The 72,089-nt window shown below is 42.5% G+C and overlaps 1 protein-coding gene across 2 annotated transcripts; it reads left to right on the plus strand.

Annotated features, from left to right (window-relative positions):
• The first annotated feature begins 6,981 nt into the window (after window positions 1-6,981).
• Window positions 6,982-42,378, plus strand: CXADR (CXADR cell adhesion molecule). 2 transcript variants are annotated; one of them, XM_076352269.1, is made up of 8 exons: window positions 6,982-7,094; window positions 24,578-24,747; window positions 25,418-25,622; window positions 25,992-26,147; window positions 27,581-27,703; window positions 28,046-28,184; window positions 28,545-28,731; window positions 41,805-42,378. In XM_076352269.1, the coding sequence occupies exons 1-8, from the start codon at window positions 7,034-7,036 to the stop codon at window positions 41,844-41,846; spliced, it is 1,083 nt and encodes a 360-aa protein (XP_076208384.1). In that variant the 5' UTR covers window positions 6,982-7,033; the 3' UTR covers window positions 41,847-42,378. The 2 variants fall into 2 exon arrangements, with proteins under 2 accessions (XP_076208384.1, XP_076208375.1); XM_076352260.1 differs by lacking the exon at window positions 41,805-42,378 and having other exon boundaries at window positions 28,545-32,012.
• The last annotated feature ends 29,711 nt before the right edge of the window (window positions 42,379-72,089 follow it).

A 72,089-nucleotide genomic window follows, 5' to 3' on the forward strand; every position in this document is an offset into this window, starting at 1 on the left:
ACACTTTGCTTTCCCATCTCTTATTTTTGCCCTGTTGTTTTATTCCTCCCGCTGTCTTTTGTGCTGACACTCTGTTCTTCCATCCACCATTGGCTTGTACCCAGACCTTCAGGCACGTGAGCTGGCAGGCCACAGACGTTAGGAGTGATCTGGGCATGCCTGTGGGATCTGGTCTCATTGGCAGAATAAGCAAGTGAATGTCAGATGAAGTGAATGTTACTTGCAGTTGGCTCCTGTCTTAATGCACCTTCTTGCTTCTTCCACTGGCTAATGGTTGTATCACAACACAGTTGTTAAGGCAGTCACTAGAAATACTGCATAGCAGGCTTGTGCACTCCAGGTCACCCTCATACCACTTAACACGTATGCCTCAAGCTTGGTGTGAAAGCGTAATTTCCCCTGATTATGGAGGATCTTGCCTCAGGGGTTTGGGGATTTCATCTCAGGAGAGGGCTTTGAGCAGCTTGCTAGTGACTGGGCAATGTCAGCAGTGACAACCAGGAGAAACTGGGCTGCTTAGTAGGACAGTGGCAGCAGCAAATGTCACTGGTGCCTTAGGTGGTAGATACAGACACTAAAGAGGCTAGTAAGTGCTAAAGCACCATTTATAAAAGCCTTGCACAAACATAATCTGAAAGTTCATGATGCAGTCCAAGCCACCATCAGCTACAAGTTCTGCACTATTAAAACTGACCTGAGTTAATTTTGGGATTAGGTATGAAATGCCATTGCCTCTGGCATATCTGTGATTATCTTCCTGTTCAACTGTATGCCCTGAAGGATTGGAGAAACCCCTTCCCACTACTCTTTGCTGATGAATGCTCTTGGTTTTCAGATATTGTTTCTCTTCTCTCTCCTTTGCAAGTGTAGATCCTGTCCCTAGTCTTGCCTGTTTGATTCTCCCAAGACGATCCCTTTTTTCTGGGCACTGGAAAAACATACTACAGACACCCTCCTTCTATCCACAGACGCCAGCTTCTTCAGTGTACCTTTCAGCCTGTTTATGGGTGGTTTCCGTATTTCCCTTGGCCTTTTAGCTCTGTAATGATCACTTCCAGCCTGGCCATGCAAGAATCTCCCCCCAGTGCTGAGCAGCTCCAGTTGGAGAATACAACCCAAACCAAGCATAACCCATGCTAACCCTGCGAGGAAGTACCTAACTGCTCCCTTTCTCTGGCTGTAATTTTAAAAATCCACGTTAGGGGTACAACCCCTGGATGGATGCTGGCTGCCCATGCCGAGTTCCCTCCGCAAGGAGCCACCTGTAGGAGCGGGAATGCAGCACTTCTTCGCAAGTGTAGTTGTGCTTCAATACACCTGCGCCGTGATACAGCTCATTTCACTCTAAAGGCCAAATTTCATGAGGCAGCTGAGAAGATCTAGTTATCGCTACAACCAGTAAGCATGGGCCTGTTCTTCCAATCCTTTCTCACAACTTCACCTCCTCCTAGCTTGTGCTTGTGCTGCTTTTGTGGCACCAGCAATGGTCCATAATCTACTCCGCAGGTAAACCAAGCTGATAAAAAAGTGGAGGGGAGTAATTATTTGCTACTCTGGTGAGCTAAATTAGCTCACTAAGTTGTCAGATGACTATCAAAGCTGGCACAAGGGAAAGTCTGGTGACTGCAAAGCTGAAACTGGGGAGAGGGGACTGGGGTTGCGTGTCTGTGAAATGCTGTTGCTGGGTCATACAGGCATTGGCAAATGTCACAATGCATGAAATTCAATGCAAAGAGAGAGACAGAGAGAAAAGAGGAGAGAGGAGTGTGAATGTCACCTCTTTTGGAGACAGCAAATCTTCAGATCAGCTGCTAAAGAAACACTTCCTCATCACTTCAGGAAATCGCATCTATTTTTCCTCTTAAGGGAAGTTTTCTTCAATCAAGGTGTCACTGTGGTGAATATTAGCTCAGAAAGATACTTTGCTACAGGACAGATCTGTATTGTCAATTTTATTAATGTTCCAGACAACAGACATTGCACTTTTACTGCCATGTAATACATGCATATACAATGAAAGTTTGAATACAAATAAACCTCCAATATATGACTAATAAAAGATGTGTAGCACTAATATTTTTGTAAAGACAAATCACACAATGCACTCCTCTTCTGGACTTTAAACAAACCGAATCTATCTTATATTACACGGATTTCGCTTCCCTTTTACAACGTAAATATGTAGCTTTAAGTTTGGGTCAACTCTCACTGCCATCGGTAGGGAACTAGTGTTCTTTCTTCTTTCTGCTGTTTTTGTGTCTAAATGATGCAAACATTCAAGTAACGTCTGAGAGAAAATTATTTGAGGCAAATTGTATTTCTAAACTTTAATATCACAGGGACACAAAGGTGTAAGTTGCTGCCCTCTTAAAACGTCTTTGCTAAAAATTGTCTCTCCAAAAGAGGAGCACAGCAAGGTGTGAATTTAACCTGATAGCAACTGTCACTTGATTGAAGTGCTAAATGTGAAAGCTGTTATTTTAACTCTGAACAAGACAGTCTGTGAAAAACATTAACCCAAATTAAGAATAATTAAACCCCAGCTATTGTTGGCTAATTTTTCCTTTATTTCTTCTTATATTCCTCAGTAATGGATTGCATTTAGTTATCATTATAAAGAGGTAGCAAGCACATGAAAGCTTAATTGGAAACAGCCCAAGGTTGCTAAAGAAAAAGGCAGAACCCAGTCACCCGGTCACCCCACGTGTGCAGATCAGTGACTCCGCCGAGGCATCGCCGGGGTGCTCTCCCTGTGGAAGCTGAGGTGAGGAAGGGGGTGGTGATACCTCGCTGGACCCGTCCCAGCGGGGAAGCTGGAAGGCTGCACACCCCGGCCTCAGGAATATGACACTGCTCCGGGCTCTGCCAGTTGGGACGTAACGTGAGAGCCTGCGCTCAAAGCTTTATTAAGAAATACTCAGCGCTCTGTAACTTTGCCTTCTAAAATCCTTTGCTGTAATCTTCCCATGTTGGTGAGACCTTAATGTAGACTATCTCTTGACTCTGGCAGCTATTTTCAGCATATCAGCCTGATCTGCCCTGGGCTGGTTTAAGTAATGCCGATAAGGACAGCTAGCGCCAAAAAGCTTAGCAGTACGGAAGTGCCCATTCCTCGCATCGGGGCACGGACACCAGTATAAGCAATGCCAAAAATTATTTTGGAAAAAATGGTTGCGCAAGCTAGACCTTCCCCTTCTCACAGCTCTAGATGTGGTGCCACAGCAGCCTAAACCGATCTCAGCTGCTTCGCGATCCTGCCCTTTCCCTGCCTGCCACCCAGACCCCCTTTTTTTACGCCAGCTGGCACTCGGGCAAATAAGCAGGAAAACAGTTCAGGGAGCTCAGCTGGCTGAAAACAAAAGGTATTCATCTTGGGCCAGCCTGGCTTCCCAAACTAATTTATCAGCTAGTGCCATGAGCTCCTGTGCCAGCACAAGAGCACAGGTGGGAATACTGGGGCTGGGGGGAGAGCCGGACTGTGGCACCTCCAATTTAAATGACCAACCTCCCGATAGATTCACACCTAACAGCAGCAGCCTGCAACTGCTGAACAGAAATGGTCCCGTCCTCCTACCCCATCTCCCCTCTCCTGGCCAAATACCCCTGCGTCCTCCCTCATGCTGGCTCTGGCCTGAATTATAGAGTAAGCCGATGGGAGTCTGCTGATCCAGAAGAAAATGTGTCCCAGAAAAAAATGCAACGGCTCCCTCCTACAAGTAGAAATCCAGACCCAAAGTCCCAAGGGCACTGTTTGCTCCTTCTCTTTCTCTTTCTTCCCCATTTCTTTCTCTTACCCTTTTTGAGACATGTTGTTATCCGTGTTAGGAAATGTACAGCCCTATGGGGAATTCTCCCTCAAGAATGGCGGTGGCTGGCGACAGCAGCTCCTCCAGCGCAGGATGGAAACTGCATGGATGACTTCCATTTCATTGCTTCTGTGGGTCAAGCCTATGGGTAACTTCAGGTGATATTCTTCCACCCTTCCCCTCAAAAACCCAAACCAATAGTAATTTCACTTTGTGGGAGGTCAGGCAGATAAGGAAGCATTTCCAAAGCACGGAACACAAATTATTCACAATGTGAAGTTGAAACTGGTGGATAATTTCCTTTCAAAAAGTAAAGGGAAGCTGCAGAAATAGGCAAACCATTTCATTCAAGTTCTGAAAGTTTAGTTTTGAATATACTGAACAGTGCCACCACACCATTTTGTAAACTCATTTTAAAATTACTTCTGAATTTGTGCTTTTCGTGTAAAAACCTATTTAAAAAAAAATACTATTTTTTTGTTTCAAGAGAGCTATAAATTTAGGCTGACAGTGATGTAGGGGTTCTCATACTGAAGTTCTTCTTAACTTAAAACACATGAAATTAATTTTTTGTATTTAACGTAATTCTTAAGATCCCTGAGCATGAGACAGCATTCTCCGTAAAGGAAATACTAAACAGTAATCCATTTTCAAAATGTGGGTCTAGACTGTAGGCCTCTGCTCCAGTGGACATCCCTTCCTTGTTGACTGCCTTCACCCTGGAGCCTTTTTTGGGCTTGATCCAAAATGCTGGCATTAGTAGAAATCTGTTCAAAAAGTTTTGAAGCTGACCTTTTCCTTTGTGAGTGGAATAGCTTTGGTCATTTTCAGAGTCATCTTTTTCCCTCATTGTGTTTAGTGTTCCAGGAAGTACAGGCCACTCAATATCTACAGAATGTCACATCCTCTAATAAATCTGGTAGCTCTGTGCCTTACTAGCCCGACCAACATTTGCAGTGGGGAAGCGGGGATTTTTTGCTTTTTAAAGAGAATTATTATTTAAACATTGTGTTCTGATGTACTCTTAATTTGCAGGAATGTGAAAAATTTTCAGGAGCGCGAACAATTTTCAGGAGCTTGAACGTGACTGCAGCAGCGTTGCTTTTGATTTAAATGAGACCAGGAATGGGTCTGTCTAGGCTAGACAAAGTGTGGACCCCATGTATCCTAAACGCAGTACAGTACTTATTTTAATTACTAGCTAGGACTTATTTCACAGAACGGTGAGTATCTCCATTCTAACGACGAATCATTTTCTCTTTCTGTAATGACGGCGATTGCCTCATTATACTTTCCGTGGTGTATAATTTCTGTGTTGCCACAAGTGGATGTAGAGCAAAAAACCTCGCTCATCCAGTCAGCCGAGGATACTCGAGGCAGATTACCCTTTAAAGCACATATAAACCAACAGGAGAAACCAAAAGCTGAATATCCCCACTTTGAGGTTCTGGTTCCTTTAGCTTAGCATGACATGAATGATATTTTCTTTCCTTCATAGAAGGGAAAGACAATTCTGTTCTGCCATTAAATAAAATGCTTGAAATCTCCCAGTTTAAAATTCTATGCTTTACATATAGTATCCAGCATCTTACTGGGTAGATCTGTCATTAAAAGGAGGTCTAACAGACACTGTGAATTGTCACGTCCGTACCAGATGTAAGCAGTACTTATCTGTGCCTTCATGGAAAAGGACAATGTGTTTACCCTACTTACCAAAAAACTCATTCTGAGCTGGCAGGTAAAAGCTGCTGCTTTACTTACGAGTAACCAACCATTTTGAAAGACGTCAGTGCGCGTTCATATATTCGTTATTCCAGCAGAACTGGAGACACCGCCGATTTCATCGCTAGGAAGCCTTTATTGAATGAAAGGCGTAACACCTCCTTTTTAGCTAAGTATTTGGGAAAATACCCTTATGAGTAGTTACCCAGCTGACGTAGTTTTCAACAAGGACAGAAAGAGCTTTGCTTTTTAAACTCCCGTCTCATACATATGGAACATAATCATATAAAAATGTATTTGAACTTTATTTATTACGGACATCAAAGAAAAATAACGAACAGTATACGACCCCTTTCGAAATCTCTTTGGACCGCAAAATCTGGCCTACATAGCTTTTGCATTTGTGTAAATGCTTGGTTATGGGGACGCTTTCGTAATGTCGACAGAGCTGCGGACGTGACAAAGGAGATGGTACCAATACAACTGACCCCTTTACTCGAATAAACCCATAGCGACAGAAACACCTTTATGTCAGGTCACAGCTTTGCTGTGGCAGTATACAGTAATATATGCATAGCAACAAATTCACAGAACGCACTCAGTTACGGAGAATAAACCTCGTCAAGTCTGCTGTATCTTCCGACAAACGTAACCGGCGGCTTCGCTGTAGGTGGAGCGCAAACCGCGTTCTTCTGGAATCGGCCGGGGCTGCCATTTTGGGCGTCGCGCAGCCGCGTGGCGTTACAGCAGGAAGTCCGGCCGTCCCCTTTCCCGGGGGCTCTGACCGCCTTTTGCCTCCTCTGCGGGTGTTCCTCAGGTGCAGATCTTCCAGTCAGAATACGTGTGCGCGCTGGACGAGGAAGGCACGAGCCATTACAATGGCGTTGCTATGGGGACTGATGGGGACAAGTCTTTTTTGGTCCGCAGGCTAGTCGCCAGGGCCGGAGCTACCGACGGGAGCGGTGCCTTGCGTTCACGGCGGCGACCGCGACCGCAGCCCGCCCGCAGGGCGCTCTTCGCGCCCCGGCCGCCACTTCAGCTACCGCGGACACCCTTCACCCGCTCACACGGGGTTCCGAGCGCCGGGGCCAACGCGCCGCCCCGTTTCTACTGCCGGGGGGCCGGCGCGGCGGGCCCCGGCGCCGGTTAGCCCCGCCTGCAGGCGGCGGCGCCGCCGCCGGGGGAGGCGCGGGGACTGCCCCTCGCCGAGGTGTGCGGGCACGTGTTGCCGCGCCGGGGGCTGCCGGCGGCCGCGAGGGCCTCCGCACCGGCCCCGGGCGGGCGGGGGGCGGCGGCAGGTGCCGCTGCCGGGGGCGAGCGCCGCCGAGCGGCCGTTGCCGGGGGGGGGGGCGGGGGCACGCGCGCGGCGGCCCCGGAGGGGCTGGGGCGGGTGCCGGCCGGAAGTGACGGGGCTGGACTGATTCACCTGCTGGGCGGTGCGCGGGGCGGGGGAGGTGCCCGTTGGGAGCCGCGGGGACGCAGCTGCCCGTCGTCCGCGCCACGCCATGGAGCCGCCGCCGCTGCCGGTGGTGGTGGTGGTGTCCCTCGTGCTGCTCTGCTCCGCAGGTGGGCGCCGGGCGCAGGTGGAGGGGAAGGGGACCGAAAGGGAGGGAGGGGAGCGGCGGCGGCGGCGGCGGCTCTGTCGGGTCGGGAGAAAGGGCGGCGGGGAGCTGCTGCCTGCCCGGCTTCTCCCCCGCTGTCCTGGGGGGCGCCTGCCCCACCGCGTCCCGGAGTACCTCCGCCCGTGTGGCCGCCCCTGCGTGTGTGCGGGGGGGGGGGGGGGGGGGTGAGGGGCTCCGTCTCCGCCGGTCCTTCTGCCGGGCGGGCGACGCCGCCCGGCCCCTGCTCGCCTGCGGATGCGGCCGGGTGGCGGCGCCCGAGGCGCGGTGCCCGGGCGGGCGCTGGCGGCTGGGGCGCGCTGCGGGGCCGACCCGGGCTTTGTTAGCCGCCCGCCAGCGGGGCGGCCGGCGCCGCTGCCGCGGTTTGTCTCTTCCCCCTTCCTCCCGTCCCCGCCCGCCTCTGCCCGTCCCCCCTCCCGGGCAGCCCTCGGCGTGGCTGGGGGCGACCCGCCCCGCTGTGGGCTCCGTCCGTCTGCCGCCGCGTGCCTTTTTTCTCAGGCGGCGGCGGCGGCGGGGGGGGGGCGGTCTGTGCGTGACGGGCTCTCCGCGCGGCCCCCGGCGGCGGTGCGGTGCCGTGCCGTGGTGCCCGCCCGGTGTCGCTCCCGGCGCCCCGCCTCTGGTTGCGCCCCGGGCCGGCGGGGCGAGCGGCCCGCGGCGTGCGCGGCTGGGGAGGGACGGCGGCCGGAGCGGCTCCCGCTGCGGGCGTGCGGCCGTGTAAGCGCCACGCGTGAAAACCGAAGTGAAAAGAACAAAAAAATTAAATTTAAAAAAAAAAAACCCAAAACCACCAAGACCAACCCTGCACGTGTATACCTCCTTAGTATCTGGATCTAACTTCGAGGTTGGTCCTGTTTTGAGAGGGTGGAAGGGGCCGGGTGGCTTCCAGAGAGCCCTCGCGACCCGGTTGTCCCAGACTCGACGGCTGTGATTGAACTCTGTGGAGAAAACACGAGAGAATTTGAGGGTGGGGGGAAAGGAGTTGAATTGGATGGATCTGAACTCGTTTGTTTCTCTTGCTGAGACAAAACAAAGGAGTAGATACTCTCAAGCCAAAAACAAACCAAAGGTGCCTGGGCTACTAAAAAGTAGGCAAACGTTTTTCATCTCAAACACGAGGTGTTACTAGGTTCCTGTAACGAACTCAGTCGAAGCGCCATGTTAACGTTTCCTAAAAATATCTTTAAAAAAATTAGTTTCCGCTACAGTTGACCCAAACTTACATGAAACTACAAAAGATGACAAAACACCTACGGAGGTTCAGGTTCACAAAAATGTGTATCAGCAGTGTCAGGACGCCAGTTTTTGTTCCTGTTGAAATGTTAATGTCTTTGTTGATGTCACTGCTTTTCTGGGAAATTACTCATGGGATCAAAATTCTGCCTCTATAATGGAATGAACAACTCTGATCTCCTGCGTGAAAGGTTGTCACTAGTTCTGCATTAACTGTTTCTCTAAGCAGAGTTAGAAACAAGAGAGATGCTGTGTAAGAACTATGAGTTACTAGTATTTAGTTGACCTGGTTAGCGATTAAGATTTATATTGAAACGCTTCATGTAACTAAAGCTGCGAAAAAAGCTTGTTGTGAGTAGAGTTATTATATGTACTGTGAATGAGCTGGACCACTGCTAGGATATCAAAGGCCATGATACTATAAAGCTAGGAATAATTAATATATGACGCAATGTAAAACCAGAACAGAATTTTACGCTTTAGCTTTACTGAAGTATACAAGTGTCTTCAGACTTCACTGTGAAATTGGATGACTTCGTAAAGGAAGTAATGTATTTGTGTTTTGATTAAGAATATCTTTTGCGTGGTTATTTGGATGACTGTACCCTGAAAGACACACACATTTCACAGTCCTCTAAAGGAAATAATTTAATAATCTATATATCGTGGGAGTTGATACATCATCTGAGCTTGCTTGTGTTTTTTTTTCTCCGTCAGGTTGGGTTAATAATATTTCTGGGTCTGTGTTCCAGGTAGACATTAGTTCCTTCACTGAGGGAGTGGATGTCAGTAAGTTGCTGCTGTTCTCTGTATGGACCAAACTTAGAAGGAGGGAAGCTAATTTGTGTGCAATTGAGTGAAAGCTGTTGGCAGTGGAGGATTGTCGAGGTGCTGAAGTCTTTACTTGGGTTTGTGGTACTGGAATAATTTGTCATGGTATTTTGGGGCTTGCACTATGTGCTATTTTCACAGCTCTTTTTTTCCCCTGTAAGCCTCGCTTTCCTTGTTTCACTATCACTGAAAGTAGAGGATTGAAAATAAGCATTCTTATTTATACAATGTCAGTTATCTTGACTGTACAAAATACACCTTCAGCAGGCAACGGGCCTGTACCGTTACGTGTTGAAATAGGAAAGTGTTTGGATTTAAACTGTCCCTGAACCCTGCTCAGGGGTTTAATCCCTCCGTTAAGATCAATTTCACAGCCATAAATAACTGAATTGGGAACTTCTTTCCCTTGCAGGAAGGGAAGAGTTCATCCTTGAGCATTTCAGGGTGCTAGGGGAGAACAGTCCTTTTCTGCTCTATCTTTGTAATTAGTAATTAATTAATTCTAGTGACTGCCTCAGTATTACATGGCTGTGGAATTTGTGGCAGTTTCTCTTTGCATTGGTGCTTCTGGAAGATGACCACAAAACAGGCTGGTGTAGTGAAATTTAGTCTTCTGCTGTCTTGCAGACTTCTGGTATGAATTTACATTTGGATGGCTATTTCTGCACTCATAACAGCTTTTCTAATTGTACTAATTCTTCTCTATCTAAAAAATGCACTCCAGGTCTGTGGTGAGTGAGAACTTGATGGCCATTTGGTGTGTATTGTAGTTGGGAATTCCCAAAAGGTGCAAATTCTGTTTAACTTACGTGAACATTGTATAACTGTCATCAACAAATCCTGGAATAGGGCAATAGAAATGATGTACCTCTTCAGATCTTGAAATATTTTACTGAGAATAATTGATATTAAACTGTTCCAAAGGGCAATACACAATTCTGATTTGAAGAGGAAAGCTCAGTCATGATGTTAAGTGCTGCCGGATCATTTTGTTAGGTCTTATGGATGTGTAAACTGGTGTATGGGGTTTGGTGTTTTTTTTTTTTAATTAATTCTAAGCTTTCCAGAATGCATGGTCATCTCGAGAGCTAATGTAAAGAAAGTCTATTGTTTCTCATTGCCAGTGGCACTGAGCACATGTTTGCCTATGCTGTGACTTCAGGGGGACGGTGTACATACTAGTAACCTTTTCCTGCCTATACAGTGTTGGGGAAATCATCTCATTCCATTTGGAGCAAATTCAAGTTTGTGTAGGGTTTTAGAAGGCTGAGAATAAATATCGGTGCCTAACTTGTGATCCTGATCTAACAAATTAGATACTGACCTATGGCTGTTAAACTTTTAATGTGTAATGGCAGAACGCAAATTTTCAATAACTATGAAATGTTAACATAGCCAGATTAGTATCTATCTTTGTATAGCTATAAAAAAAGTGATTACATCTGTGGTGATCCATTTAGCCTTCAGAAGACATGTTACACAAAATAGTAATGCTGTGCACATAAATGCTCAAATTGGGAATAAGAGTTTGAGTAGAGTTTTAAGGTAAATAACTAGGCAGGAATTTCTTTAGTCTGTAGTGATATCTTATCGCTGCTCTTTTGGGTTTTTTTGTTTTTTTTTTTTAACAATAGTAATTTTGTACTATATTGAAATTCTGCAATGTGTGATGCTTTGTTAATAGAATATTAAGCTTTTAAATAAAAATAAAGTTCAGGTAAGCTTTGAGAAAAGTCTGTGGTTATTGCCCTATCATTGTGGTATTCATAAAACTTGGAAAAGTATTTCCAATAACATGCATGCAGGAGCAGAACCTAATGCAGACATGGTAAGTCAGCATTTGGTGGCTAGTAAACTTTGTCAGATATGTAAAATAAGGAACTTAAGCCTGTTCATGTTTTTATGCATGCAACAGGATCACACAGAAGCTTAAATTAGGAGAAATTTGACTACCGCAGGAGTTAAGTGACCATTCCTATCCCAGTCTCTTAATTGCTAAACCTGGTACGCTTCACCCGTTGCAGAGTAATTGTAACAATTTGCAGGGTTCAAGTTCTTCTTAAGACATTAAAAGTTATCTGAAGTTCAGGACTCCTTTCCTAGGTTCCCTGGATCTTAGTGTTTCAAGAAGTATGAGAAACTTTAACTAGAGATGACTTCATCAGCTAGTTACTGCTGTGACATCGACCATGAGATTTGAATTACAGGCATTTTGCCTTAACTAATCTTGTGTTTATCAGAAGGTATTTTATGCAATCAGAATGCTGCTGCAAAGATTATTATAGCTCATCACTTTGCTCTCCTCTGACTGCCCACCCCCCCCACCCCCACCCCCAGCGCTGGCTTCCCCTGTGTTGCATCAAACTTCAGCTGCCTGTCTGTCTTCACTTCCAGTGCTTGTCACAACCTCTTCCAAAGCTGAGTCTGCTTAATATAGAGATGAAACTACCGCTCCTAAATGCCTGGTTTAGCTTCTGTTGCTGCTTTACAAAGAATATATTTACATATGAGTACTAGTATGCTTTGCTACTGGTTCCATTCATGCTTCAAGAAATTCCTTGTAAATATCTTTGAATCTGCCTCAGTATCGGAGCGTTTTAAAACTCATTTGCCACAGTGCCCACAGAGATTTGTACAGACTAGAGAACTTGTTTTTGGGGCCAGTATTGTTTCATCATACTTCCTAACTAATGTAATCATTTGTTGCTTGCATGCATTTATAAGCTTTTAATGGCAGGGATTCTTTTTTTGCTCTTGTTGCAACCTCTGTTTCATTTCATGGAGCTTTTAGATGCTATGTGAAACATTATAAATAAGGAGAAGTTTCAACAATTGTGTGGCTACCAGCTTGTAAGAATGCCTCCCCCTCCCCCTTACATCAATTTAGTTACTGCTAGCTAAATACGCAGTTAGCTTATGCTGGCTCTTCCCTTTTTTTTCTTTTTTCTTTCTTTCTTTTTAGGGAATTCCTCTTTTTACTAGTTTGCATCTTTCAGGGGATAGTTATAAGAAGAGCCACTTCAGCCTGTTGCCATGGGACTAAGTAGCAGTGAAGCTATAGTTCTGTGGAAACCTGTTTCGGTAGCAGCTTGAACATAAGCAGCCCCTGCATCCTTGCTGGTCATTTCCTTTACCGCACAGCTGCCTTGATTGTGTGAGTGTGTGGTGAAGGGGTCTGAGTTGAGGCTGCTTGAAACTTTGATTCATTTTTTTAACTGGTTAGATTGCAGGATATGAAACAAGAAAAAGTTTTGCCAACAACTTGTCTTGGTACAGGGCAGGAATGAGTGACAGGAAGGATGGCAGAAGAGCATTAGGAGGAAAACCCATTCTGCTTGATCAATATTCTCCCATAGGAGAGAAATGTCTGTATAACCTTTGCCTGGGGGGAGCTTAGCTGGGGAGTCTGACTGTATCGCTAAAGAAATCATAGAATCATTGAGGTTGGAAAAGACCTCTAAGATCATCGAGTCCAACCGTCGACCCAACACCACCATGCCCACTAAAACATGTCCCTAAGTGCCTCATCTACTCGTCTTTTAAATACCTCCAGGGATGGGGACTCAACCACTTCCCTGGGCAGCCTGTTCCAATGTTTCACCACTCTTTCAGTAAAGACATTTTTCCTCACGTCCAATCTAAACCTCCCCTGGCGCAACTTGAGGCCATTTCCTCTCGTCCTATCGCTAGTTACTTGGGAGAAGAGACCGACACCCACCTCGCTACAACCTCCTTTCAGGTAGTTGTAGAGAGCGATGAGGTCTCCCCTCAGCCTCCTTTTCTCCAGGCTAAACAACCCCCGTTCCCTCAGCCGCTCCTCATAAGACTTGTTCTCCAGACCCCTCACCAGCCTCATTGCCCTTCTCTGGACACGCTCCAGCACCTCAACATCCTTCTTGTAGTGAGGGGCTCAAAACTGAACACAGTATTCGAGGTGCGGCCTCAATCAGGCAGTCAGTTGAATGGCTAGGTGTTACCTCAAAGATTATTTTGGCATCCCATTTCATGTTGTACCTGGCATTCATCTGGCTTCATGGCAAGCCAGTTCAGGGAGTTTCAAAGTCAGAAAAATAGTAAATTTTTGTAAGGTCAGTTTTCTACCTGTTCCTTTTCCTGATCTCAATGAGATGGAGTCTGAGTTGTAACAAAAGAGAGTCAGCTGGAACCTCAAAACCACATTGGTGGAGTATATTACTATTGATTTTTTTTATGTCACCTACTTATTGGATCATATAGTCAAAACTTGTGATGTGATAGAGAGGCAAGATTTGGAGCTTTTTTAGCAGTAGGCTGGAGCCATTCACCGGTGCTGTGATGTCCTTTAGCTACTGTTAAGTATCTGAGGTACTTGATGGTCACAAGTTTTGCAGTTCTACTTGCTGCTACATTTTTTGAATAGATTTTTTTTTTCATGCCCTATAGCTGAAACCTACGCTTAGTATGTTGAAAGATGATTAATCAACAAGAAATACTTGGTGTGCATGGAAGGAAGGATAAGAATTTCATAAATTCACAACTGTTTTAACTTGTGCAGAGTAAGTTTGTATAGGGAATTGAAATTTCATATATTCACTGATCCTGCATTTTTAGTTCTTCCTTTTAGATGTATTAACAGCATAAGCTACAAGGAATGTTTCATCTCAGTTGTTTTAAGGCATGTAAAAATAAGGGGTGTGTGTGTATATATTTTAAAGCCTCCATAAATGTTTTAAATGACTAGTTAACTTTGTGGCTATTTAGGGTGGATATGCTAATTCTTTGAACTTATTCCTTTCTGGCTGTTTCTTACATGGCAGGGAGGCGGGCAGGGAGGGAAGCAAAAACAGGCAGACAGCCACTTCTTTCTGTCATTGTGATGCTTCACCTTTTTATTTAAAAAATCAGCAACAACAAAACAACCCAAAACCAAAAAATCCAACCCTGTACTACTGGATGAAATAATTTTCAGTCTTAATGCAAAACTTGCATGTGCTAGGAAAAAGCATTGCTTGTTCAGTAGCTCAGAAGAGCCAAAACCCCTTTACTCAAGTGAAAATAATATGGCTGCTCAGTTAAGTGTTTGATTGTACTTAACTCCGTGATGCATTGACTGACAGATGTGCCTAACACATTCACACTGCAAAAGGGCTGCTTCATTCAGTTTCCTTTTACATGCCATCAAATTGGCAGGGAAAAAAATGGAATCATGTGACTTGATTGCTTAGTGACTGTATAAGCCTTCAGTATCAGTTTATAATTGGAAAATAAGTGACTTGCAGGGCTAAAAGCAAAACCAACTCATGCAGTTGATGTAGACTTGGTAGAGGAGAGACAGGCTTTTGTGTGAATAAGTCGTGTCAGGATTTGGGTTCTGATTCCCCCCCCCCCCCCTTGGCTGAAAAAAGTCTTTGTAATGGTTGGCCCTCATTTCATTTTGCACTTCTTAATACTCTTCTGGATGGTTCCTTAATGGCTCATAAGTGCAGTCTGAAGGTACAGTTTCACATTACACCTAGCCACATTACAGGTGTGATGTGGTTGCATCTGGTATAACTTCATATGTCCGTTGAGGTTGTTGCTACTTCCAGAGACGGTGTTGGGTTCCTTCTTCCCTCCCTTGGGTCAGAGCAGCGTCGCGCAGCTGCTCCGTGAGTCCGTCCAGCTGATACAAAAGAAAACTTTTTTTTTGGTGTATGTTGTTTTCCTGTTGGGTGAGTTCACAGATTCAGACCACTTGGTGGCTGCGCGGCGCGGGGCTGCACAGCGCCGCTGGCTCTGAGCTGGCAGCGGCGTAGCTGGTGTAGGTGTAATGTGAAATTGCTCTCTGCGGGTGGGGCTCCCTGGCAGTGTAGGCAAACCCTGACCAAGGCCCGGGCAGCCTCGCAGCTTTTCTGCCTCTGGCTTTGTGCTCCCGCCACGTACCCTGTGCTTGGGGGACTCTCGTTCAGAGAACCCCACCAGGAGAGAAAAAGCAAAACTTCCTGTGCAGTGTCAGTTTTTAGCGGAGTCAACTCTTTATTCTGGCTTTCTGCTGCTTTGCATAAAGTGTTACTGGCGTAAAGGGAGGTGACGGGATCAAACCCGAGGATGAGAGGGCAGGACCTCAGCAGATCCAAAGTATTCCAGTTGTCATTCCCTTAACACTGCAGGTTGAATTAGGTCATGCTGGATCATTTAAACGTGACCAAGCATTATAACTCGGAACTCATAGTGATCTTCTGTAGATGTTGAGCTAAACAGTACTCCTGTGCTTAAAATTACGACTAATCCCAATTTTTGTTACAATATCCCCTCCCCCTTTATGTTGCCCTCCCCCGAAAGCGTATCCTTTCTTTCAGTAATGAGATACAAATGCTCCCTCTCTCAACTTGATAAGCATGTCCCTCTCGAGTAAGGTCATCAACTGCTGCAGTTGCTAGGATACTTGGCCTGGTGACTTTGGGTTTAGCAACAAAAAAGCTTCAAGAATGTGCTGAACAAGTAAGGAGCACAAGGACAGTTGTAAAAGGAGAGGGATGTTGGATAGAATCTGAAGGCAAAGGAGATGTCAGGGAGGAAGCGAAAGTTGGGGGGGGAGTAAAAGATCAGTAAAGCTTTAGGGTTTTTTAGGGGTTTAGGTTTTCTTAGTTGCATAACTATTCCAGCTGATCTCAAGTGAATTGTGGTTGGGAATGAAATTAAGTTCATGCTATGTGTTCGTAAGGTTGCGGTTATTTGTAGTTCTGTTTATATGAGTCTTAAAGTTAAGAATTTTTTGTTAGATTGGGAGGATGAGTAACTTCTAACTTAATTGTGCAGTACATTTTAAACTGGGGTATGGGTATGCGACACTACATGAATTAGAGCTAGTTATTCAGTTAATGCTGTCTGAGGACATCCAGACTGAAAGAGCGCTTTTTTTTTTTCTGTTTTTGAAGAAGTATGCTTAGCCTGTTTCCTGTTGTTTTAGTTTTTTTTTTTTTTTCCTTGCATGATTTGACAGAGGATTTGAGGATTCAGGTGAACTCTGGTAGATACTCAGTAACTGAACAGTTATTGTTGAATTGTTGTATTTTGTCAGATTTTTCAGGCTAGACCAATGCAGGATTGCTTCAGCTTTGGCTTCCATTCAAAGCAGATCACCTTAAGGTGGTGTTTGTGGTATTCTGAAGGAGAATAGGTCTCTTTGAGCTGTTCTGCAGAAATTGTGAGCTTAGAGTGGCAAAACTTCAATTTTTGGAACTGGTCAGATTTCAGTGGTTACTGAAAACCATGTTTGTTCTGTGAGTCTGGGGATCAGACAGTAGAAAGGAATATAAGACATAGTAGTGGAGTCCTCTTTAATTGCGGAAGCAGGTGAAAGGGGAAAAGTAGAAATAGGCAGGGAGAAAGTAAATCCATGATTTGAAGAAGTAATGTCACACTGGTTACTTTAAGGGTAAGTACAACTGGGAGACTTTGCCCAGTAAATGTGCCTCAGAAAAGTGGTGCTTCCCACCCACCCCGCCCCCGGTTGCTCAGAGGAAGTGAAGTTTGGAAATACAAACCCACTGTTTTGAGACCCAGCAGCAGCAGAGTTGACTATCCAGGTGGTAGAACTTTGCCAGGCTTATTCTGACATGCAGGTTTTTTCCTGTATTTTGCTTTAAGTGCTCCTGCTGTTTCATCAGCCTTCTCTTTGTAGCTTATGGCAGAACCTTCCTCCATGTACACAAGCCTTTCAGCTGCATCACCTGTGGAAAAAGTGTCCTGAAGACTTAACCAGACCAGAGCTCTGGGAGTTCGGTCACTCAGCTTCATTCTGCTATCAGTAAGGCAGCTGAGATGAAATGTGAAAGAGAGGGATTTAAAATCTTGCCTCTACTTACACTAAGTGTCCATATAAAACTCAAGCTCTTTTCTCCAGAAATTGCTTTGTGGATTTAGTTTCCTAAACTATTTTTATATTTAGTCTGGGACTAAATGGACTAGGAAGGAGGAGACAGTGTTTGGAGCAAGGCCTGGGAGCCAAATCTCTTCTTTTCTAGGTGAGTGCTTTTATTCCTGCATTGTCTTTACTTTCTCTGGCTTCATAAAATGTATCTTTTCTGCATAGTAGAAAGGCTTCACTAAGATGTGTGACTCTGCTTAGCTTAGAGAGCACTGTCCTAGGAGGTATGAAATGCAGGTGTGAACATCTTTTGTCTGAATGTTAAATCTGTGTCTTCGGGGATTAATCAGTGTTCTGCCTAGTGGGCTTAGGCTAGTAGAGAGAGGCAAATTTTTATCTTCTCTCTAACCTTTTTGGATTGGGCCTTTTTGAGGTTTAGGTAGAGAGATATGTAGCATGTTAATGTCAATAGCTTTGGAAATGTTAGATTTAGAACTGCTTGATGCTTTTGCTAAGGTGGTGTGGGTTTTTGTTTTACTACTTACTGTGAACTGTGCTTTTTTATGAAATTTGTATTGTAGCATTGTATGATAACCACAGTTAGTGTCAAGCATGGGAAAAATGTGGTCTGTGGAGCATATTAAACATTAACTGTTTAATACTTTTGATACTAGCAGGACAGTACTTTGTTAGAAAAAGCTTTGTGATTTGCCTTTATCAGCGATGGATTATCCTAAAAAATTGAATTCTCTGCAGAGTTCTGCAATTATTACATACTAAAACCAAACCTGCTCTTTGGATACATATCCACTATAGTTTCAGGTGCAATAATGCTGTGCCATTTTTCTTTTCTTGTTTTATTCACTGCTACATGATTATCTCGCTTTTGGTAGTTCATTGCCTGTTGCTTGCTTGTTCCTTTCCCTCATCTCTTGCTTATTCTTACCTCAGATGAGGTTGCTGTGAAGGTTAAGTGTTCTTCAGTACCTATGTTCCCGACTAAATTAATAGGACGTGTATTGAGCTAATACGTATTTCATACTCTGTTCTGAAACATTTGATGAGAATATCTGTGTACTTTGGCTGTAAAAGAGAATTTTAGAGTTTCGTTCTGACATCAGAAGTCCCCAAATCTGTTGAATTTGCTTTCTAAAGGGAAGACAACTAATTTTTTTGTCATCCTATTAAACTTTGGTTTTTATTCTTTCTTGCCATTGTTCCTTTAACGTTTACTAAGTTAAAGAAGACTCGCTAGCGACCTTTCTTTGTGTTGTTCCATGTCATGTGCCCCATGGAGAAACAGTGAAGTTGAGAAAATAAGTATGACCAGAGCTGGCTGAAAAACTGGAATTGACTCTTTTCCCTTCAATCCCTGTTCCCCCAAGTTGCTTAGCCTGATATAACTTCTACAGAAACTGAAGTGGGGTTAACCCTGCCTTAATCTGTGTCAGACCTCATCAGGACCAGGGACACGATGTTTTCAGGATTTTTTGCAGTATGGTGATGCTTGCCAGAAGTTGTAGGGTTTATGACACATGGAAAGTTAGATGCACCAAAGCTTCATAGCATTTTTGGCCCAAGTTCCAGAAAGCTATGACTGTAATGGGGCCTCGCTCTTGCTGTGGAAGGTAGGATGCTGGAAACTGAGCACCCAAATCTGAAGCTAGGCTTTCTGGCCTTTGAGGGTCATAGAATCATTAGGGTTGGAAAAGACCTCTAAGATCATTGAGTCCAACCGTCAACCCAACACCACCATGCCCACTAAACCATGTCCCTAAGCGCCTCATCTACATGTCTTTTAAATACCTCCAGGGATGGGGACTCAACCACTTCCCTGGGCAGCCTGTTCCAATGTTTAACCACTCTTTCAGTAAAGAAATTTTTCCTAATATCCAATCTAAACCTCCCCTGGCGCAACTTGAGGCCATTTCCTCTTGTCCTATTGCTAGTTACTTGGGAGAAGAGACCGACACCCACCTCGCTACAACCTCCTTTCAGGTAGTTGTAGAGAGCGATGAGGTCTCCCCTGAGCCTCCTTTTCTCCCGGCTAAACAACCCCCGTTCCCTCAGCCGCTCCTCATAAGACTTGTTCTCCAGACCCCTCACCAGCCTCGTTGCCCTTCTCTGGACACGCTCCAGCACCTCAACGTCCTTCTTGTAGTGAGGGACCCAAAACTGAACACAGTATTCGAGGTGCGGCCTCACCAGTGCCGAGTACAGGGGCACCATCACTTCCCTACTCCTGCTGGCCACGCTATTTCTGATACAGGCCAGGATGCCATTGGCCTTCTTGGCCACCTGGGCACACTGCCGGCTCATGTTCAGCCGGGTGTCGACCAGCACCCCCAGGTCCTTCTCTGCTGGGCAGCTTTCCAGCCACTCTTCCCCAAGCCTGTAGCGCTGCATGGGGTTGTTGTGAGCCAAGTGCAGGACCCGGCACTTGGCCTTGTTGAACCTCACACAGTTGGCCTCGGCCCATCGATCCAGCCTGTCCAGGTCCCTCTGTAGAACCTTCCTACCCTCGAGCAGATCAACACTCCCGCCCAACTTTGTGTCGTCTGCAAACTTACTGAGGGTGCACTCGATCCCCTCATCCAGATCATTGATAAAGATATTGAACAAGACCAGCCCCAAAACTGAGCCCTGGGGAACACCGCTCATGACCGGCCGCCAACTGGATGTAACTCCATTCACCACAACTCTCTGAGCCCGGCCAGTCCCACTGGTAAGACTGGGATTCGTTTTGTGGTGCAGTCAGTTACGATAAACTGTGGCAAAACAGCATAAGCAAACTCTGCAGCTTGTGGCTGTCTTGGCTGTGGTGATGTGACTCAGCCCCTGGGTGCTATAAAAATCACTAAAATGAGTAATGTCAAATACTCTTTTCCCTTTACTTTTGCAAAGGCAACTTTTAATCCGCTTACATCATTAGGAGCACACTGCCTTGCAGAGGCTTGTTTTGGCATGACTTGAGGATACTGAAGTTTTGTGTAGTGAGGAAACAGGAGAAGATTGTGAGATGGTGGCTTCTTGTGGGGATTTCAGCCATGAAGGAGACTTAACGTTTGTGCCAGTAAACACTGGGAAGTCTCCCTCAGCTAGGCACTCCTCAGTGTGCTCCTGTCTTGGTGTGTACTCCCTATTTGCCAAGGGTGTAAATTTAAGTTGACTCCCTTAGTTCTGCAGGGCCTTATTTCAGAAATGCAGTTTTGAAATAAGACGTGGAACTTAAGTCTGAGTGGAGGTGGGGAAGGGGAGAGTTGGGTAACTTTGCTTTATAATATCATTAGAGCTAGCTGAAAAAAGTAGGAGATTAACTGTGGATGAGAAGTAAAATGAGGATGGTGGGGAGTTGGTTCTTGAGACTGAAGTCTGTCAAGTGAACAGATTTGATCACAGCTACATCTATAATCTGTATTTGAAAGAAGAGTCTAAGCTGAAGCATCTCTTAAGTGAATTTTATAGCTTGTATCTCTCAAAGCACTAACACGCCTTTCTGGTTGTCATTGTTACTTACTTCTTAAGGCCTCATTCTGTGAAGAAAAGCATTTATGTATTTACAGCCATTCCTTGTCTACAAGCAGGTACTGGCAAACAAGATGTTTTTTTGGAGAGCTTGCTAGTGAAGTTGAAGTACTGTGCAAATGCAGATTGCAGATGAGTCACGTATGGCTTTAAGTACAGCAACATCTCTGAACTCAACTCTTACCCCACGTAGAAGCAGTCTGTGCATCTTTGCAGTTGTATTCCTTAGTGATTGCCATTTCAGGCATCAGTTTGAACCTGGCGGCAGTCCTGCCTTCGTGGTGCATCTCACCTACTCCTGCCCCCTCAGTGTATGTCAGCTGCCATACCTTCTGCTGTTCCAGCTGATTGTGTTCCTCTCCTGTTACCCATTTAGGGAGGGACTGTGTCTATCGGGTTAGTAACACTTCTGTAATGCAGCCCTATCTGATGCCAGAAACAGTCGTGCCAAGTTTAAATTTACACTTAAATATATGTAAGCCAGCAATCCAGAATTTCAGTGTATCCTGAATTTTTAACTTTTTAAACTTTAAATAAGAAAATACTAAATGCCTAAGTGATTAATCTGATGAAAATTTGCTTTCTGTTATTTGTTAGTATATCTCACAGCTCTGTTTGTATCTGTGTTGGAATGGAGAAAACTTTGCTCCATTTTACTTTTTTGTCTGCTTTCTGTGTTGCAGATTCTTTTATGCTAGAAAACAAGTTTCCATCAAATTCTATCAAACATTTCATTTTCCCTAGATTAGTCTTAAAAATATTAATAATGTAGTTTGCTAAGCTGTGTTCTACTTGAGTGGTGTTTGAAGGTATGTCCAGATATTCAGAAGGAAATACAGTTTCTCTAAAGATGGTATACTGGTTTGCACCCCTTCAGAAATCATGTGAAAAACTTGTTTAGTCATGCAGATACAGTTTGCAATGCAATGCTCTTTAGGGTCAATTTCCCAGAGAAAGAGTATTTTATTCCACATTAAGAAACTTAAATCTGAATGCTCAGAATCCAAAATGTGTATTGACCTCTTACCTTCTTCTGATGCAAACTTTTACAAGGGATAATATTTACTATTCTGCATCGAGGAATGGTACTTGTCTCTTCTCACCCAGTCATAAAGGTTCATTCTTATGTTTGCCCCAACTGAATATGGCATGTGTTCTCCTTCCAAAATATTTGGAGAACAATATACATGCGTTTGGACCAATTGCACTTCTATGTTGATAGTTTTCAGTTGTTTTTTGAGAATCTGTTGCATGCTTCTGAGTCTAAGCTTTGCAGTGATTTGTCTGCTGCAGTTAAAAATTAGGGTTTTTAATGCTAAGCATCTTTGAATAAGTGGGATAACTGACTTGAGGAACCCTCATCTTTCTGGTGTGTTAAAACAAGTCTGAAAAAGGTCTGAAATTTTATCCATGAAACCCTGCTAACCAAAACAAACACAGATCTTCACTCAGCTTGATAAAATGTCTGCCTGTCACGTACTAGCAGTTAGATGCCACAGTTGATCCACTCCTGTTTTGAGGAGCGTACTAGGGTAGTGAAAAGAAATTGAATCTTCCTGATTTGAGTGGAAACCGAAGGAGGTGAGGCTTGGGAAAGCTTGGAGAAAATGTCATCTTGTCACCATGTGCATTGGCTTCATATAGATCTTTAATGCAGTTACAGAATTGTTTGTGTTGGACGTGACCTCAGTCATCCAACCTTCTGCTCCAAACAGAGTCGACACTGAGTACTTTGGTCTCTTAACTTGAATTACTGAACACTTTCTGAAATCCTCAGCAGGTCCCCTCCAGGGAGGGGAAAGCAAATGTATGTTCTGTGGTCATCTGCTGTGGAACTTCAAATGACAAAGTAACTGTTACTGGAGATGCTGTCGCAGAGCAGAAATACTGCTTCAGTGAATAGGTTACTTCAGAATGAAAGCTTTTAATTTCCAGGGTTACAGATTTGAGGCTTTTAAGGAAGTAACATCGTAATGTATTTCATCATCAGTCACTAAACTGTACTTGACATCCCATCTCACTCCTTTAATACAGTAAAATGAAAATGCAGAAATGCAATTTGGAGATGAACTTGAGAATATTGTATTACAGTTCCCTAATGAGGCAGTGGGGGAGAGAGGAGCAGAAGAGTATGGAAGTCACTGAAAAACAGATCAGGAATTTGCATTCTTTGCTGCTGTGTTTTATGGAAACACAAATGTACTCTGAATCTACCCATTTCTAGAGATGATGGCTAGTAGTAATACTGTCTGTGTTTATGCAAAGCTGACCAAACTTAAGGATTATACTGTAATATATTTCACTTGTCAAATGACCTTTTTAAAAGATTTAGAATGGCTAGTTTTTACGTGGAAATCTGGAAGGATCCTTTAGAAGGGGATAGCATCTCTGGCAAGTCAACCAGCATTCATAGAGATCAGTATCATTAGGAAATAATATTAATTCAATATAGTAGCAGAGAATTGGTTGCTCACATATGTTTACTGTGGTCAAAAAAGAGGTGATACAAACCTGTTAGAATTACCTTTGAAAACAGGTACATGGGTTGGTAAGAAACATTGCACCTAAATCTCTTTTGTACCTCAGATTGATGTTTCTTGCTTTTTTCTTGGAATGAAGGTATCGCCATGCAAAGTAATACCGTGAATGGCAGGAAATGATATAATCCTACGTAATTTGTAACTGTGTGTTATTAAAAATTGTGAAGGTCTTTTCTTGGAGTCTTTTGTCTGGAATTTAGTATGTCAGGTGCTTTCTCTTTCTGAATGATTTTTTTTTTTTTTTAAATACTTGTTAAAGATCCCTTTGTTTTGACATCAGGAAAAGAATCCAAAGACTTGATACAGAGGAAAATTCTAGTAAGGTAGAAGGATAGCTGTTGCAGTCTGATCTACTGCAGAAATGCACTAGAGCTTCTCTACTATACGGAGAAGTGCAAGTTAGATAATAACTTAAGCTAGCGTAGAAGTGCAAGTTAGAGTTTAAATGCACTGTTTATAATAATTCTTAATATTATTTCATCTGAGGCTACGATTCTACAGATGCACCAAAATGATCTGTCTTCTTCACACTGGCCACTCTTGTGGCCTTGCATCTGTTGTGGCTGTGGTAACATCTGTGTGACTGTCTAACTATGATGGGCAGCAACCTACACACGTAAAATGACTGTGAAAATCTGAGCTTGGTACCCAGCAAGGTGGACAAAACAGTGGATGTACAAATGCCAAGCCTGTTTCTGTAATGAGCAAATGGAGCTTTCCACTTCCTGATTGCGATGTATGGGTCTATACACTTGAGGGAAGCCTATGTTTGTTGTAAAAAAACGGGGAATCTTGCTTCAGGCCTTTTGAGCAAGTCTGTCTTGAGTTGCTACCTAGATTCTTTTTCAGGGTTGAATTGAGGAAAATTTGTTGTTTGGAAACATGTTTTGCTTAGAGGCACGCAGATAGGGATTACGCAGTCTTTTTTTGAGGAGTAAGACAAGCAGAAAGGGCAAACAAATCTAAAAACTCATTGAGATTTTTGGAAAGGATTCATTTGTTTACTCCCTGTAGATAGAACAGCCCTTATACCACAAGACAGAGTAACTTAACTTGATCTAACCCAAGACTTCACAATTCTGTCCATCCTGGCAGACTTCATCACTGTTCCGTGCTCTCATTTTACCAATGAGGGAGTAGTTGTAGGGTGATTTTTCTAATAACTTGAAAAACCTGCTGCTGAAAATTTTGATTTATTTAGCTTCATATGGGACTTGAATTGTACAAAAAAAATTGTATGGTTTGAAAGATATCACTGCCTGTTGGATATGATTCCAAATGAACAGTACATGACTTTGCATTGTGTTCAGTAACATACTGCACAGGATCTCTTAAGTGGTGACAAGTCTGACTAAGGACGCGATTTCTATACAGGAAAAGTATATGGTGGATTTGACTATATACCAATATATAATAGAACACTTACAGTGAAAACTACATGTGAAGTGTTTTTAAAACAAAAATATATTTTTATAGGTCTAACAAGAAGCCTAAGCATAACTTCAGTTGACCAATCAATGTTTGAAAAAGCACAAGGAGAGAAAGTTACGTTGCCATGTACTTTTGTACTCTCAGAAGAAGATGAAGGCCCACTAGATATTGAGTGGGTATTGATACCAGCAGATAATCAAAAGAAGGAACAAATAGTAAGTAGAGACTTTTTTGGACAGTGTTAATTCACTTGTTTGAGTAGGTCAATGCATGAACTTTGTTACTGACTTTTTAAACTTCCACCTTTTCAGGTTGGGATTGCTTGTGATCTTAAATTATTTTGAAGCACCAGTCATACGAAATATAGTGAAAGTTTTGGAATAGCAGATTGTGTGAAATGTGAAGAAATTTCTCACTATAAACTTGTCTTCTAAAGGAGAACTGTAAATTTAAAAATGCTTCAGTTACAGAAAATAAATTATGCTTTTGTACCTGCAATATTTTCCTGATTGAAAACTGATTAATGGGAATTTGATTTTAAATATATTAACTTTTTTCATTAGTTATTAACTCTCTCCTTTCTTCTAAAGCCTTATCAGAAAAATGACTCCTTTTAGTAGAGAGGTTTGACAGAATGAAGATTAGAGGAATTTTAGACAGTTTTCTTTCAGTTAGAAGTCAATGCTGGCATGCTGCTACTTGGACAGGTGTTTGGTTGGAGTGTTCATTAGAGTGCTGTGTGTGATATTTTGAGATATTGGCTATGTCATGCCTCTGGGATTATTTGAAATAGTAGAAAGAAACTGTCAAGAATCTGAAGATACCAAATTATTTTGAACGTTTAAATGCCAAGTGGATTTCTGAATCATATTTCTTTTTTGATAGATAATTATGTATGCTGTAGACAGGATTTATAATCATTATTATGCTGCTATGACTGGGCGGATGCAGTTTACTAATCCTGATCCTAGATCTGGTGATGGTTCGTTGGATATCCTGAATTTAAAGTCAGCAGACACTGGCACATACCAGTGCAAAGTGAAGAAGGCTCCTGGAGTTCAAAGCCAAAAAATACAGTTGACTGTACTTGGTAAGATAATGTTTTTCTTGAATTTTCAGTGACACTTTTTATGTGTTTATTCTATCCTATATTTGATATATAAAATTAAAACTTCTGTCAGGGAAAGTCGTAATGAATCTATGATGATGCACCCATTATTGAGACTTTGTGGGGGGTGGACATCATTCTCTTCTGGGGGATGAAGGGAATAATATTCAGAATGATGAGCATTTAAAAAAATTCTACATGTGGCTTATATTTCATAGAAAATCTTCCCATGCATAGAAATGGTTTGTTGCACAAGCTTTGCCTTTAGCAAAATGGACTGGCCTACTAGAACACAACTAGTAAGCATTTTTATTGTGGCTATTATTAATTCAATAATACTTTGTTTATTAGTAAAGCCAGCAAGAACTAAATGTTCCATTGAAGGATCACAGGAGATCGGAAAAGACGTTATCTTGAAATGTGAATCACAAGAAGGATCCCCACTTTTGTCTTATGACTGGAGAAGAGTATCTGGCACACAGGAACTTCCTGCCACTTCCATACCGAGTACTGTCAAACTTTATTTATTCTGAAATACTTAAGAAAGATTGCATTTGTATTTTTGGCTTATCTTGACTTGCAAGCATCTCATCCTTAATTTTAGTATAGAGCAGTCAAGATAAGGGTCACTTCTACCCTCTCACTTGATAGTAAAACTGACTTTGAAACAAGTTGGGGTGTTTTTGTTTGGGTTTTTTTTTATTCATAGTGGGAAATGTTTCAAGCTTTAAGTTGAGATTCTTACCATTAGGCTGCAGAATCATGCTCATCTGTGCATGAGTGTTGTGAGTTCTTTTTCTTCGTGATGTTGGCTGCTTTTGTGCGCAGGTGGACAGTGGGGAAGAGTCAGAACAGAGACTAGACCAGTCGTTAGAGCTGCCTTCAGGGAAGTGGAGATAAAAAGCTTGAATTTTATTAGAGATTGAATTGAGGCCTTTACTTTCTGATCAAGTGACAGAACTTCTTCCTTAAAAAGGGGTGCAAGTCTTTAGAAGAAAAGCTATCCAGAGTAAAGGAGAAGAGAAGGCTTACCTCTTCTTACAAGAGCTAACATCCAGGAAGGGGTTATACGTTATGAATTTTGACTGATGGATCCCAAAGTATTATAGTGGTGGTATTGGATTTTTACTGTGAGAACTTAATTGTAGAAGGTTAATTTGTGAGTTTTGGCTTTGTGAAAGTTACTCCAGAATATTTTTTTGGAAAAGTACTGCTCAGTACCAGTTCATTTTGATCATCCTTGTAGTTATGAAAACCTTAAACCTTGAGATAGTGCGTTTTCCTTGCAGATGAAGCAGTTTAAGAATCTGCTTAGAAATAGACATATTTTAACTCAGGCTGTGCAGGACATAAAGGACAAAGTGGTCTCGTGTCTAAAAGTAGCCAAAGTGAATGTCTAGGGGAGAGGGAGTTAAGAACTTGTGTGGTTCTTCCTCATAGGGGAAATACTCTTCTTGTTTTCACTGATTCATGTCTCCTACTCTGTCAGCATAGCTAGTCTTAATTGGTCACCCATTGGAGTGCAGTGTTTAGGTTAGATCCACCTCATGTCGAACATAGGTTCTGCAGGCATCTGAGCTGGTTGTGTAGAATTGGTTTAGACAGACAGAAGCGGAGGAGGTATTTCTGGGATGCAGTTAATCTTGTATTTTAGAATTCTATGTTAGGATGAGAGAATTTGCCCCTTTAAGCGTCTGTTCCTTTCCATCTGTAGGCTTAATATTAAAATCAAATGCCGAGAATAAATTTCTAACAAGGTAAAAGGCTTTTACAAATAATAGTATTTTGCAGTGCGATAGACTTTTGTTTTTATTTGGGTATTTTTAATACGACATTTTTTAGTTAAGATTTCATTTATGTGCTGGACTAATAATTATGTAGTATTGAATATGGAATTAAACTTTGGAAAATGGTAAACCTTTATCTTTTGTTGTTTGTAGATAAAAATACAGGGGAACTTCTCTTGAAAAATGCCTCTCAAGACTATTCTGGTACATACAATTGTGTTGCCTCAAACAGAGTTGGCACGGATGAATGTTCTGTTGAGCTGAATGTCACCCCACGTAAGTGTTTTCTGTGTAATGGTCACATAGTGTTTTGTGTATTAAAACTGAATAATCTTGTTTCTCTAAACTCCTAAAAGGTTAAAAAACCCAACTCTGTTGCGTAACTGATGGTTGCCACTTCCAAGTCTTTACTTCCCAAAATAGTGCTTTTTATGCAGAAATCTGTAACTCTTATTATTGTTTTAAATGCATGTGATTGAAGCATTATCTCTGTGATTCAGTGATACACTGTTAACCTGGATCATGTGGAAACATGCTGTTTTTAATGTTGAGTTGAGAGAAAAGAAGTCGGTTGTATAAATTTGACACTTAAACAGTATTGTTATTTATCTATTCTAGCTATAAATACAGCTGGTATAATTGCTGGAGCTATTATAGGAACTCTGCTGGGTGTTTCTGTACTGGTTATTCTTGTCTTCTTTTGCTGTAAGAAACATAGAGAGAAGAAATATGAGAAAGAAGTACATCATGATATCAGGTAACGACATATCTCTAATTTCTGAGCAGTATTATTTGCAGATTAACTTTTAAATGTGTATTTCTGCAAGTAAGATTCTTAACAGTTGAGATTTCTGTCTTAATCTGGAAAGCTTATTAACATGCTAACAGCTTGTCAGAGAACTTTGTTTTTAATATGGTGTAGTCATGTCTAATTTCAGTAAAGATTTTAAAGGCAATGAATACTTGAAATTTTTTTTAACTTAAAGTAATATGTAAGCCTCTTTTGGCTACTGTGTCAGAATAGAAAGAAACAAACTGAAAATTTGTTTTGTAAGCTCCCACGTAGTAACAGTGACTGAATTCTTGTTCTGCAACTGTTTTTTTTTGTTTATGTCAGGGAAGATGTTCCACCTCCAAAAAGTCGCAGTTCAACAGCCCGCAGCTACATAGGCAGCAATCGTTCTTCTTTGGGTTCAATGTCTCCCTCAAATATGGAAGGATATACCAAAACTTCATATAGCCAAGTCCCAAGTGAAGACTTTGAACGTACTCCTGGTCAAAACCCAACCTTTGCACCTTCAAAGGTAGCTGCACCTAATTTAAGTAGAATGGGAGCTGTTCCTGTGATGATTCCAGCACAAAGCAAAGATGGGTCCATAGTATAAAATATTATTAATTTAAATGCTGTTTTTTAAGTGTTCGTTGTAAGTATTAGAGAAAACTACTGTGTTCCATCCCTCATTTAAACAATGGCATGCAATTTTCCTTGAAGAAAATGAACAAGTTAGTTTGAAAAGCCACCAATTCTTATTTTTAATTTTAAACTTAGTAGTATATGACAGTCGAACTATTTGCTAAAAGCATTGAAGTTCCTAAATAAATATCGGACACTGCAGGTATTTGGACCTCTGGTAGGTTGCTGAAGAGACACTGTCAGCTGATGTGCAGTTCTGAATATGTAACAGCGAGACACAAGTGAGAAGTAACAAAAGCATTCATATGTAGACCATGAAGTTTCTCAGAGTTCCTGAAATTTTATCCTCAATTTTGGAATACCAGAAATATTTTAATTTGGCCACTGTCTGATGTAGTTGCACAGGGGGCTGAAATACTGAGGACGACTTTGAATTCTGTTCAAACTCTGAGTATTTATGCAGTTCTTTAACTTGGTAATGTTTGTTTGGAGCACTTCTTGAGCTCTTATTTCAGGGGCTACCAGTTGTTTGATTGGTTCAATTAATTTAATGAATCTATTCTGAATTTAAAATTTCAGTGAGTGGAAATGTGACAGGAGACCTTGCAAGCTCTTTGAAACATGAATTTTTCTGTAATAACTAGTTCTAGTCATGTCAGATAACTTTAATACTTACGTTATCTGATGCAAGAGGTCCTATTGTGTTGTTGGTAGTGGTATCTAAGCTTTAAAAACTATAGGTCAACTGTTACTGTCACAGTAAGAATAACTATGTATCCTATACAGGTCTTAAGTTAATTGTACCTTGCATTTTCCAAAGCCTGTTTAGATTCTAAGGCAGTACTCTTACTTCTTTCCAAACCAATTACCTAGAAGCTCTGTGGGGTTTTAATGAAAGCTGTTAAGTAACTGGTATTTGGTATCTGTCCTCTTGCTCTAACATCACTTTGGAAACATCTTTTCCCATATACATGTAGGCAGTAGTTAGCTTTTACTTAAGATGCTAATATCTTTCTGTATGAATTTGCAAGGAGTTTAAAGCTCATTTCTCCTTGTTTCTTTAACAGCCCTAAATATTCTTATTAACAGACATTTAGACTTCTAAGAGCAAGTTTCATGCAACCAGAATCTGAGAGGAAATAGTTACCCAGAATTGTTGATACAAATCTCATGTTTCAAAATTAAAACCCCTTCTTCCCAGTTTTGCAAACTTAAAGCATTACAGGACGAACAGAACAATTCCTTATCTTGCTTTCACACATACTTAAGGACTTTTGATAGCTTCTGATGACTGATATTATATACCTGTGGAAGCTGGATTTAAAGCTTAGTGCAGTTTGAATCTTTGTGGATTTTTTTCTTTCTTCCTGTTTTCTACTTTATTCCTCATCCTGTGCGGGAGGGGGAGTCCCTTCGGCTTGTTCTAGCTGTAGGTGTTAAACTGCAAGGTATTTTTGAAAACTCTAAAGGCATATAGTATGTGGCACTGATGTTGATGAAGGAAATACCTGAATAGCCTGTTGAAAGACGTTAGGATTATTTGTATGTAGCAACAGTGTGAGAAAAAACATTTCCCCAAACTTCTAGGTTTAGCGTCTGCTTTTTTGTAGCTGCTTATAGATCTGTGATAAATTCTTCGGCTTACTACTAAATGTTTGTCCTATCTGTAGTTTAGGTGCACAATTTTTGACTGGCACTATTAATGTAAAGAACATACCCTTCATACTGAATTTAGAAACTTGAATGGATATTAAGTATTCTAGACTTAGTTTTACACATTTGGGACTTTTTTAGATTGTAAACTGATACTGTTAGAGATCAGTTTTTTTTATCTTTCATGTGTGCCTTTTCAATAAACTTTGCCTGATTGTAACTTCAGTTTTTATGAAATTTTCGGTGCCTAAATTTACTGTTTGAACAGGTGCTGAGGTGATGGTACAGTTCTTAAAACATGACACTGTGATCTTGATTTCTTGATTCCTATATACAATAGTACATATACCTCTTCATGCCTATTTTTGGATGTGACCTCAGTGGCTCTCTCTGTATTGTTCTGTATTTCAAAATATCAGTTACTCCTTCAATTGCTAATTATGATCTAAGTGTTTATATTCCTGAAAACTGTTCAGTTGTTGTACCAGTGAGATGGACAATTGACTTTTACTTGTGTGGTAAATAATAGGTTTAGTAACTGTGCCAAACATATGCTTATGAAGAACAATAGATGAGGAGACATCTTCTTGCATCCAATTATTGTGATAGAAGAGACTTCCGAGATTTTAATCATACACTGATTGTTTACCTTGAAACTAAGGCCTTCCTTAATTAAAAGGATATAGTTGTTATAAATACAAGTTGAGTACAAAACTAAACTGAATCACAGACTGAGAGATAGCTATAAACCTAAGCAACCAGGCAACAAACCTACTGAATTTGGTTCTTAGCCAGCTGTGGACATATGTGAGATTAGATGTGCGTTTTGGTTTTTGTTTGTTAGCTTTTGGTGTGTTTTTTCTTGTGGTTGGTTGGTTGGTTTTGGGTGGTGTTTGTGTGTGTGTGGGGTTTTTTGTTTGTTTGTTTGGCCTGAGACCCTGTGCTTTCAGTCAGGTAAGCCCTAGGACACTCAAGAACAGAAACTTATCTCGCTAAGGCATACAGAGCAGAGTTTACACATGCTTAATGCTCTGTCAGCTTGTACAAAATAATAAATGGACAGAACAGAAGGACAGCGTGATGTGCCCTCAGAGCCTAGCTGTTAGGCTTAGCAGCCTTGACAGTGTCTGTCTATTTATGTAATTGCATGGAAAATAGAAGAAATAGAATCTGACATAGTCCTTATCTGAAATAAAGAACCGCTGACTTGGGGTAAACTTTGCCTCAAGTTGGTATCATCATGCCTTTTTGAATGGATACAACATTACTATGAAAACACAATACTGCTATTATAAATTATTTATTTAGTCAGTAGATTGTTCGCTTACACTGGATTATGATTCTCAAAAGCAGTTACTATAGTTTAGCAATGATTTCTAGCTGTGTAGGAGATGAACTGGTTAAACATGTGAGGTGTCCGATCTTACAGATAACTCTGCTAACAGAACTCTTCTAGGCAGTAATGGCAGCTGATATACCAGTTAGAAGGTGGCATTTTTAATGTCTCATTTTACTAAAAAAAAAAAAAAGGGGGGGGTGGGGAGGGGTGGTACTATTATGTAAATACTCTAAGTGGACTCAAGAAACCTCTAGTTAATGTCATGACTGTAAACTTGCCTGTTGAGGACTACTATATATAGAAGAAAACCCTCAATTTTAGCATGGTGTGAATAAAGTGTTAGACTTGTAATACTGTAGAGGTTACGTAACACTTGTCCATACATTACAAGCATTTTCATAAACTTTCTGAAATGGATATTTAAAGATATTTGTGTGAAACTTCCTTACCTAAAAATGAATACTTCTTCCAAAACTCTGTAGTGCACAGAAATGCCTTGTTGGAGGGGTAAAATGTGACTTTTGAAAGAAATGTATGATGCATACATCTTTATCAACTCTGATAGTTGCATTTATGTTAGATGTATGCTTCCTGCTTAATAGTACAAGTAAGACTTCTTAATTGCAAGTTTTTCTGTAATGCTGAATATTGTATATTACTGATTTCCATGATAGGCTTTTGGTTTTGTTCTTAACGGTGTATATTCTGGATCACTTTAGATCTTTGTTCCAGTCTAAAGACGTAATACTATTTGTGTCACTTAAAACCTTGTTTTATACACTTGATAGGTGCTTTATGGGACCCTTTGGTTATTGGTCCTCTAGCACTGAGGCACAGCTCAACTGAAATTGGAGCAATAATATTTCCTGGAATCCAAAATGTTACGATGTTACGTTACACTTCTCATGCACAAAGCATGGACTTGAATACTGATATGAATTTCGGTATGAGGTTTTATATTCACACTTTTGGGGGAATGGTATTTTAAAATACAAGTATTGTGAGTGAATTTGTAAAAACAAGATCCAAAATTTTAAAATGCTGTAGTTCCATGACAGACTTGTGTACTTTTTGAAATAAAACTGTTGGAGAAAACAGTAGTCTGTCTTTATTTTAAAGCAGCACTTGTGTATGGTTTCAGGTTTCTCTTTATGTAATTGGAAGTGAACTAATAAATATGGCTGTGTATACCACGCTGGCATTAATCATTTTATTTCTTGCTTTTTCCCCCCATTAATTTCTAAGGGAAGTAAAACTTTAGATATTTTAAAACATGCGCTTATTTGTGGTTTCTAATTGTAGATACACAGGTGTAGTGATCCATTTTAAAAACATACCGGAGCGATCTCAACAGTTATTATGAAACATAAGGCTGGAAAGGAACTTTAGGTTAAATTTCATCCCTCTCTACTTTAGGTAGAACCAAAAATTCCTGAAACTGATAAATTCTTGTCTTTTAAAATTCAAACAAGCAGGTTTACAGCACTCAAAGCATGTTGATAGAATGCTTGGTTTTATATTGTCAGTTAACATGCATCTTTTTTGATTCAAACGGAGTTGACTTGGGATAGTCCCCACCCCTTGGCCTTGCAAACCAACTGATTACTTTCCTTGTCATTTTACCGAAGATTAATGCAATTTCTCCAGTGTCGTCTTAGGCACATATTTAGTTTTAGGAAACAAAGTCTGGCGTGGGCTCTGTTTGTGTTAATGGCATGTATTGTATCATTGGAGGCCTAATTAGTTTACGTTTGTTCATAATGTATGCATATCTTCATATGTTAATGCGTACCTGTGCCATGCCAGATGTTACAGTCACTTCTTGTGTATATATAAAAAAACCTGTTTGATACATGTGTGCACAAGCATATGAAGTTAAATGGAGTACTGGTGGAAAAACCTTTAGGAATTTTTCCTATTTCAAATTAAGACTTGCGCTTAAATACAAAAGGAAACCTAATAAAAATGAAGGTTCAGGTTTGTCTCTATCTGTAGCGCTCTAAGAAACCTTTCTACACCCTTTTAATGTTAACATCAAGACTTAAGTTCAAGACTTCCGTCCTTTCCTAGGGTGGCAGTTTTGTCACAGATGGCACTCGCATGCCTCAGCTGCTCCAGGTCTTTTATTTGGAGATGAGATGATTGTGAATCGGAGAAGCTGAGTACCTCCAGCTTGTCTGTGGGAATTCCAGCAAAGCAGCTAGCACTTTCCCGAGACTGTCCTGAAAGAATAGAGGGCACTTATCATGTGGTAGTTCTACAAAACCTTTCAGGTCCTTACATGTGTATTAGGCAATGCCTTGGATAAAGTTTCTTAAAAGGTCTGGCTTGCTGTTTTTTTTTCTCTGAACATCTGTGTGTACTTTGAGCTTACTATTTCCAATTTACTTCTCGGAGAAGCTTGGGTTCTTTCAAGCTCTATGATAATGCTGATAGGCAATTAATTGTTAGACTGTTTTAGGAAACAGTTAATGCCAGCGACTAAGCCTTGCTTTCTTGTGTGTAAAATCCATAAAACAAAACCAAAAGAGCTTGTGAAGAAAATAGCTGATAGAGGAGAAAAAGCAAGAGTAGAGTGAAAGAAGCTATGTATGTTGCCTACCCTTCCAAGTCACAGCTTATTCTAAAATTACCTTTCACTTGTGGGATGACTGTAGGTGATTCTTCACAACTTGAAGACTTGCATCTTAACATAAAAATAATGTGTGTACTTGAGTTACGATGATTCTGTTGCTTTTTTTTAAACTTGCTTTACGCTTTTTGCAGAATGATACGGGCTCAGCTATCGGGAGAAGAATATGAGCCTTTAATTTTGTAAAATAACCACTCTGGCAGAAAACTGGCCTGGAGGATTGCATTGTCCCTGCTTCTGACTTCCATTCAAAGTCAAGTTTCTGAAAATAGGGATCCTTTAAGGATCCTTTGATTTTTATATTGTTGTAAGTCAATGTTAGTGTCGCCCTTGTAAGTTGGAGTTTTGAAGTCCTCAACTTCCAGCTGTTGAGTACTGGCCAGGTCGCTTTGAATATGCAAAGTCAATAGCATTTAGCGGTGGCAGCTGCTAGCTGAGTTCTCATTTTTAGTGGATCAGCACAGTCATTGACATTTCCTTGTTTTTTTTAGACAGCATTGACGAGATGAAGGGCAATTCTACCGTATTATTCAGGAAACATTAAGAAAGCTGTGCAACTCATATACAGGAACCTTGTATGATGTCAGGATTGCTAGATGGCTTTATACAGAAGTTGAGCGTGTTGGTTACACAATTTGCTTATGTAACAATTTTAAAACATGGCAGTATTAGAAGAGACATTAACATCTGAGAGCACATCACTTTACCTTCAGTAACCTAATTTTTTCTTCGGGGGATAAACCTCTGGAGGCAGTATGTCTGCTGGGAAGCGCAGAAAGCTGTGTGATGCAATGACAGTTGTCCCACTTCTCAGGGCTGGATGCTGTGGTTCTGTGAGCTGCAGGCAGGCGGGACGAAAGTTGAATGCTGTACCTGAAAGGTATTGGACTCTCTTCCCGGAGTACTTTTCCTAATTGTAAAATGGGGAGAGGAAAGCAGCGAGTCTGATCAGGTTGTGGGGAATTTTGTAGGAGGGACCTGAATTCTGGAAACACAAATGGACTGTCCAACTTCTTGAAGCCTTTCTCTACTCTGGTTTCCAGCAGCATCTGATTTAGGGGTTTTCAGACAATCTGCAAAACCTTTTTTGCGTTTAGAGTTCCTTATATAGCCAGCATATCTTCATTGCTTAAATTGCAGGGTCTTGTATTCTTCCTACCATGAGGTAATTTCTGTATATGATGCTTTTGGTTATAGTATTGCTAACAATACTGTATAAAGAAACAGTCAGAAACTGTAGACTAAAGTCTCCTGAACACCCCACACAGGGCAAATGGTGACAGCAGAGCTTCTCAGTGCTCTGGGCCCAAACATCTCCAGGGGTGCAGTGATCACTGAGGTTAGCTAGCAACTCGTTCAGAATGTGGTATCAAGGAATAGTACATCAGATGGTAAAGAGGTATAGAAGTAACTTCATCTACTACCATTAGTATAATAGCTTCCAGTTATGTCAGTTTTGCAAATTACGTTCTGTGTGAATAGGAAAGAAACTGAGATTTTGTTTCTTGTGGCCAGTTACTGCTGTACAAGTGAAGTAACACCTTTCTGTAGCTTATGATTTGGCCTGCTCCATGATTTGTGAGTGAAACCATTATCCCATACAGGAATCTGAATCTCCTTATTTCATATCACTTGGTAATGGTTTACTTGTTAAACAGCAGTTAGGATTAGTCAAATTTCACAGACGTTAAAGTGTGCAGCAGAGCATCCACTCTTGACGTTTAAGGTCTCTGACGGCAACCAGCAGCAGCACCAGCTCACAGCACCTCGCTAGTCATCTGAACAGGTGGTGTTTCTAAGAAAATACTGGCTGAAGTCAAAGCACTTTTGCTGTGCCTTACTTAACTGTAGGAGATCAAGATAAAATTGTTCCTTAAGATTTCCATTTACTAGTAGAATAGCTCAGGTGGGAGGGGTACTGATGCCCTTAAACCAGAAATAGAGACAACTGGTGGTAGTACATAAAGCTACTGAATTGCTTGTGACTGCTAAAGAAGATGACAACTCTGGGGCACAGCTGGTGGTTTGTGGAACATGTCAAAAAGCTTATGTTGTGGCTGCTAGCACCGAACTTCTTACCCGGATAAATAAAATGCCCTTCCATGTCACTTCCAATCCTGTAACTGTCAAGAGCAGAAACAGTTCATCTAAGCTGTAAGAGCTGTGAAATACAAAAGAAAGCTTGCAATTACTTTAATATATCTTTCCCCATTTCTTGTTGGTACACAAGAAAAATTACAACTTACTAAAAGGACACAGCTTCAAATGAACTGTTTGGTCTTGCCCTGGTTTTGTCCTTGTATTCTGTAATTCAATATGAAATTGCTTAAGAACTGCAGCGTCTTTTTCTCTTGCTTCAGACTTGTGTTGTGGTTTGGGTGACCTCTTTATGTAACCTATTTAATTTAATTACCTTGTATCCCTATTTAAGATGAGAAAACTCACTGTGTTTAAAACGCAGAACTTAAAAAAAAAAAAAAATGTCCCATACTCTCTCCAGCCCCCTTGGAAAAAAAAAAACATTTTATGGCTAAATACCAGTGCTTTGTATTGAAACAAAGTAATAAATTTTGTGTTTGGGAATACCGGCCGCCCTCTTGCGGCTGCCGCTTGGGCAGCCTGCAGCCCTTTCTCTCTGTGGCTAAACGCGGCCGTGCGGCTCTGCTGGTGGTTTGCAGCGACTTGCTAAGACATTTTAGGTTTTCCAACAGGAAGGAAAATAAGCTTCTCAGATGCCGGAAAGTTATCATCTTGTTCCTTATTCGGGAAATAATTTAGGTAAGAAAAGGGTTATTGTAATCTGCATCAATTAAGATGTTTTTCTGTATAAGCTCTGACAAAAAGCTGTACGCTGTACAGAGATCATTAAAGGAAACGTACAGCTGAGGTACGAATGTAGTTTTTGATAGGTTTTAACAGCTGTGGCGAGAAACGCTGTATTTATATTACCTTTACACACACTATATTGCTAGGTGAGAAGTACATACTTCTGCACCCCTTTTATTTACCAAAAAAGAAAGTGTAACTGAAGCCTGATTGACCAGTATGGACCAGAGCTTAGAGTTAGTCATTAAAACGTCTATTTTCCTCAGACTGAAGTTAAGGTCTCCAACGATGTTTCTTCATTTGCAGCTCATTCAGGAAAAAAAACCTCAGACACGTCGCAATTGTATCTGTTGGTTTTCTTTTAGGAGCAAGACAATGGAAATTGTGATTCTTGTACAGATAATGTACGGTTCTGATCACGCTAGACTTGGATACTTGAAAGGCATTGAAGTTCTAAACATCGATTACATTATTTTAAAATCAAAGTTATGTTGCTACTTCAAGTGTTTTAGGTGTATTATTTAAATATGAAATATGCATATCAATGTGATTTTTTTTTAATAGCGCATGAACTGGGTGGGCAGGCAGGAATCTCAGACAACCCACTAAAATCCTTTATTCCTGGATGAAGGAGCTGGAAGGAGTGTTAGCTCAACAGTCCTTTTTGTTGCCTGAATTAGCATAATTTCCCTGCCCCTGGTGTTACCTGGGCAAGGCAGGGTTTTAATCAGCACTCTGAGCAGGGTATCCAACTGACAGTGAAAATTGGGTCATTATATTACATACGTGAATTTTATTCTGACAACATCCCGTGTCTGTGCCAGCCATGTTAACTTGCTGCTGGCTTTATGGTTTGTGTATGGGGGCGAAATTGCTGAACATGCAGGGAAGCTTAGGACATCCTTCATGCCCGACATGGCTAACAGAAGGTCACTCACCTGCAATAATAACAATAATAAAAGAACCCCAAGGCAAGGGAGCCTGATTAATGAAGGGGAGGATTAGGGTTGATGTCCTGGCTCTGTCGTGACTTAGTCATGTGATTTTTTTTTTTCTTTTTTTTTTTTAAACGTTGACATCTTCTCCTTGTTCCTCGGCTTCTGCATCTGTTAGAATGGAGATAGTTCTGTGGACTTTTGGAACTAGAGTTTCCCATTGCACTGTCATTTTTTAAAAGCTATCCTTGATGAGTCTTTTCAGTCTTCACCTGCTGCCCATCTAGTGCTTATTTTCACTTCTTTCATAATCACAGAAAATTTTCAAATACATGTATTTAAAGATAGTTGCCTTGGTCAGAACATCTGTGGTTGTCTCTGTCTCCTGCTGTTTGCTGTTCTTTAATTCTGTCCTGACAATAGTCATTCTTCCAGTACTTCTAGTGCTACCTGGGTGTTTCAAGTTGTAGTAAAAATAACAGTAGGGCAGATCTCATTAGGCAGCTTCTTGAGGGTGAAAGGTCCCCCAAAGCCCATTGCCAATGCGAAGGGAAACGTGTTTCCCCTGGGGGCTTTGTCAGAGATCCCAGCTTGGATGCCTGCTTGGCATCACCTCGGAAGGAGGCAGCTTCTCTTTCCTTCCACTCGACAGCATGTAGGAGAGAGTATGCACCTGGGCTGGTGTCCCTCTTCGCTCAGCTGGGTCACTTGACGCTCCCTCACCACCCCTTTCCCTGCTGCTCACTTACTAGTGTGTTGGAAAGTATTCTCAGGATAAGGTAGTTCTTCCTGTTTATTTTGCAAATACAGAATCAAGATGTGTCGAGTACTTCTCTTCATTGTTACTGATACTGGAGGTACCTAGCCCTGTATACTTACACCGCCAGGCTGAGATACATAGAGAGAGACGTAAAGCTCCTTCTCGCCGTCATTACATTGGCCCTGTCAGCAACAAATTACTCCTTGTGTTTGGCTTTTTATACAACTTTCCTCCGCCTACAGCTTCCTACTTACACTGGTGGCTGACCTTCCTCTTTATGTTACATGCCGCCTTTTTATTTCTGATTGCTGGGTTTATTTCACCACTGAAGCAGGATGGATTTTTAGACAGTTCTTCCCTTTTCGGAGTATAGTATGTTGCTATTGAACACGCTTTTGTGGAGGGTCGTTCCTTTTACTGATCTTTTCTATCATAGTTTTTGTTCCTAACCAGTTTCATTCATTTGTCTCTGGTTTAGGCATTAGGCACTTTAAACTAAATACACCGTATATTGTATTTTAGACCAGCCCCTGTTTTTCCAGCTGATATGTAATAAGGTTATGATTGCAAGTACCTGGGCAGACAGCAGTTTCTCGTTAATTGATATTTTTCCTTGTGAGATCCAAAAGAGTTACCACATCTTGTTTGTAAGTTACAACACTGGTGGGTGGAATTTTTTTTTTTTTCTTTATCATAGCTGCATGAATAACCTCTAGCTGCATGCTAGGGTTCACTTGCCAGACTGCATTTTTCTTTACTTTTTTTTTTTTTTTGGTAGGGATTTATTTAGATGAGAAGGGAAGAAGAAAATCAAGACTGAAAGTATCAGGCCGGTGCAGGCAAAGGAGAACAGATTATGTTGAATTTGTTCCCTTTTGCCCTTATAGCTCATTTAAGCATCTGACTTTTAAAAACTTCTGCTTTTCCAAACAACTGGGAGATCAAAAGCTCTCGCCCCATCCCAGCTCACCTCAGTGTGCCATATAGCAGATTTTTTTTTTCTTCATAAGCAGAGTATGTTAATTGTCTCTTGACTCATTCACGAAAGGGAGCGAACAGGACGTGCTTGATGGAGAGCCGTCGTTACATGAGCCCCTACTCGCACGCCTGCCTTATCCCTGCGAATAGCTAGATTTACAAACGTTTTGGCATATAAGAGCTCTGTTTCTTCAGGCTGTTCCAATAGAGTGGGATAGGATGAACCGTGTGGGGAGCAGCTTAATCTTTATTTAGAAGGCATATGTTTACTAATTATTAACGAGTTACCTGTTCGAGAGCTATTAATGCAAGAGGTCGGGAATAGGAGCGTTGTGTTAGCTGTGGTGCAAAGACAGGAATACAGGCAGAAAGGACACTTCTCAGTGTTCAGTCCCAATTAATATGCCTTTTACAGAGCATCAGTTGATTTGATCAAATACAATTTCAGGCTGATACTAGGGTTCTTGTTCCTGTGATACTAGAGCTGAGGATAGATGTATTAGGTTAGGATGGAAAATAAGTTCCAGGAGAAAAAAAAAATTATGCTGCCAGAATCTTCCAAAATGGAGAAAATGTTAGATAAATAATCCTGAAAATACACTTTTACAATATTACATTCCTTAAAAGAAAAAGTACATAAACAATAGCCAGAATGAAGCTGTAAAACAGATTCTCATGCTAGATAATATCTTTAAATAGAAAGAAGGCAAATGTGTTTTAATGCCAAGCAGTACTTCGTACTGATTTGAGTTACGCTTCCAAGCAAAGTTGTGTGAAGGTACTCGATTATTTTCACTGTCACATGCAACTGGAAGATTTTATTTGATGTGTAATTCTAATTGCACAGTGACACCTTGCAAGGAAGAGGGGGAGGTGTTCCAGAGGTAGCCTGAGTCAGTTTTTTTAATTACTGGTCTTATGGAGAAACTAATGTGGCATTGAGGCATGTTTTAAAAATCTGTGAGGACTGGTATAGTACTACAAAAGCCTGTAATAAGCCGAAATGGTGGAGTAAGAAAATGAGATGTTTCCAGTAGATGCAATATATCCATATATATTTGTGGATTATTAATTAGGCAGAGTTGTTTTCGGTTAGAATATCATGTTTGGAAAATGAATATTGGTGACTGTCAGCAGAGTTTGAGTACAGGCAGCATATAGAAAAGGCAGTTTTGCAGCATGGAGTGGTAGCAAAAATGCTTAGTTATCATTTTTCTTACAATATCGGTCTTGGAATATTAAGTCAAAGAATACAGAGCTGATGAAGAACTGTAACTGGAACAAAGAATTATTTTTTACTATCTTTGTGCAAAAAGTATCCCCAGAAAAAGTCAACAAAAATAGTCGAGGAACTAGAACTGACTTCTAAGGAAATGGTGAAACAGCCAAGTATGCAGATTGGGATGAGTCTCTGGATTCTTTGAGAAAACTGAGTGTTTATAGCAGTAAACAACAAAAATGTGTCGTTCTTTGATAATTTAAGTTACTGGTATGAAACTGAGGAAAGAGACATCTAAGCAGACTTTGACAGATAACTTTAAAAATTGATGGCAGTAGGTATGTGCTGGGAAATCTATGAGGATTTTCAAATAACCTAGGTGAAGATACTGAAAATTTGCTATTAAGTTAAGCTTACGGTCATTTACAGTCCAGTGATAAATGGAATCAATTTGCTACACCACTGCACTGGTTTTCTGCAAGACGCTGGTATAAACTCTAATCTGAATGACCGTAACTTGGGTGATGATTGGAATCGTGCATTTAATTACTGTATATTACAGTATCTAGCCTCTTGTTAATATAGATTAATATAGATTAATGATATTCTTTCTTTTTATAGTATGACATCGCACACAAGATTGGTGACATAACAGTGGTATAAACATGAAGAACCAGGCATCATTTTTTGCATGAGTTTCAAGTCTGGTGAAACTGAAGTACATTATGAAATGAAGTGCTGGTTTTTTACTTGATCTCACTTTAGATTCAAGATTGTTAAGTAGGCTGTATTCAGTTTTGTAAGTACCAAATTTTCTCTTTTACGTATTTTTAATGCAAAGTTTACAAAGTGACTACCAACATTTTTCTTGCTAGTTCTGTATTTTGAAAAGTGTGCATAATCACTCCTCTCTGCCCCACCACCACAGAGGTTCAAAAGCTCGTGAGGTTAACAAAATCAACTCAGGTAGTAGAAAATACAGCCTTAAGCAGTGGGGCATTGAAAGAGATTGTAATCCGAAATAGAGTAGTTTTGGGTTTTCCTAGCTTTCTGGTCTGATGATTTGATAGGAAGCGTATGACCTATTCAGTGCTGTAGTGATACCAACGAGGTCTTAAAACCTGTGTGTGAAATGTGCTGTATTTTAAGACTGTATATATTTTAAAACACTTAATAAAATGTACTTGAACGTTACAGTTAACACATGCTTCAGCATAATCTGTTAATGCAGGTGTTGTGGTAATTCATGCCTGTACACTGCCTCGTTCCTTCTGCTCCCCAGCTTGCCCTGCAGGAGACCAGAGGGAAGAAGAGCACGCCCTTTAAACCAGGCTAGTTACGGGGTCCTTGTTGCCTCCTGCGACGTGGTGACTTTGGGTATCGATTTCATAATGAAAATATTAATCTACCTAACCGTGTAAGGAGGAGACCACTGTAGACTGATCCCGTGGATGGGAGCTTAGTAATTAATTTTCGGAGCCTGGTACCCTGCTGGCACTTGGGCATTTTTGGTAACTCGTTATCTGTCACAGTCCCCATAAATCAGCACCCTGAAGGACCTCCCAGCGTTTAGGAAGTAACAGTGAGCCTATGCAAACCTAAACCTGTCTTTGATCAACTACATCTTTCCGTGCTCTTGAGAAATACTGGGTGCATGTGCACGTGCTGGTTCTTTGCTATTGTAAATATGTAGATACTAATTTAAACCTCAATCCAGTGATATCTGTTATGCTGTGGTCTGAAGGCAACCATATAATCCATTGGTGAAACTGGTGGTTATAATGCTGAAAAAATGTTACCTATTAAATAATTTTTGCTTCTGTTTTTGAGAGGAGTGCAGCTAATTCTAGAATAAACTCAAACTCGGATGCTTTTCACCAGAAGATCCATGTAATTGGTTTTGCACATGAAAAAACAAGTAAAACCATCTAAGAAAATAGTAATATCTATCTAAGAAAAATGAAGGAGAGGAGGGTTTCTAAATGTCACAGGTTTAAGTAGCCAATTTAAAAAAAAATCGTTCCATATCTAATTTAAGTTCAATATTATAATTACAGAAAAGATACTTTGCCTTTAAGAAGCACTTGATTTTACGCCAAAACACATTCCTCATTCTCTCCTTTGACTCCATGCTGCCTAAACTTGTCTGTGAGTGAATCTGGCAAGTAATTAATCAGGGTAAAATTCCATTGGGATCAGTATGAAAGTTGCCTGGTCAAGAAGCAGCAACTGCCTGTTTAGTGTACGTTCCGAAAGGTAGTGATTTATAGATATAACTTAACTTTTTTGCTACAGTGCGCTCCATATAAGTTGAATAAGTGTCTTTCTCCCCTGCCTAATGATCACCATCATCTAAGTGCTTAATTGCTGGTGTTTTAGGAAGGGAGGAGAAAGGTAGGAATTACTGTGCAAGCTTACAGTTTTTTTAAAAACTGAGTTTTGAAAAAGAAGTATTTTTTTTTCCAGAAAAATCTGCAAAACTTGATGCACCAAAGTATGTTCTTGAAGGAATAAGTGAAATAAACTATTTTTTGTACTCAAATTCCTACCTAAATTAACTTTTAATAAGTATATATTTTAAGTAAAGAAGAATGTAACAAATGCTGTCATTGAAGTTAAATGTCTCCATTCTGCAAAGAAATTTGCATTTCGTTTTTCTTCAAGACTCTAGTAACTACACAACTACTTTGTCATCTGTCTAATGAGTTGTTTGGCTAATCCACATGTTCTTACCAGATGTCCAGATACCAATACTGAGTCTTTTGAAAGGTACTGTGTGTTGGGTATTTAGTCCAGGAGTCTACCCCAGTGAGGTCACCGGGTAAGTGTTGTTAACTTTACGTTGCTGTGGCATAAACAGGGTACAAGTTTGAAAGCTTCCCTGATGCCACACAGAAAGTCTGAAGATTGAGGCTGACTCTCCATCTGCTTTCTGCCACCTTTCTCAGGCTTGAAAGAAACAACAATGAAGCCTGGAGGTCATGCCTGTATAGGTTATCGTGACCAGGTGGCTGTTTAGGACTGATTGTAGATGTCAGGAGGCATTTTTACTTGGTTATAGATGAATTTTTCAACCATTTATCCTTTGTATCTGATACGCCAAATAGCTTGGTCATGCACGGTCAGCGGGTGGAAAACACCCTGGCTCTTGTGCCAGCGCTATTAAATGACAAGAAGTAGTGCATTTCACATACCTTAACTTCTTGCCAGGAAAGTTCAAGCAGGTGCTTGTTTGGTAACTGTGCTCTTGTCCACGCCCAAACATATCTCATCTGACGTTTTATAGGCAAGCTAACTGGCCTGGACCTGGAGAGTCAGACAGAGCCTAAATGTTGCCTATACTTGGCAGCCTGCATCTTTGCGGCAAAACAGATAAACTAACTTGCAGTGCTTTCCCACCATCCCTGCATAATATGATGTTCTATCAAATGGGAATTGTTAGATCGAGCTGATACTTTACTCCATTTAGTTCAGACCACTTCAGTTTCGTTTCTCCAAAAGCCGTTATAATTACAGACGTCTGAAGAGTAACACTGTGCTCATCCATTCTCACGCTTACTGCCATCTTCTTTGTGGTTACCGAGCCCTGCAGTCGTGTAGACCTCTAGGTTTGATGTAGGCTTTGGAAAATACATGTTGCAAGCTGTTACCACGGTTGGTTATGTGGTTTCAGACTGCCTTGGTGGTGTCTCGCGCGCTGTCTAGGGTTTAGGGCGAGCCAGGTAGTTCACCAGATGAACTTTCCCATGGTCTAGGGCCTGATTCGGATTCAAACTTTGCCTAACAGGCAATATGGCTGCAACAGGCTCAGAAATGGGAAAATCTATGCCAGTGCAAGGCAATTTCACATTGCCACAGCTGTATCCATGCCTGCATTTATATCATTGTAAGTATTTGCATAAAATTAAGAAACCTCAAACCGTGACTCTAGCATATGCATTTTGAATGACAGAGTTCAGCATGCTACAGAAAGATTTGGCCTAGCCTGTCTGGCTCTTGGCTTTTCTTTCCTGGCCTTGGGCTACCTCCTATCTTGTCAGCATAAGCATTGGTGCAGCTGCCGTGAGCCACATCAGAGACATGATATTGTTTAAAATTGCTTACATATGGTGTAGTGTAGTTTTAACCCGGGTATGTTCATCATTTCAGTTCAGCAGGCGGCTGCACTGATATTGTGCTGACAACAGGGGAAGGAGGCAGTGTGAAAGTGGAAACAAGGATCAAAGTACAAGAAAAAGGCGGACAACTGCTTTCAGCAGCAGTGCTAAAAGGGCTCAAGGCACTCGAGTGCCCTGCTCTGAGCAGGGGGTTGGACCGGGCAAACTCCAGAAGTGCTTTCCAACTTCAGCTCTTCTGTGGTCCTGTGAAAAAAATGCACGTAGCCAAATTCTCTCTGCATCAAAAAATGGTGATCCTCAGCTGCCGTGTAAAGTTGAAGGTGCTGGAAGGCTACAGACACCTCAGCTTTTGACACTGATGTTTCCAGGCACCTCTAGCCTCCTAACCTGCTCAGAAACCCCTTAGTCTGAACAGGATGCACAGCTTGTGTTGTATCGCATGTGCCTCCCGTTGGATACCACACATATGAACCTTCACGAGCGTCCAACAGGTATCCAGAGCGTGTTCCCAGGGTGTCCTGCTCCAGTCAGTGTTGGGACAAAGCACACTGGCAGCAGTTGCCACTTTTCTTTTAATACAGGAGATGGTAGTTGATAATGCTGATGATGTCTTCAACTGTGAGCTTGCAAAAATGTATGCAGTTATTTTATGTGACTGAAGTAATTCTGAGTCTCGCCTTGAGGCAGTATGTTGTGAAACATTCACATGGGCAAATCACCTTTGGCCTCAGCGGCTGTGCAGATGGGTCACTGGCACCGCGATTCTCTTTGCAGGCTCCAGGTCTTCTGTGTTTCTTACAAAATATAGATGGATCAAATACAAATGAAGAGGAATAGCTTACTTCAATCTCAACTCCAGTAACATGTGGAAGGTAAAGAGGGAAACCATTACTTAAAAGGAAACCCCAGCATCTTTCACTACAATTTGATACCATGTTCAAAGATTGCTTGCTGAAATCCGCATACCCGAGGCCCAAAACCCAAATCATTGGATTTTAACACGACTGTTAACATGACGTAGCTAGTGTGGTTCATTCCTGTTCATTTGTATTCCTCATATGACTTTCATTGTTTACAGGAAAATGCGATACATGAAGAATCTCAAGTAATTTGCTTTGAATTGCTTGCTTGTATAATGTAATGCAGGCTGCATTAACGTTCAGGAAGCAGCTAGACGTGAGCAGGGGCCTGAGCTGATACTGAATACACAAAAATGTTTACAGTGCACTGTAGGTACTGTGTTCTTTATAAGTAATTCCCCAGTTACAAAGTAAATGGCATTAATTACAATTATCACAACATGAGCCATGAAAGTTTTGGCTGACAAAAAAATAATAATGGAATTACTGCCTTCTGCATTAACACTGGGTCATACTGCATTTTACCACCTCTGAGTGTCTAACTTGGAAATGTCTGTTCTCTCTGTCCTCATGATTGAGGCATCTTTAATGCAACAAGAATTTGCTGTCCTTACAGAAAAATCATGTTCGCTTCACATATGTTTTTCTCAGCTTTGAACCTTTTTCCATGTGGTCCTCTTATCAGAAAACAAACTTTTCCAAAGGCTCTAACCTCCTGCTCCCGAGGTTAACAGAAGAGAAGGTGGTAATTCTAATAAATCTCACATCATGCCCTAACATGAAAACAAAGTACATGCAAGCCTTGCAGGACTCCTCCAAGGAAGCTATCCGTGAGTTGCTGAAACTGGGAAAGAGAGTACTAACACACCGAAGCCGGTCCTATGACAGACAGAAAAGTTTCATACTGTCAAATCCAAATTTTGATATATTTTTTTATAATTTAAATTGGGAACTAGACATTTCCATGATGGGAGTGCTTAGAAGAAGCTAGGCTAGTTTCAAACCTTAGAGCAGAATTTTACTAGACTGTCTTTAACAATAAGCATTGCCAGTCATCATCACTATGTATGCAAAGCGCTGGTCCATAGCAATCGTCCCCTGGATTAGCTGCGAGCATGGAATCCCAAACGCCAGACCCGATGCCCTATAGTCAGCAGTGCTGGCTGCCATCCTGGGCGGTTTTAGTCCCAGAGGTGAGGGTGTGGCGGCTTGAGAGCTCTTGGGCAGGGAGACCAGAGCTGAGGTGGGGGACTTCTTTTCTCTGCCCTTCTGCCTCTCCCTCAAATCAAAATCTCAGCCTTTTATAAGAAGTTTGAGTTTCGAGGCAGTTCCTAGCCCTTGGCCTCTCGCCCTGGACTATGCGCTGCGGAAAGCTGGGGAGTTGGGGTGGTTACTTTCCTAGGACATAGCGAGTGTTTTACATTTTGTTCAAGCTTTTTTTTTCTTCCTTGGCTTTTTTCTTCTTTTCTTAAAGTGAGAGGAGTTTTTTGTCATCTCTCAATGTTGTATTTCAATGACCAGTGTTTGACTGTCCGACGGTTGTTCATCGTTCTCGGGCCTCTGCTTTGGCTTCAGTGCAATAAGCTAATGAGGATGGATTAAATTAGCTTGGGTGGGCTTTTGCTGGAGTAAATTTGGTGTGTGTGTACAATTTCTTCTATGCCAGCAGAACTATCTGGCAGCAAAAAGGAGCTGGTGGGTAGGTGCTATCTTCAGCTGCTCCATCTAGATACAGAAGAGGAGATGCTGTCGGGAAGCACCTGTGTAGAGCAAAGGTGTGGTAAGCAACGGGTCTGACTTGATGTCACGATACAAATTCTAATGACTGTTGTGCAGAATCTCTGCAGAGCCGCTATTGGCCTAGTTTATATGGTAGTAAGCAATGGAAATGCTAACATATAAAAATCCGTATTTGTAGTACGAAGAGCCACGCATACTTTTCTACATAGCTGCTCAGAAGAGAAAATTGTAATAATTTACTCTTTATTTATAAAAGTTTTAAGGCATGTATAAAAGAAACTTCTTAATTCTTTCAGTAAGGTTTTATCAGTTTATTTGATGATGAATATGATTTTTTTTAACATATGCTTGCAACAGCAGTCCCCTAATTTCTGAATCCCATTGACTCTTGTGTGCCAAACAGCTCATAGTCCAGGGCTCGATCACAACCGAGTGGCTTGATTGTACCACTGGCAGATACTTAGATGCTCTGTGATCTGTCACAGTGGACACTTGGGCTCAGGGACTCAGAGTTCAGCTCAGCACCTTGTTGGAGAATGCAGCAGTCCTATTTACTGCACACAGGGGACTAAGGGAGCATATACGCAACTAACATCCTCTCTATCTTTCTGGTGCAATATGGCCCCTTATGGACAGCCTATGTCCCTGGCTGCACATACTCTTAAACCCATGCTACCGAGCGTGCTATCTGACCAAAGCTGCCGCCTTCTCTCCTGTAGCACATTATTATTATTATTATTTGTGGGAAGGCGCAAAGTGGTCATCCACAAGGAATCAGTGTGGGACTGGAAGGGAGGGTGATGGCTTCCCCCATGCAGCCCAGGGTACATGTGTACTTCTAAGCAAAAGAGAAATGAACTTGAGCACTGGGTCTCTGATTGCCCGGGGTGGGGAGGAAGCTTACTCCCTAGTGCTATTTTGGATGGTCCATTTGGTGTCTCCAAGACAACTCTGCTATAAAAAGGAATCAAGGTGGACAAGCTGTCGTCTAGGGACTGGACCTTTGCCCTCTCTTTCTTAGCAGTATGCACATAAGCTTGGGACCTGGCAATCTCATCTTACTTCTGGCCTGTTGATCGTGAGCTTTTTGGGGGTGCCAGGAGTGGCAGGAAGGCACCAGGCGGGTGCACTGGGCTCTTGTGCCACCCACGGCTGCAGGCCAGAGGGGACACCGGCGGCGTGGGCCATGGGAGGGGATCCCGATGGCATGGGCCAGAGGGTTTTGAATGCCCTCTGGTGGCAGAATCTCCTGTAAAAATGTGCTTATTTACTTTTCCCAGATTCCTGGCTACCGCTGTGGTGGATGGAAAACTCATGTTTTGCTTTTTTTCTTTTAGTAGCAGGAAAGTGGCTCGCACAGCATGGAGCTCCAGGGCACCGAGGGGAAAGTGTGGGCTTTCAAAGCCACTTTCCCTGCCTCCTAGGACTGGCTCCACTGATCCCTTTAGTTGGAGAGTAAGCCCAACTGTTATTTGACCTAAAATAATGGTATTACTATTCATAAAATGCATTGTACACAAGTAAATTGTTGTCCTATTATATTGCACTAAAAAGCCATATTTTGGCATGTCAGTGGGTTGCCTGAAGCAGGAAAATGCATGGAAGAAGATAAACGATATATTGTACACTGATGCTGGTGGTGGCTTCTCTTCCGTTGTGTCCCCTGAATGTACTGGCTTGGCGCTGCGCTTTCATGCAGAAGAATAAGGATTAGGTTTGTCCTGCTGTGAGATGATTCATGTATGGGGAATGTGCATATTCAGAAAGAGTGAGATTTCAAGAGTACATCGCTGAAGAGAGGCTTGTGATAAGGATCAATAATAAATGAATAGCTGAGCAGGGAAAAATATATTCAATAAAAGGTATTTAAACTAAAGTTGAAATCTTAAGCAGTTATGGTTTCTTGTCTGACCATTTCTGTTAAAGTTGCTGTTCTTCATTCTCTTTATAAAATACGTTTTTTAGATATACAGTTTATTCTTTGGTTTTAGGTAATATATATGTATTTATGTATATTTATATTAGATATTTTATTTTGTATGCATGTGTATGTATTTTTACAATATGCACTCCCTGAGGTGGTTTTCCAATTTTATTATATGATTTTGCTTCGGTACAATGTCAACACTTACATAATACTAGAATAGGGCTGGATATTTAAAGTTAATATAACAGCAACTAGATGTCAAACTGTTATCTCCTTTATCTAAAAATGTCTAAGATATGAGCTAATATTTAGCAAAATAAAAGTGTTTCCCAACTTTGATATTATTCATGCTTTCCCAGAGATGTTAACGTAATCTTGTAATTGGCATGAATTCTATCCAGCAATGAGCACCGTAGGAAATGCATTTTATGATTGTTACTTGTTTTTAAGGCACAGTGGAAATTCATAGGACATAACAAGCCATGCATTTGAGTATGGCTGACTTTCTTTCTGTACAATTAATTTATTCTGACGGGAAAGGGAACATCAAGCTTAACATATTTGTCAGTAGAAAGCCTTCTCTGAAAGATTTTCATTTGGGTATAAGTGCCTAATTTCCAAATAGCATGTTATGTTAATCTTAAACAGACACTTTCAGAAAATCTGCATTTGAACTATCTCCTCCGGAAAAATAAAAAAAAGAAAGAAAATTGGCAGTTCACAAGCATAAAGCTAGAAACAGTTATTCTGCTCAGATTTCAGCTCTTGTCTTCATTGTGAGCAACCCAGGCCTGACAACATGGTTCTGGTATACAAGCCCTGAAAAATAAGATTTGCAAAGCATTGTCTTTAGCTTATCAGTTTGACTTCTGTCTGAAGCGGATGAAAGGCAAGCGCTCATGCCACTGGAAGACTGCTTAGAAACCTACGTGAAGCTTGTTTATTCCTCTCATTTCGGTTCCCACTGGCCAGGTGACCTCACCAGAGAGGCCCCTTCTTCCAGCCACTGCAGATCCCTCGACGTGACTGTTGGTCATGAGTGCTGGGCCAGTAAGGACTGGTATACAGTACCAAAGGAAAAGCATGGCAAAAAAGCATCACCATCTTCATCACTGCCAGCTGCTGCACGGGAAAGAGCCTCCTAAGCCTCCTGGACCCTGTTGCTGCTCTCCCTGCTGGCCACTTTCCCTTTCCCCTCTTTACCTTCCTGTCTCTCTCCTTTTTTTTAATTTTCCCTGTCAAGTAACTTTCATTATTAGAGTCAACGCGTGCCATAAGTTATGGATGCTGCTAATGAAGCTCTGTGCCTGTAAACTTGTGCAGCAAGTACCCGTTTCATTTCTTTGTGATTTCTGTTGGGGCACAGCTTGTGGACAGGGTAGGCATTGAATCAGAGGGAGACGGGGCTAGAAAAGCACAGCACTTTTTGCTGAGCTCCGTGATCATTTTTTTTCCCATTTAATTTGATCAAGTAGAATTGAAAAACAAAGCAAGCCAAATCCAAACCATTGTTGTTCAGACAACAAGATGTAGCTAAGAATGAAAACTGCAGCTTCATTAAAAGCGATGCAAAGGATGTACTGTAGTTGCCTCTGGAAATCTGTGTTGATCAAATTCTGAGATCTAACCTGGGTGCATTACGAAAGCATCAGTTTCAGCCAGTTGGACTACAGAAGCAGCAAAGCTTGCAATGGGAAGCTGGTTTGCATTTGGTTACATGCATTTGAACACTGCTGCTCTCTGGAAGTTACTGTGGGGAATATCCATTGACTTTTCAATGTATTTTGGCAGACACAGAAGAGAGAAATGTGGTTAATAGCCTGTTGCCAATATTCAGTTCTGCTGGATATATCATACAGCCATCTTAGAAACCTGACAGGCTTCATAAAATTAGCCTCAAGCTAATCAGTAATGTCAATGCTTTTAAATGACTGTTAATATTGTTGCTGTACATCATCCAGAAGCTCAAGTGGGGACCAGCACCCTGTGTATTCACTAGGTATGGCAAAGTGTCATAGCCATGAATTAAAAACTTTCTCAAATCTGAAAATATTTGGTTGTCTTTATTTTACAGAGGGGGAACCAAGCCAGAGGTTGGTTAAGTGAGGTACCACAGATCGAAAAGGAGCCCTGCAACAGAAAGATAACCCCAAACTAAGGCAAAGGTGGGGACTGGGAGAATGAAGAGCCGCCCACTGTGGGACAAGATCAGGTTCGAGGCCATCTAAGGCACCTGAAGGTGCACAAGTCCATGGGACCCAATGAGATCCGTCCGTGGGTCCTGAAGGAACGGGCGGATGAAGTTGCCAAGCCACTATCCATCGTATTTGAGAAGTTGTGGCAGCCCGGTGAAGTTCCCACTGACTGGAAAAGGGGAAACATAACCCCCATTTTTAAAAAGAGAAAAAAGGAAGACCCGGGGAACTACAGGCCAGTCAGTCTCACCTCTGTGCCTGGGAAGATCATGGAACGGATCCTCCTGGAAGCTATGCTAAGGCACATGGAGGGCAGGGAGGTGATTCGAGACAGCCAGCATGGCTTCACCAAGGGCAAGTCCTGCCTGACTAACCTAGTGGCCTTCTATGATGGAGTGACTACATCAGTGGACACGGGAAGGGCTACAGATGTCATCTATCTGGACACCTCTGTAAGGCCTTGGACACGGTCCCCCACAACATCCTTCTCTCTCAACTGGAGAGGTATGGATTTGATGGGTGGACTGTCCGGTAAAGGGTGAGGAATTGGTTAGATGGTCGCATCCAGAGGGTAGTGGTCAATGGCTCAATGTCCAGATGGGGATTGGTGATGAGTGGTGTCCCGCAGGGGTCCGTATTGGGTCCAGTACTGCTTAATATCTTCATCAATGACATAGACAGTGGGATTGAGTGCACCCTCAGCAAGTTTGCAGATGACACCAAGCTGAGTGGTGCGGTCGACACGCCAGAGGGACGGGATGCTATCCAGAGGGACCTGGACAAGCTCGAGAAGTGGGCCCATGTGAACCTCATGAGGTTCAACAAGGCCAAGTGCAAGGTCCTCCTGCCCCTGGGTCGGGGCAACCCCCGGTATCAATACAGGCTGGGGGATGAAGGGATGGAGAGCAGCCCTGCCGAGAAGGACTTGGGGGTACTGGTGGAGGAAAAGCTGGACATGAGCCAGCAATGTGTGCTCGCAGCCCAGAAGGCCAATCGTATCCTGGGCTGCATCCAAAGAAGCGTGGCCAGCAGGTCGAGGGAGGTGATTCTGCCCCTCTACTCTGCTCTGGTGAGACCCCACCTGGAGTACTGTGTCCAGCTCTGGAGCCCTCAGCATAAGAAAGACACGGACCTGTTGGAGCGGGTCCAGAAGAGGGCCACAAAAATGATCAGGGGGATGGAACACCTCTCCTATGAAGAAAGGCTGAGAGAGTTGGGGTTGTTCAGCCTAGAGAAGAGAAGGCTCCAGGGAGACCTTCTTGCAGCCTATCAGTACTTAAAGGGGGCTTATAAAAAAGATGGCGGCAAACTTCTTAGCAGGGCCTGTTGTGACAGGACAAGGGGGAATGGCTTTAAACTAAAGGGGGGTAGACTTAGACTAGATATAAGGAAGAAATTTTTTACGCTGAGGGTGGTGAAACAGTGGCACAGGTTACCCAGAGAGGTGGTGGATGTCCCATCCCTGGAAACATTCAAGGCCAGGCTGGACGGGGCTCTGAGCAACCTGATCTAGTTGAAGATGTCCCTGCCCACGGCAGGGGGGTTGGACTAGATGACCTTTAGAGGTCCCTTCCAACCCAAACTATTCTATGATTCTATGAACTAGGTTTCTTGTATCAACGTCCAATGCATTCACCAGATCAGCATTCTTCCAGCAACAACAGCTGTACGAGTAAAAGAAGAGAAAGTATACCTAGGCATTAGTTGAAATGACTGACAGAATTGTAAGTCATTAGGTAAAAAGGCGAAATTGGAAGCTGGAGGGTAGGATTATGGAAAAGTTAAAAGCAAAGCTTTTAACTTAGGAACTTTCCCTTCATCTATATTTGAGGTATGACTGCCAAAATAAGATGTTTCTTACAGGTTTATTTCCAGTAGGAGACTTTATAAAAATGTGTGGATCTTATTTTTTTCTGTTTTATTTCATCAGCTGTTGGAAAGACTGTGCTGTCTCTGTTTCCAGAGATCAAAGTGCAGGCAGCAAAAAAGAAAGTAATCTGCCACTTTGGAATAATTTGCAGCAGCAGGCATTCCCAGTGCAAATCAGAGTGCAAATCAGATGGTGAGTCAGTGATCTCAAAAGAGGATTACTTTGGATTAGTTGTCCAGTGAAGCAGGCACTTTGTATAATGCAGCAGACAGTTCCAATGTGAGCCAATTCATTGCTTGTTTTGTATTTTTTTTTTAAAGAACGTTATTTTATCAAATGGATTTTCATACACTAATTAACAGTATTTTGACAGTCTTTGTGTCTAGAAGACAGATTATGTGTCATACTACTAAGCAACTGGAAATTAAGGGCCAGACTTTTGGGAGAGGGAGGAGGCATGATAGGAAGCAGCCTAAGCTGCATTTTGGTTGACAGCAGTTGCATGTAGGTTTAAACGCTGCTTTGAAGGTTCTGTCTCGATCATCCATTGCAGCTTACAGCGTGATTTGTGAGACAGGGAGAAGACAATGCTATCTGGCCAGGGTTCAGTCCCACCAGTTCTCTAGTTTAAGTCATTCATATTTTAGTCGTGCTTGAAGAAGAGCTTTACTACCATTTTACTGATACTGTATGTTGCTAAATTAATCTGTCTTTCAGCTTAGTAGGGCTGTCATGACTTAAGCAACAAGGTGCTTAGAGACACCATCTATCCATATATAAACAACAATGTCCTGTTTCTGTAGCTTAATGTTTTACTCCATCGTGCCTGTAGCTGCGAGGTCATTATTTTACACAATAAATTGGTGTGCCGCGTCCCTGTTGACCTAGGTTCTGGCCATTTATTAATAGAGATGAAACCATTACTCGCTGTATTCCTGTCCTGGTTTCGTCTGGGATAGAGTTAATTTTCTTCCTAGAAGCTGGTATAGCGCTGTATGCTGTTATTGTGATGCTGGAAATAAACACGTGCTGAAGCTCTAGATCCAGGCAGCTGTACATTAAGGCCAGTCCAGATCCAGCAGCACTATTGTCTCCTCTGTTTAGACAGCAACAGCTCCAGACCATAGTCCTGGCTGTACCCCTGCCCCCCGACACACCTGGGGAGAGGTGCAAGCAAGCTAAAACTTTGGGATTCACCGATGAAGAGCGAATTTGCACCATTGTTTCTGTGTTTAGAGCAAGCCTGAACAAGCACTGGGAAGCGTGCTCCCTGCTCCAGTTAAAGGTCAGCCGGTTGCTTCTGCTTCAATCCCAGACTCATCATTCTGTCAGAGGTTTCCTCCCCTGCATCATCAGCTTGAGCTCTTCTTCAGACTCTGCAGCAGGCTAGAAGTAAGTGAGAAGAAGAAAAGATTGCAATCGCTCTTGAAGCTTGTTTTGAAACGGGCAAAAGGGTTGTTTCCCTGGTGCCTACTGTCCTAGGTGAGACACCAGTTTCAGCAATGAACGAAGTAATATGAAAAGTGACAGGGAGACTTACGCCTCTGAACTGCTGGGATGGAATGAGGTCAAGTTTGGCAAAATGCATTACATCAGCTGGAGAAATCCTCCTTTAAAATAAGACTCTTGCTGGCCACACCATATATGTATTCTACCGTTCCTGGTCAAAACCTCCACTGAAAGCCTCTTTATCCACCGGGGCTGTGACAAAGATGTTCAGGTATGTTTCTGCAATAAGCAGTATAAATACATATTTTTTTATGTGTATTTGTAATGCAACTCTGTATGTTCTCATTCATCTACAGCGTGCTGCTACTGAAACATACCAATGATCTTCTGCCATAAAGCAAACATCAGAATCTATCTTTCTAATACAAGAAATACTTATTCAAAGACATGGAAAGGCGGGCTTGCAAGAATTGATGGAAGGCCTATGATACAGGACCCAAGCTCCTCGGTTGCTTCAGGAGTGTTGTAAACCCACCTGTATTTAGAATACGTTGTTACTAAACATTAATGACAAACTTCAGAAGAATACTAAATAAGACTTAACGAGTTTCCCTCCTGTGACAGATTGGAAACCTGTAGATGTGTACATGACAGAGAAAGAGATGACACCAGATTCTCATGAAATATATTTGCTTCTCTTAAAATTCCTCCAAGACATGACAAGGTGCTGAAGGCACCTGAAACTTGGCATGTGCAATCATTCGTCATCATAATAATAGTAAATAGACTTGCTTATAAAATCTTCCTGTCCCTGCAAATTATTCCAAGCTGCCTGGGTACCAGTATAGCCACGTACCTAAGCAAATGTTTGATTTGTACATATGAACAGTTTTACTGAAATCGTATGTCTGAAGTTCTGCATGTGATTTTCCCAAGCAAGTGTTAGTTCACTATACAAACAGCAAAAATCAAATCTATATATACATATGTATATGTGTGTGTGTATATATGTATACACACACATATATATCTCTGTACAAAAGACACTGATGTATATGGCAACCTACTAGCAATTAGATGAATTTTTGAGCATTACCCAATTGTACTGGACTCCAGCCTTTCCCAGCTTCCTTAGATATGCGCACCAAAAGGTACAAATAGGTCAGTGAAATGAGAAGACAATTCTGTGAAATCCATCGTTCACAAGATATGATGAATGACAAACCTGTAGTGAATACAGATAAACACCTAATAAGGAGACAGCTGTAGTATGCCTGTTTGTGTGACAGCTGATTTTTTGCAGTGTTCAGAGATAACTGGGCTGTAGTTGACCGACAAGTAAATGTTATATACATGCAAAGAAACAACATAGTCTGTGGCTTCGCTTTTGACTAAGAGACAAAAGGATTTCTTGGTATCATATATTTTTGATCTTGTAGACGAGGTTTTTTTTGTGTAGAACATATTCCCCAAAGGAAGATGCATAATGATATTATGTGAAAGGATAGGAAGACATATTGTCTTATACTTTATTATTAGCTTCACTAAGGCTATCCTTATTAAACATAAATCTTCTGCTGATGTGAACTGAACTCAGAGAAATCACAGCGAATTATACAAGCTATGGCTATGTCTGTCCCTCTTCTTTCCCAGGGTGTTAACTTACTTGTTGTTATGTTTCCACATTGGAAGTGGCAAATGAATTTAGAGTGAGAGCTGCTCAGCAGTTGGTGATATGTGTAGAAATTGGATTTGAAAGTAAGCACGTTTTCTGCTCCAAGCTTCCTCCTGTACCTGAAAATGCGACCAGCTTATATTTTGCTGTGGTAAGAAATTATACCTGTAAGAATAAGTAAATCAACAAAACTCAGGTAGTTTCTGTTTCCTGAGCTCCTGAATGTCTTTGGGCTTAATGATACATATGAAGCAATCATAAAAGTCAATACCTAGGAGTTTTCTGATGTCACAGCTTTACATCTAGTGTCCAGTTCACCATCTATACGCTATCATATCCCAAGTTTATGCAGCTCTATTCAACAGGACAATGCCCTACATTTTGTTTCCTACAGAGCTGACAGTAGTGCACCTTGGGGTTAGCTAGAAAAGGGAGTGACAGCACTTGGCTGCTCAACATGTTTGAAAGAGGAAAAGGAAAATGCAATTACTGAAATCTACCACCAGAGAGAGCTTTTGTCTTGCTAACGTTAATAGGCAGACTACACAGAGCAGTACTTCATCTCTGGTCTTGTAATGGAAGTTTTTATAGGTATTAAATTATCCCTCTTTAGGTATCAGGAGGAGAGTAAAGGATCGAAATCCACAGCACCGATAGGAAACATAAATGCTGTGTGTGTGAGTGTACACATGAATACAAGTCATTTTTATTGCAAACTTGGTCCTGTGACAACTGTCAGGACAGCTTAGCAAATGCTAAAACTAATAACAACTCGGGGGGAAGCTGGTATGAACTGAATGACTCGTATCTACAAAGGTCATGATCTGATAATGGTTCCTTTGATGTTAGCTTGGTCTCCCAGTATGACCAAGAGACCGAGGGGCATTTTGTGAAGGGTGGAAGTGCACTCAGAGTTGAGCTGGCTGAGTGGGGACCTATGCTGCACGTCTCCTTTGCCATGAAATGGCAGGCACAATCTTGCTCTGGGAATATAGCTTTTGGGTTCTACCAGTGACACGTGACACAATAGCAAACAATTTCTTAAATGTATGCAATCACATCTTTCTTCAGATTTGAAATACTCTTTTCGATCACTCTGGATTTCTTACATAGAAAACCAGCTTCCATGAAATGGACACAACTTTACAGAAATTTTTGTTTCATTTTTCATTTATCTGCTTGGTCGAGAGCTTGGAATATATTTTACCTGATGGCTCATATCACTTATGGCTAAGACACCAGCCTTGGCTCAAAAAGAACAGCAGGTGGGTTGAAGCTCTGAAGCTATTTCTGGGAAGTGTCACGACATGGTTGCAGGCTTCCTGGCTTCTTTCCTGGGCGTTCGGTGTTGCAAAGAGGAGCCTGGGCAAAACGGACCATAGCTGTGGTCCAACATCTCCATCAACTTTGCAGTTACAGATGAAATGTCCCCCTCTCCGCCCTCCTCACCTTCAATATCCCTTCTCCACTTTTATTACAAAAGAGTATTTGCAGTTTTGAAGGTGAATGATACCATCTTCGTGTGATCCTCCTGAGATCTATGTAGAAATGGATGGAGACCTTCAACGAAGCAAAGCTGTCCTTCATTCTCATAGGAAGATTGTTATTGTTCAGTTCTTTCACTTAACTGGTCCTCACCGGTCCTTCCCACATTAAAACTTCAGGAACTGCCAGGGAATAGGCATGTTCGGGCCTGTAAAGAAATACGTCTCACTGCAGGTAGAATAACTGGAGCTGTCTCTGTACTCTTCCAGAAACCGTCTTGTCCTAGGAAGGCCTGACCTAGGAATTTCTTCATGTCTTTTAAATACTCTTCATTGTAAAGACCCTGTGTACTCAACACCTTTTTTTTTTTTCCTTCTTTTTCCTCGGTAGAAGCAGATCAAACAGCATATTAAATAGCCACCAAAGCAACACGTATCCTCTAAGTGAGCCAAACACATGACAAAAGTCCACACAATCTAACCGTACATACATGTGGACATCCAAGAAGCCCTGAAGAAAAAGACTGTGTTACAGGTCACGTGAATTATTCTGGCAGGTTGTATCAAGCCAACTTAATTATAGGTTGTCTTGAATTCTGCGTTCTGGGTTTTTATTTTGTGTGTGTCACTGTAGAAATAACAACACTGACAGCCAACAACTTTTGTGAAGTCCTAAAAAACCCAAGCTATTCATTTTGGCTTGGGATTCATATAAACAAAGCTTCAAACTTCAGCGGCTCCTCCTAGGGATGGGTGACTGTGCTTAATTATCCTACTACAGAAGCAGGCTCTAATTTGTTTTGCTTACTCGAAAAAAACATTGTGGCAGTAGATGTATTCCAATGTAGTTTTCAAAAATTTATTTTAACAGATATGGGCCTCCTAAATTCATTCCACCCTAATTTTCACCTCAGAGCGAGCTCTTTATTCCTGAGCGATGCATTAGCTGCTTTCTGTGAATGCTGTGGTATTCCAGCCCTTGGCATCAATGAGGACAGACATATTGTTGCACCACTTGATTGACCAGATAGGTAATCAGGGCTGATCATATCAAAAACTCATCAGTTCCAAGTCAGGTTTTATAGTTGTTACAATTCAAGACTGTGCTTTAGAGAAAAGGAGAAAAGTCGTCTTAAATAATACAGGATTTGACCCTGCAAGATATTGAACACCTTTGATAATATGTGAAATTCTCCTCTTAGCCACTTTCATCATTCAGAGTTAATGGTAACTAAAGAAATCTTTGCTCCTGCCACCAGGAGTCTTCTCAGACAGTCTTCTGCAGTCTTTCTGGTAATTTCGTGAAGGGCTCAGCGTATGGGCAAAACACAAGTCTTTCCTTCTCTCAAGCCACTGAGTTTGCAGCTGAGAAAGCACATGCCCCAGTGGATCCCTTGGTAGGAAAATCTCCAGGATGCCCTTGGACCTGTCAACACGTGGCTGTGTTCAGGAGACTTGGGCATATGGCTAAGGTGTGCAGGTGCTGACGTCCTCTGAGGACACCTGGTTCTTCAACTGGGATGTAAGGGAGTGAAATAAAGCATTTCAAAACTTCAGCAGACTGACTGTCTAGCTATGTCTGTGGATACAGTTCAGCGCTTTTGCAATTGCCCTACAACTTATTCCTGTACACGAAGGATAAGGTGTGATACCGGAGCAGGGTATTGCCCAGGGCAGGGACCCTCCCTCTGCCCAGCAGTGCATGCTCCCAGGGCCAGCCGTGCGATGCTGCCCTTGGAAGCAGCGTCGACTCAACCGTTTGTCAGACTGCACTGTGAATCAGCTCAAGGAACTGATTTGGTTGAAAAATAAGCTAGCAAAACACAGTGCCGCAGGGAGCTGTGCCTGCCCACCTGCAAAAGCAGAGGAGGCTACGTGAGGAAGGCGATGTGGAGAAACCTGGGAAGGCACAAAGCCAGCGAATGCACACCAACCCGCTGGTTAAAATGTGCAAACAGCATTATACCTCTTCGTCTTCCTTCATGTAGGGTAAGCAGGGTGTGAGCTGGCAGCACACACCTCCTTAGCCCATCCTGTGCCCCGGGCAGGCACGGAGCATCGGCTGACCAGCTGCACCAACACACCAACTCACCCCCATTGCCTGCCTTACCTTCCTCCACCTTGCCTGGGCTTGGGCACTCCTCCATGAGCCAGCAGGACCACAGCAAAGGCTGCAGATGGTTTTCTGCCTCTTTAATGAGCAGCTCCTAGAAGGGGCTGGCAAAGGCCAGGGCTGGCTTGGCGGCGGCAGTGGGGAGTCAGGGTGCTCTGGTGCTGGGGGCAGGGAGGTGGGGCAGCGGGGACAACTTTGCTTGGCTCAGCTGGCCAGGAAAGCACCGTGCCAGCGCGAGGTAGCCCTCTTCAAAAGCTGCTGCACCTGGAGGCTCTCGGTTTGCCAGGCGAGTGGGGTATCGGTGGAGTCACATCTTTGCTGGCTGAGGGCTTCTGGACCCGGGTGAGAAAGCATCCTCCATTTGATAGTGGGGAAGAAAAGCCCTGAAAACAACAGGGACTCCAGCGCTCAGGATGTCTTTTCAATTACACTGTCATCCCCCAGTGTGCCTGATCTGTCTTGATGGATTTCAACACTTCTTTTCCCTGCAAACGACTCCTCCATCCTTTCCAGCTGTACCTTTGCAGCATTTATAAAGGGAAAGTGACACGCCAGACTAGCTGCTCTGCCCTGCTTTCATAAATGCTGGTGCGGGGTTGAGAGTTTACACTGGGTTTTTGAAGCAAAGAACTGAAAAATTACTTTTCTTCCTTTTCTATCAGTGTTTTAGGCCAGGGCTTCCAATTGCAGCGTGTTTCTTAGCTCAAGACATACCACAAGGTAAAAACTGGCTCCAAGAAGCAGCAGTTCAGAAAGGAAGTGGTATACAGTTTAGTGATATAAAATAGCTGACTCATATCAGAGGGAAAATAGTAGGAAATTTTACAGCTAATTTCATGCAGCAGTTGTGGCGGGAGGAGAAGGAGGTTATAATCAGATTCAAACTGCAGAGCAACACGAGCAGATTCACCTCTCTAAGGCAGCAAAAAAGCCATCCTGTTGTGGGTGACCAGGCACCACACTTGCTGACTAACAATTTGTCCAGCAAGACTGCTTTAAACTATGGACAATGAAAGTAGTTGCCACTGGGTCTCAGGCGATTTTGAATTTACCAGAGGAAAGACCATATTGCTCAAAACACTTTCCATTTGTGTTTTGGGCTCCACTTTTTCTAAATAAGCCTGAAGAACCCTGCAGTCCATTTCAGAGACTTTCTGGAAGGATTAATCCTCCCAAAAGGCTAGAAGTAGTGAATAGCGGCACTAGCGCATAGCACACAGCTGTAAAGGCTCTCAGACAAAACCAGATTAAGCTTTGCAGTCAAATTCAGTACTGTCACATTTTGTAGTTGAAGAAACAAGCACAAATAGATTACTGGTAATGGATTTGCATATGGCCATCCCAAAAAATCCAGTAACACAGCGAGAAAGAGATCCCATAGTTGAAGACAGATTCACAGCCTTGCTCTAACCAGCTTTGGCTCCAATGAGCCAAAGGATGATGAAAGTGAAACTGTGGCAGGAGGTGACAGTGAAAACCCTGAGTGTGTCCTCAGCCTCCTGCTAGACTGAGGAAGGTCAGTAGACGTGAAGTGAGTGGCTTTATTACTTTGAAGGAGGTTTAGCCTGAGAGTCCTATGCTGGGCACCCCAGTACAAGAGATGTACTGGACAGAGTCAGGGAAGGGTCAGAAAGGTGATTAAGGGACTGGAGCATCTGTCCTACAAGGAGAAGCTGAGAGACCTGGGACCATCCAGCCTGGAGCAGAGAAGGCTCAAGGGGATCTGATCTTTGTGTATAAATAATAGAATCACAGAATCATTTAAGTTGGAAAAGACCCTTAAGATCATCGAGTCCAACCGTTAAAATAATACTGCCAAGTCCACCACAACACCTGATGGGGGTGTAAAGAAGAGGGAGCCAGGCTCTTGTCAGCGGTGCCCAGTGGCAGGATGAGAGGCAACGGGCACAAACTGAAACACAGGAAATTTCATTTGACGTAAGAAAACACCTTTCTTCTGTGAGGGTGTTTGACTACTGGAAGAGGATGCCCAGAGAGGCTGTGGAGTCTCTGTCCCTGGAGATATTCAAAACCCAGCTGGACATGGCCTGGAGCAACCTGCTCTGGCTGACCCTGCTCTGAGCAGGGGCTGGACCAGGCCATCTCCCGAGGTGCCTTCCTGCCCCAGCTGGTCCCTGATAGTGCATGTATGCGTGTGTGTGTGAGCGCGACAGTGAGCGCGAGGGCTGCGCAGTGGCCTACACTCGGTGCATGCTGCTCATTCCCTGTTTGCTGGGTGAGCCTCAAGCCCGGCTTGGGAAGGAGGGCTCTGTCAGAACACCATGAATTTGCCTTTCCAACGCCTGTAAGTGAAGACAGTAGCGTGGTAAGTGTTTCTGGATAGATCTGATCTTGCCTCTCAATATGATGCAAGAAGGGAATGTGGTTGGTTTTTTCCTGTCTTAAAAACAGCAATAAGGCACTGTAGAAAACAGCACGTGCCACTAAGTTTGCAAAATGAAGTGTTCTGGTTTGCCATGACAGAGTTAAAGTTAGCAGCGCAGCATAGTTTGTCCCTTTGCGGTTAGTCAAGATGAGACAGCCTTTGCTCAGATGATCGTGTATGGTTTTTTTCTATGCTTTCCTCCTGTTCCCCCTCATTCCCACAATAGATGGGACCCACTGAACGAGCAAGCAGAGATATGGTCTTTTAACCTTATTCAGCGTTTGACTGGTCTATGCACTCAGGTACTGAGAAACAACATGGACTACATGGGGGCCCGGAGTGCGCCGGCAGGCTCTGTTTGCCTTGACCAGCTTCTAACCCCTTTTTGGGTAACTCCCATCTGCCCCTCAGCCTGAGTCTAACACCCGTCATGCTAGGCTGCTCAGGGGAGGGGTTTTGCCAGCATTTGCCTCTCAGCGCTCGGTGCCCCCGTGGCACCCAGCTGTGGCTCAGGGAAGCTGGACCCATGTGCTGTGTCCCCGGGAAAGCCAGCGTCGAGGGCTCCCACTTGTACCAAGTGGTGTCGGCTGGTGGTCTGACAGTGCTTCGGGGATGAAAGTACAACAAGCTGATGACAGTTTTAGGAGGGCTTTACCAGAACAAGAAGCAGCTGTCGGTCCCAGCCCATCTCCAGCACCGTCAGGTCCTTGCAGCCTCCTCAGTTTTGCAGGGTAACTGCTCACCTCAGCTGGTCTCTGACTCGCTTGCTTTCAGCATGAGCCAGGTTAATTCTGACTTTAACACCATGAACTATGATTGTTGTTTCTGTTGCAGGACGGCTAGGAACGGAATTGGAACAGATGTCCCTCGCCTGCCCCCGTTGGTGGCCAAAGGCCTGCGTGGGCAGGTGGTCCCTTTGCCTCTCCAGACCCGGTGCTGATCTGGCAGGAGGTGGCGCCGACCTACACAGCCGCTTTCGCACGCCCCAGCTGAAACCCCAAAGCACATCTTGCTCGGGTTTAGGCAGGACTCAGCCTGATGGGGACAGCCCTGCCACCATGCTTGAAGCAGTAACCTCACAGGCAGTGGTCGCAGCGCGAGGGCTTTCTCAGAGGTGCGTAGGTTGGTCAGCTTTGAGTGCAGCCTCACAGGGGCAGAAGAAGGCATCCTTCCAGCAAAGGCTTGGCGCCAGGGATGGTTTCATGTCCTCATGTGTCCTGGTTTTGGCAGGGACAGAGTTAATTTTCTTCCTAGTAGCTGGTACAGTGCTGTGGTTTGATTTAGGAGGAGAACAATGTTGATAACACACTGATGTTTTAGTTGTTGCTAAGCAGTGCTTACACTAGCCAAGGACTTTTCAGCTTCCCATGCTCTACCGACGGAGAAGGCTGGAGGTGCACAAGAAGCTGGGAGGGGGCACAGCCAGGGCAGCTGACCCCAACTGACCAAAGGGATATTCCATACCATGTGAGGTCATGCTCAGCATATAAAGCTGGGGAAGAAGAAGGAAGGGGGGGACGTTCGGAGTGATGGTGTTTGTCTTCCCAAGCAACCATTACGCGTGATGGAGCCCTGCTTTCCTGGAGATGGCTGAACACCTGCCTGCCGATGGGAAGGAGTGAATGAATTCCTTGTTTTGCTTTGCTTGCGTGCGCGGCTTTTGCTTTACCTATTAAAATGTCTTTATCTCAACCCATGAGATAAACTTTTACCCTTCCGATTCTCTCCCCCATCCCACCGGGGAGGGGGGGGGGGAGTGAGTGGGTGGCTGTGTGGTGCTCAGTTGCAGACTGAAGTTAAACCACAACATCATGTCAATGCACAAATGCACAGGAGCTCGTCAGATCCACGGCTACCGGCATCTGGAAGTAAAACAGGACAGCCTCTGAAGCAGACACCTCGTGTGGAGGAGCGTACACCAACAGGGTGATGTTTAGCAGCCAAACTAGCAACTGAGGCAGCATGTTACAATCAATCAGATGAGTCTGAAAACTGTAATGCTAGGCAATGCTATTTCCCCTGCTTATATCAGCCATGTAAAATGTGTATTTTTTTTTCAAGAGATAATATGCAGCTACAAACAAGTTTTTTAAAAAGATTAGTCTTGCCCCAGCCACACCTTAAAAAAGGTCTGTGATCAGGAAACAAAACTGAGATGTTCACAAAGCCCTGTAGAAAACGGCACTGTGTGCTGAAGAACTGATGCACCAAAGTCGAAGGTTAACATAAACAATAGAAGTTATGATGAAGCTGTGTGCTTTTAGCAGGGCGAAAAGCTGCATTTCACACTTAGCTATGCAGAATCTAGGATCTGCCTCTCCGGTAACAACATGAAGAATATCAAAGCTAAATCGGCAAAGCCTTGAGCTGACCTTCAACATGAAGTAACACATCCCCACGGTGACTTCCTTAGCAGGGCCTCCTCAGGTCTTGTGGAAGATGATGCTGAACCCGTTACCTCGCTGTCACTACTGGAACTGTTTTAAAGCGCCTTGGCCAGATAGAACAACAAATATACTTGTGATTGAGATTCATAGACATATAGGTGTTTTATTTACACATAAATGCTAACTATTACTGAGTAGAAATTATCTGCTTTTAGAAGAACATTTTTGTCATCGGATTTTTCCTGGGTGGAAAACCTTGTCTGCTAAATGATGTGCAGTGTAAGAAAATGAGTACAAAACTAGAGCTAGCAAAGAGATTGCATTAACCATAATGCAGCACCGAACACTAAAATGTTGAATCTAAACATTAGGCACTTAATTTTGATCAATGCAATTAATTAACAGATTTGTTGTGATTGAATAGGACGGAGCAGAAATAAGGAAATGGATGAAAGCACCTGGCTACTGGTTTTACTTTTCTGGCACTGAAGGACACCATGGCATTACTGGCAGCAATAGCTGGTCTGCTTTTCCCGCTGGATCAATGTCTTTGACTCATATGCCAAAACTCAAATTCTTCTTTAAGTGCTGTGTTATTTTAACAAGTACAAAAATAAGTGCAAGCCAAAACCTTGACCATTTGTCACACTGAAAGAAAACAAATGCAATTGCTCACGAGCAACAGGGCGGGTTTGTCTCTGTGGCCGAGCCGAAGCGCTTCAGCCATCTCTGCTGTGGTGCATCGCAGCGCCCGGGCTCTGAGCATTATGAGGCCGCTCTCACACAGCAGAAAAACATGCCCTCGGTACGGGCTGTTCTTCTTTGCCCCCCAGCCCTCTCCCTGGCAAGCCCAAGGACAGGCGGCGGGCGCTGTGAGACAGCACGACGACAACGCCACCATCAGCCCCTCTCTGCCAGGCGGAGAGGCTGGAGGGAGTCAGTCCCACGCCTGCTGCTCACAAACCCAACTCTTGGGGTCCAGACAGAGCTATCTCAAGCGAGGCAGAGTTACAGCTTAATTTGGGAGGGGCGGGGGCTGGAAAAGACTGGACTTCCTCCCACTCCTCATTGCCTCACTTATCTTAGGGTAAAGTGTTAGTGGAGCCAACTACAAAGGTAGCTGATGTTGACAGGGGCTCGCTGAAGGCCAGCCTATGCCTCTTGGCGATGTACACTGACTGCCTCCCGTGAGGTTATGATCACCTATTGGTTACCGTAGTGAGAAATCTTATTAATTTCTTTTTTTAAAAAGCTAAGCAAAGAAGAAAAAGGCCTTGCCTTTTCCTTCGCCTGTCAATACATAGCACCACAGTGCCTTCAAAAATGAATCTCCTTTCCTTCTCAAGAGTTGATTATGCAGAGCAAATACAATTTTTGAGAACCGAGCAGTTTGGATGGAACTGTTTTAAGGGAATGCTTCATAAATATATACAGTAATAAAAATAAGTGCTCATTTGCTGCTGGGAAAAAAAATATATGGGATGATTTCAGGCTAATGGAAACCAGTTTGACCTGCCTGCTGGTTAATGATGTAGGTGAGCGCATCTTTCCCATGACTGCAGTCAGCACTTTTTAAAGCTTTTTTCTTTTTCTGTTTTTTTTTTGGTGTTTTTTTGGGTTTTTTTGGGTTTTTTTGTTTTTGTTTCCCAATAGCTATGATTCTACAAAAGGATGATTATTTTAAAGCATGTTTTTGAAGGAAGAAGGAATTTCTACAATTTGTTTTTTGGGCAGGAGGGGAGAGAAGAAAGAGAAATAACAGCAGCCACAGCAAACAGGGCTATTACTTGTCTGTTAGCGTGCTCCAACTAATCTGCCTGGAAAGAGAAGTACTAAGAAATGCCCTGCTGAGTCAGGGCAACGGCCCATTTAGCCCAGGAGTGGGACTCCAGCAACAGTAGGAGGAGAGGCTATTTAGCAACTTTATGGGAGCCTGGCTTCCCACGGTCACCTGCTCCCCTCCCACTAACCCAGCACCCGCAGCTGCAGTACTCACAGGTGTCAGCGGGCACAGCGCTGCACATTGCCTTTTGCTGCACGCTGCTGGCAGCAGTTAATTACCAAAAAATTGTTACAAATTGTCTTATGTTTGGGTGATGGAGCTTTTGGACAAAGAATACGGCCCAGCTTGTTCTGAATGGCAGCTGCATCAGCATTATGGAGGATGCTGTTGCTTATCAAAGTCTTTGAAGCCTACAGCGTGCTGAAGGAGAAATATTGCGTGTTCCAAAGTTAATTGCAAGTTCACACTGTATTATTCCTTCACAGTGAAAGAACCATCTATCCTTAAATAAAGTCACCTGTACAAAAGCCTCTTTCAAGATTAACCACACAAAGAACCTAAAGCGATGGCATTTCAAACAAACCTTCAGTTAGACAGAAGCACAAGTACTGTTCAAAAGTGCAGCCTACATAAACATCTATTTAGGATCACTTTTTAAAACCACCTTGGCAAAGAAGTCCTTTATTGTTTATTTCAATGCACAGCTCTAAATAGAATACTTTGCAGTCTATGATCTTTTCATTTTGAAGTCTGGCTGCCTTGGATTTTGAATTCTAATTAATATATCTACTGGAAGCCACAAACTGCTACCTCTCCTCCCCCAACTGACTTACCCTAAAAGCTGACTTACCACAGTATTTTTCAGCTTCAGCAGGTTAGCAAAAATCATTGAAAAGGTGAAAATCGTGAAATTATTTTTCAATAATTTCATCTTTCTTTAGGAGGATTAAAGAAGTCTTGTCATTTAAAGCTGGCATTTGGCTTCACAGCGTACTTATTTTTTCTGCTATATCAGGAAGAAAAAATATTTTAAAGAGGAATTACTGGAACTGTTCTGCTCAGGAACCTGTAGCAAACTGGTGTTTGCTAAAACACCAGTTTTGCTAAAAAAAAGAAGTTAGGCTACCTGTGGTTAATAAACCCAATCTTTAGCCATGTTTCTTCACTTATGGGATACAATGATTCACACTTTGTAACATACATTGTTATATATACTTTATATGTACGTGCTATTGTCCTGGTTTCGGTTGGGATAGAGTTAATTTTCTTCCTAGTAGCTGGTACAGTGCTGTGTGTTGGATTTAGGATGAGAACAATGTTGATAACACACCCATGTTTTAGTTGTTGCTGAGCAGTGCTTACACTAGCCAAGGACTTCTCAGCTTCCCATGCTCTACCGACGGAGAAGGCTGGAGGTGCACAAGAAGCTGGGAGGGGGCACAGCCAGGACAGCTGACCCAAACTGGCCACAGGGACATTCCATACCATGTGACGTCATGCTCAGTACATAAACTGGGGAAAGCTGGCCGGGGGGGCCGCTGCTCGGGGACTGGCTGGGCATCGGTCAGCAGGTGGTGAGCAATTGCACTGTGCATCACTTGCTTTGTATATTATTATTATTATTATTCTTTCCATTATTAAACTGTTTTTATCTCAACCCATGAGTTTTCCCACTTTTACTCTTCCAATTCTCTCCCCCATCCCACTGGGGCCGGGGGGAGTGAGCAAGCGGCTGGGTGGTGCTCAGTTGCCGACTGAGGTTAAACCACGACAGCTATATACAGAGGTATTGTGTATCCTTACCAGAAGTTAATGAAGGCTGCTATGTGCTTGAGTGACCACAGAACCAACGCACTGACTCGCATGTATTCAAAATACACAGAAAATCACAATAAATGTTTAGATGCTTTCAAATAAGAGGCAGAAAAAATTCTTAGCCAAGTTCTCATTTTTTATATATATGAATATGTTTCATCAATTTTATGAATATAGCCACATAGACGCACCATGCAACTTAGACTGCAAAGGTACCTCTATCCAAAATCCTATTTCTGCTTAGTCTCTCAGCACTGCAATCTATTTTTGAAATAGGGGTGAAGATGACCATGAAGATCCTGAAGCTGTTGCAACAGAGGTTCACGTATGAGTTGCTCCAGGACCAGTCTTGGTAGGCCTTTTATTACTGCTGAGGATTTTACTCAGAGGCATCTTGATCTAGAGTCAATATAGTACCTTAGGAACTAAGGTTTGAACTTAACTTCCATTAATTATTTTGTTGTTATGAGTAAAACTGAATGCTACAATGAGAGTGCATTTTAAATGCTAGCCTAATACACAGACCACATTTTAAAGAATTGGAAAAGGCACCGTTGGGTTGTGTCAGATTTTAGACCTGCTGAGAAGTTATGATCGTACAAAAGAAGCGTTCCAAAGACTCCTGGTGGTTTTGCATCAGATTTGTTTATCAATCTTCTTGTTAACCTCGTTTCTTGTGTGCAACATCAGTGGTTTTAAAAAGAAAAGCTTGCGGCTAAACTTCCATCCTGGTAAGCTGGTGTTTCTCTGCCGCTCCACACAGTTTGTCAAGTGCCCCTGCACAAGTTTAACAGTGACACTGCTGCCACTCTCAAGTGAAACATCACTGGTTCATTCAATGCCTCTCTCTGATGGTGTGACAATCTATAGATCTGATGCGTTCTCCAAAGATGACATCACGGGGTTGTCCCGGTAACCCAGCAGGAGCTGCTCTGCTGCTGCCTCAACCCACAACAAGAAATCAATAGGAAACCCAGCGTGTTGATCTCGGCTTGAGGGGACACCGCGGGACTGCGCCACCAGCATTGGAGCATCCCAAGAAGTCAACACAGTTGCAGCAGTGGAGGAGTGAAGAAGCCCTTTTGCCCACGGCCTTGTGACCCCTCCTTATTCCTGAGCTCCCAGCAAAGCTTTCCTCGTGCTTGGGGCATTCCCAAACACACACACGCACCGCGCTCACTCTGCCGATGCTTTGGTGTGACCCTGTCCTGCAGATTTCTTTCTTTCCTCATAAGTGGAACACCTGTAGAGGGCTTCATAAAATCTCCTTGAGCCTCACCATCTTATAAAGATTTTGAGATTTTTAGCTTTCTAACAAATTTCTATGAAGTTTAGGTAAAATTAACAGATTCCTGAGTTACTGGGGTAGAGCGAGAGAACAGGACAGACACACGTAGAACTGCAGAAGCCTTCCCTCGTTAGGTATTAGGTGATTATCAAGAATAACACCCATTTTTCATCACCGCTAAGTAATATCTTCCCTAAAATGACATATAGTGAACATTTTCTTTAGTATGTAGGTAGGCCCTTTTTCACCTCACGATCAGGTGCACTTAATTAAAAGGTAGTAGCATGTTGCCTGACCTGATCTTCCCTCAGGCACCTCCATTAGACAGACTACATGAAGGACTATTGCCTTTTTTGGTCACCCTTTTTAATATAAAAAAAAGTTGAAGCTTACCCACATAACTTCAAAAGATGAGAAATGCAAACCCAATGTGCGTATTCATTCTTTCTGCTAGCATAGGGGCACATAGGTATGCTATTGCAAACGAAATATCAAGATTTTTTTCCTTTTCTTTTAGGTGTTCCAGCACATCTGGTGTACACGTAACTTTAAATTTCACAGTTAGAATGTTTTTGTCTCCATTTGTGCACAAACAAAACTTTCTTAACTTTATAAGCGATCACCTTCACTGCAAATTTACGACCTGTACATAGCAGTCAGGTTTTTTCCTCCCCGAAATACTTGACCTGTAGCATCGATACCATCAAGGACATTTGCTGCACACTTATCTCAGGTTCAGCCAGCATATAACAATATACCTGCATCTACCCAGAGACTGTCTTTGCCGTACAAACGCAGACATCTTTTACTACTTGAGTCGCTATATTTGGCCACCCGTAGCCACGCACAGAGGCTCTGCGAGCGAGATACATACAAGTACAGGGCAAGTATTTATTGTTTCTTACACACACACAGAGATCAGCAGGGCTTACTGAGCTACTCGGCTAAGCACTAGTGTGCTGGTGCCCCGGTAAGATGCTTGAAGAGCCGCTGCTGACCAGGCAGGCGTCGGTCGGGGAGGGCTGGTGGGGATGGGGGAGCCGGGCATGAGAACAGAGCTGCAGACCCTGGGGACTGCTGAACTGCACTCACGCACCAAATGCACCGACGCTGTCGACACCGATGACCTGACTGACTGCCAGCTGCGGGCTCGACACCCTTTATCTCTTCCCGATTTTCTACCTTTTCACGTTCATGCTTTACTCTTGAATCCTTGAGCTACCAGTAAATTGCTCTGTCAACAATCCTACTTCAGCCTGTAATTTTACCTCTCCTTTTTCTCACGGCGCTGTCTCACACGGCAGCACTATTTCCAAAACCCAAGTGGGGGTTAGGCAGCTGTGCCCGGGACCCAGGGAAGGCCGGCAGCCAAACGGCAAGGGGGTGGGCGGGGAAGGTACCGGCAGGTTACTGAGAGTGCAAGATGAGCGTCGGAGGGGCAGAGAGGAAATTTGCAGGTATTAGAAGTACTGAGAAGTTAACTGTAATTTTTTTGTTGTTGTTTATGCTAACAGAAGGACAATGGCATTTCTCAGGCTTTTCACGGTGACTCAGGAGTGGAGACTACACTGAGCAGAAGATGCTAGTGCAGGCAAGGACCGGGAAGTGTCTGACGTGGCTACCTTAGGAAGGGCCTATAGAAAAGAAATAACTACATAACTACACCTTCAACTGGCAAATTAATTTGTTCTCAGTAACTGAGGAAAACAGTCCTTTAAATAAACATTTAAGCAGATAAACAAGTGATTGCAAGACATTTCCTGCGGGCTTCAGGACTATGGCAATGGGAACTGTATGGGATACAAATTAAATGGAG

The sequence above is a fragment of the Aptenodytes patagonicus genome, chromosome 1, assembly GCF_965638725.1.
Source record: "Aptenodytes patagonicus chromosome 1, bAptPat1.pri.cur, whole genome shotgun sequence".
Taxonomy (NCBI): domain Eukaryota; kingdom Metazoa; phylum Chordata; class Aves; order Sphenisciformes; family Spheniscidae; genus Aptenodytes; species Aptenodytes patagonicus.

Excerpts from the sequence above, each read along its gene's own strand:
- CXADR (XM_076352260.1), top strand. The coding sequence starts at position 7,034 with ATGGAGCCGCCGCCGCTGCCGGTGGTGGTGGTGGTGTCCCTCGTGCTG. Across the intron at positions 25,623-25,991 it reads AATACAGTTGACTGTACTTG|TAAAGCCAGCAAGAACTAAA; the intron begins GTAAGATAATGT and ends TTTGTTTATTAG. Across the intron at positions 27,704-28,045 it reads TGAGCTGAATGTCACCCCAC|CTATAAATACAGCTGGTATA; the intron begins GTAAGTGTTTTC and ends TATCTATTCTAG.